The 72,089-nt window shown below is 33.8% G+C and overlaps 4 protein-coding genes across 8 annotated transcripts; 2 read left to right on the top strand and 2 right to left on the bottom strand.

Moving 5' to 3' along the window:
- The first annotated feature begins 34,038 nt into the window (after positions 1-34,038).
- Positions 34,039-38,621, top strand: LOC124367406 (glycine-rich cell wall structural protein-like). Its single transcript, XM_046824202.1, has 2 exons — positions 34,039-34,149; positions 37,104-38,621. Exons 1-2 carry the CDS (start codon positions 34,114-34,116, stop codon positions 38,490-38,492), a joined length of 1,425 nt encoding a protein of 474 aa, XP_046680158.1. The 5' UTR covers positions 34,039-34,113; the 3' UTR covers positions 38,493-38,621.
- A 9,059-nt stretch (positions 38,622-47,680) lies between these two features.
- On the top strand, positions 47,681-51,024 carry LOC124367383 (glycine-rich cell wall structural protein 1.8-like). Of its 5 annotated transcripts, XM_046824189.1 has the most exons (4): positions 47,681-47,761; positions 49,534-50,662; positions 50,753-50,770; positions 50,825-51,024. In XM_046824189.1, the coding sequence occupies exons 1-4, from the start codon at positions 47,744-47,746 to the stop codon at positions 50,935-50,937; spliced, it is 1,278 nt and encodes a 425-aa protein (XP_046680145.1). In that variant the 5' UTR covers positions 47,681-47,743; the 3' UTR covers positions 50,938-51,024. The 5 variants fall into 5 exon arrangements, with proteins under 5 accessions (XP_046680145.1, XP_046680128.1, XP_046680137.1 ...); XM_046824172.1 differs by having other exon boundaries at positions 49,534-50,455; positions 50,546-51,024; XM_046824181.1 differs by having other exon boundaries at positions 50,753-51,024.
- Positions 51,025-52,531: 1,507 nt separating this feature from the next.
- Positions 52,532-54,090, bottom strand: LOC124353366. The gene is made up of 2 exons (XM_046803209.1): positions 53,976-54,090; positions 52,532-52,871 (listed from the first exon to the last, which is right to left on the bottom strand). The coding sequence occupies exons 1-2, from the start codon at positions 53,994-53,996 to the stop codon at positions 52,548-52,550; spliced, it is 345 nt and encodes a 114-aa protein (XP_046659165.1). The 5' UTR covers positions 53,997-54,090; the 3' UTR covers positions 52,532-52,547.
- A 6,503-nt stretch (positions 54,091-60,593) lies between these two features.
- Positions 60,594-67,150, bottom strand: LOC124367367 (uncharacterized G-patch domain protein DDB_G0278987-like). Its single transcript, XM_046824133.1, has 2 exons — positions 67,075-67,150; positions 60,594-61,364 (listed from the first exon to the last, which is right to left on the bottom strand). Exons 1-2 carry the CDS (start codon positions 67,090-67,092, stop codon positions 60,750-60,752), a joined length of 633 nt encoding a protein of 210 aa, XP_046680089.1. The 5' UTR covers positions 67,093-67,150; the 3' UTR covers positions 60,594-60,749.
- Positions 67,151-72,089: the final 4,939 nt, after the last annotated feature.

Raw genomic sequence — 72,089 nt, 5'->3', positions numbered from 1 at the left:
GTAACTTCTACAAGACGTTCAAATATAACTTTGATCTATGAGAGACGAAAGTGCGTTACCTCTCGTCAGCGATAGAACAATACTTTCCCTCTGCGGTGTACCACGAGTGGGTGTGGTGGAGGGTCGGTAGGAGGGGGAGGAGAGGATATCATCCCCTAACAGATGAGAGCGGAGCAAGTCTTGACATACATTGTCCACAGCTCCGACATTGAACCGTCAAACACTGAAGCTTCGTCTTTGACAGCGGCTCACTGAATCTCGCGTTCATTTCTCATTCTCTGTCAGACCGTCACATGACATCGTATTATCGGTTTTATTAGAAAGTCATACTGGCTTTTTCATTAGTTTACTTTTTCGATAAAAACAATCAATCCATTCATCTGAACTTGAAAAAGAAACTATTCTCGAATGAAATACATATTTTATTACGTTCTATACAAATAACTAAGTTAAAATAGTACATTTGAGTGTCAAGGCTACTATTAGATCTTAACGAATTACTTAACAAAAATTGGTATTCAAATAAATTTTGGCAATACCAAATTCAGCTTTTGTATTTTCATGCAAACTAATCTAAATTAACCGTGTGTGGAGAAAAAAGTATAGACTCCATATCGATAAATTTCTCAAAATACAGTCGACGAGTAGTGATGTGTTGGACTGTTGTATATTTGAGTACTTTATTCAGTCACTTCCCCTGAACGTAATTAGATAATATAGGTGATGATTTCGCAGATTTAATAGTGAATGATAAGTATAAAGGAGTTTAATATCATTGTGGGCTCTAACATTGAAGTTGTACATAGTGATGTTCGACTATTATGATAAAAAATTTCGAATAAATTTGTTAAAGGGATACTTTGAATAAATATGTGTTTTTGACACAGAAAGAATCTTGTGAAGTACTATACTTCTACCATTTAACAAGATTCCTAGAGGGAATTTCAGTTGATTTATTTGGTCTTTGTAAATTCTTAACGACCCGTTAGAGTGAGGCTACCAGTGCATCTGTCACCGTGTTTGTTTACTCTCAGGCCTCAATGGTAGACCGTAGCCAATCTCTTGTCGCTAAACAAACTCCACGGGTGTCCCTCGTCGCTCTCTATAGAGTTGTCAACCAGATCCTTGCCGGATCGGCGATCCTTCACAATGGCGCTAACAAGATGTCTTCACATCTCGTCAGGAGCTGGGACACCTTCAGGTCCTGAACAAGCAATGATCTCCTGGCGCCAAGCTCCGTGAGGCAAATCCAACTACGAATTACTTCACTAAATCATTTGGACTTTTCTGATCTTGAGATGATCATAGTCTCTGTTTGATTGTGCAAGACATTCTAGAGTATTCATATTCCTCTACTTGCATTCACGGGACAACCATCTGCTTCTATTAATCTCTTATAAATAACTTGATTGATTCGATAATTAATCAAGTGTGTATAGCTCTACCACAGTCACCAAACTGATTTGAAGGTGTAATTTTGAACTGCAAATACTAAGGACCCTTGCAACCCATCACTGTTTGTTATTTTGAAATTTGGAGCGATATGCTATGACCGAGAGTGTATTTGCTCGGTGGATAAATCCCAATCTCGGTGGTATGTTGTGCCGGTCGAATGTGGATAAACCTAGAGAAGTTTGTTATATTCTTGATGTTATTCCAACTTCTGAAAACGTTGATAGTATTATCAAGTATCAATGCAAATAAGAGCCAAATGGGTCACACCGTAACTGTAAACACTGACCCTAACTAACCCATAACCCTCCATTACATTAGTTAGTTAGGGTAATTAATTAATGACCCTTTCTAAGGGCTAGTAATTTGTAGTAACTAGATCTTATTTTCTTCTATAGTACGCATCATCCGTCTCATACAAAGGTTTTAAGTTCCATTGCGATAAGACTCAAGATTTCTATTGACATTAAAAGGAAACATGTTTTACAATAGATATCGCAAACATAAAAACATTATCGAGACTAACTTTAAATTCTTAAATTTGAGACTTGAAACAATAAATAGCGTTTATCAAACTCTTTTATTAAGAGTGAATATACGTTACTAATGTAAGTTTTACATTCAAAGGAAGGAAAATTCTGCTCAAGACATTTCTATCCAAATCTGTCAATCAAATTCAGTTTTAGATCTTTGCAAAAAGACCACGTCTCTCAGGCCTCCTCCAGTCTATTCATGCAGTTCGCAAGATGTTTGCCTTACGTCGACCCGACCCTCTCGGCACGATGGTGAGTCGCGGGGGAGAACTTGATTTTTAGGGTGGCTTGTTTTGTTTGAACCCCGGCAAGATTCCCTCCGACACGACACCCACTCTTTGTGAATCAATCCCGGCCCTCAATTACATAGGCGGTACTTTATTTTTCTGCGAGAGGTAGAGCAAAAATTATACAATTCGGCTTGGAAGCTTTTGATTCAATTTTGTGAAATCTTTTTAAAATGTACGCCCTTGGGTTCTTTAAACAATTTTATCTTACCAACACTACCATTAAACTTTTGGATTACTTGGACATCAAATATTTTATAAACTTAAACGTTTTTAGATTAGTGACATACGTTCTTTGTACGAATGAGAAAATAACTTAAAATGGAATTGAAAATGGATTAATGGTTTGATTTGTAATAATTGTAGGTTTCAGTTAATAAACTTGTAAGACATAGCTATAGGATGAACTTATTATTGGATGCTTGCTTATGGTAGATTGTTATGTGGAAATCGAAGTGGAATTTGAGAATAGGTTGTAGGGGTGGTGGTTTCAGGGCTCAAAAATTGTATCATGCTTTTCTATGATTGTAATTATAATAAATAATAATAATAAATAATCTTTATTTTGCCAAAAAACAAGTACAAAACAGTACATTTTCATATACAAGTACACAACACAGTTTTTACAATACCATGAGTTCAAAATATAACAATAAAAAGGTAGAATAAATTAACATAATAACAATATAAATAAATATAAGGCAAAATAAATAGGAATCCCCTAGGCAAAGCCTGAGCTGGGATCTCCATCACTTGTTTTAAACAAAAAGAATGAAACGGCTAGCAGCGAAACCTAACACATAGTTTAAAAATTATGTATGAAAAAGAGATTGATTAAAAAACATACTGTGCCATTGAATGGAAATTATTTCTTTGTAACTTAAATGGTAAAAATCTCCTTCACCAACATACCAAGTAATTATATTTACAATTCAAAGAAATAAAAAGACACTAAAGAGATAGTGACAAATACCAGTAAGCAAACAAATAGATGTACCAAAAACACATAGGAAATTCAGGCAAGAAGTAAGTGCAAGCGATTCAAAATGTTCAAGACTCAACCTACTTTACTATTTTTAATATTTTATCGACAGCTTCTTGTTCAAAAAGCCATTTTTTCAATTTTTTCAAAAACTCTCTCTGTGTTGTGAAGTCGCCAATTTTATAACTAATTATGTTAAATAATCGTGGTGCAAAACTACTGTAAAATATTTGATGTATATTTAAATTTGATTTAGGCACACTAACGACTTGGTACCGCCTAAGATTGTAACTAGGCTGTCTTGTTATTGAAAAAGCAGAGCTTCTAATGTAAAACATTTTTAGGACTTTCAAAATGTATAAATACCGTAGAGGAAGAATTTTCATCTCAACAAACAGTGGCCAAGTATGTTCAAACCTTGTCTTTTTCGAAATAAGTCTGATGAATCTTTTTTGAAAAATTACTATCGGATATAAGGTAGTACTGTTATTGTTTGGTTAAGCTGTTTTTACTTAATCTACGGGATGTTGTTTTTTGTTGTTGATATGTTGTTTTTTGTTGTATAAATTACACATTATTCAGTTCACATTTAATATTTTATTTTGTGTAGTTACAGCCTTATATCATAATAAAATAAATAAATAAATTAATAGTGTAATATACTTTATCTATTTATTAATAGTTATAATTTGTGCGTATAAATGATAAACAGTGTGACTAATATATTGATAAGAACATATGCTGTAAATGAATACATTGTAAAAATAAACTTATTCAGCTTAATAATTAACCGAGAAGTATATGAAACCAACAATTCAATTATGTATTGGAGAAATAAAAATTAGGCATATCTGGCTTTCAACAAGATTAAAATAAAATAAGTTATCTGACGGCATTTTTGCTGGCCCGGCCAGTACGACGTAATAAGTTTATGTATTGTGTCTGGCTGGATTAGTTAGGTCACATCATTCAAACGTAACAGTGTTCGAAGAATCAGGATCGGGTTTTTAATTGGCAATTACAACCAGACAAGTATATATGTCGTTGCTACTCCATTTTACACTATAAATCCCTTAATTTCCTGGCCACTGAATCGGTGAATTAACTACACTTTTTTAGTCTTCACAGGTTACCCAGGTAATTAATCGTCATTCTATTCCTAATTTATAATGCAGAGAGTGTAAGTTCTCTTGAAAAAGTCCATGATGCTTTTGGCATTGAAAAATACAAGATACAACATCGACGCTATTTGTACATACCTTCGCTCCGAGCCCAATCTGAAGTACATCATGACATCATCCACACTATTGAAAGGCTGTAAATAATGTTACAATTTGTTCTATCTACAAATCCTTTCAAAGGGAATAAAAGTGGAAAAAATACAGTGTAAATTAATATTAGTGTTTTGTCCGACACGGGACATAGATGACACGTTTTTGTCTAATACATTTTTCCAAACGAACATCAGTTCTTCAATGTTAACATTTTAAACTACATGTTTATTTCAAGGCGATGAATGTTAGTACATGTCATAAAAATATTTATTTTCATTGGTACGCGAAACACGTGGTAATGGGCGAACAATCGGTGCGCGGTAGGGTGCGCGGAGCGGTGCGCGTGGAGTGTGGAGTTGTTACGGGCTGTTTATGTCAGCGTCCACGAACAGTATTTTCCTTTATACGATATTACACGGCTGCCGGCGGCACTGTCCGCAGTTAGCCAAATATTTGTTCTGTGTCATATTACATAATTAGATAGTTATCTCGGCGCTCCTAGTTTTGGTTTGCCCCCCGGTCACGGTTTTACCACTTTGATTTGTGTTAACGAAGAGAAGTGAACAATTATTTATTGTTGCGGTTTATACGTCATTTAACGAGAATTGATCCAGTGGAAGAGCAGGTTTTTAATTTATAGCATTTGTCGGACAATCGTGTAGATTACGGAAAACTATGAACCGATTTAATTTTTTAGAAGAGTATCATTAGTGTTGACACCTGATAAATAAAAATAAAACTTTAAGGTAATAAAATTCGGCCACATCAAAACATAAAACATATTTTTTTCAATATTAAAGTTACACTAGTAGCCTAATTGATGAACTGTAACTGAACTGAAGATATTATAATTATAATTGAAAGTTAGAGAAGAATAATAAAGGTGCTGTTCAGTGTCTTCCATAATTTTCAATATTAAGTAACCAAACAATATATTCGTGCAGGCAAGACTCTATATGGGGATTAGTAAGAATGTCAGAGTGCTAATTGTTGAACAATCTATATAAATAAAAATGAATTTCCGTTCGTTCAGGTACTCGCTAAAAATCGAGAACGGCTGAACCGATTTGGCTAATTTTGGTCTTGAAATGTTCGTGGAAGTCCAGGGAAGGTTTAAAACGATGAGAAAATTTAACAAAATTGCAAGGAAAATACTAAAAACGACAATTTGATTTTCCCATACAAATCTTACCTGTCAAACGTTTAATTGATGTTTATGTATCGATAATTAGTTTAACAGCTGTAACAAATACAAATGACGAAAGTGTCTCAGTATCATATGTTTACTTACTACTGTATTGCAATTTTGGGTAAAACCAGCTGTCGCCATTATAGGTTAACATCATTAGTGCAAAACATTAATATCAGATACTGCTTACAATGCAGAGAAGAAAACGAACCTAACATATGTCGTCGAAGTAGATCGAATGTGCGGCGAGCTACCTCACGCGCTAATCGCACTGATGACCAGCAAGAGACTGATAATGATTAACAGGTCGTATTGGTATGGCACATTTCTACAGTAAATCAGAATGAAGTGGATAGACAAAGAATGCAACGAGTTCGGGCACATCGATCACAACAGCAGCGAGCCCGGGAAAAGGAAATTGACCGATTCCTCAAACGCAATGTTCCTGTGAACCTGAAAACGAGCAGCATTCTCCTACGATCCAGAAATCGATTATAGTGCCGACAAATACAGTACATCCAAATAACGCTGAATGTTATTATCTTAGATTGTTATTGGTGAATGTTCGTGGTCCGACATCGTTTCAAACAATTGAGAACAGTTGATGGACATCTGTGTGCTACTTACCGTGAGGCGTGTCAACTATTACAGTTACTCGAGGATGATTTACATTGGGATAATACGCTCAAGGATTCCATCATATCTTCACCACACATCAAATTCGAATATTGTTTCCGATTATAATATCCACATGTTTTCCCTTCCAATCCGGAAGATTTGTGGATGGAATATAGGGATGACATGTTATGAGGATGTGCTACATCGTGTGCGATGTCAAACTTCGAATCCTACACTACTAATTAATGCGGATATTTACAATTAGACATTGATCATGATAGAATATATGTGTTTATTGATGGCAAATAAAGTACTGTCGTGTTTGGGCCTGACAGCAACCCCATATTTTATGTCGAAGATTTTTGTTACACCATGTGTAACAGTAAAGTATATCTTTATATGTTTACGCATCGCAAAAAAAGACAAAAAAATATAGTTTACCAGAAAGCTTTAAATTGATTACCTGTATTGATTGCCTTTTGTCCGATATGGATAATGATGATAATTTGACAATAAATGTGTTATATTTAATGTATGCAAAAATGTCATTGTTTATCATTTCTGATTCCAGGTGCTTCAAACCAACAAAAAAGTCAGCTCTATGGAATTTTTATTCATAACAGATTCGTGATGTTATTAATGCCGTTGCAAATGCAGAAATGTGGAAAAAAATTACCATTTTGACGGCCACTTACATTGGAAGCCCGCGCCACATGCACGAATACGCGACAAGATGCGATGTCGTATGTTAGAAAAGAAATATGGCCGTCCAGACCTATTTATTACATTCACCTGTAACCCGCAATGGATGGAAATTAATAAAGATTGCTACACGGCCAAACACCCATTGATAGGATGACAATCACTGCCAGAGTGTTTAAGCAAAAAATTAAAAATCTTTAATGAATTTCATTATAAAGCATCGTGTGTGTGGCCAAGTAGCCTACGTTGTTGGATGTACTCTGTTGAGTGGCAAAAGCGTGGTCTGCTACATGCGCACATATTAGTTTGGTTAGTTGATAACTTAAGGCCAGAAGACATTGATTCCATAATTTTCAGCCGAGATTCCCGATGAGACACTTGACCCAAAATTGCATGCAGTAGTAAGTAAACATATGATACATGGACCTTGCGGAGTTTTTTCAACAACTCCCCCTGTATGGTCGACGGCAAGTGTTCTAAGCGATACCCTAGAGCATTGATTGCTGAAACTATCTCGGGAAATGATGGTTACCTGTTGTATCGTCGGCAATCAGTTGAGGACGGTGGGCGATTTGGTAATTGTGAAGATAAAAGGACAGAATTTTGATGTAGATAATCGTTGGGTTGTGCCGTACTCGCCAATATTGTCCAACACTTTGAAACTCACATCAATGTGGAATTTTGTAAACTCTGTCAAATTGATAAAGTACATATGTAAATATGTTAACAAAGGTAGCGACATGGCCAAGAGGTAAGTGAAACGAAGTTCACCGGGTCAGCTAGTATCAAATAAAAAACACACATACAATTTTCGGACAATTTTCCGGAGGGATTGGCGATGTGTTAAGGTTCATACATAATCGTTATAAGTAACAACACTTTCCCATTTTGATGATTTTTCCATTAAACGAAGATTTTGGCGTACTTTTTGACTAAGCCGATAATTTTTGGGGGATCCAATTGATCTTTCTAAATAAAGGTCACGAACTTTGGGGTTAGAAAAAAATAACTAAACCAACGTATTGGTGTTAACTTTTTTTATTTTCATTTATTGGTGAGATAGTTAAAGTCTGAAATAATTTTTATTCACTAATGAAAATCATAATACAAATTTTCTAACAAGGCAAACTTTATGTGCTTAGTAATCGGCTTTGTACTTTCAAGATACGTCAACTATGAAACCCAACAAGAGGTAACTTTTATTCAACATACATATTAAAACTTGAATAATCTTATTGCTACAAAACTAAATTTTAAAAAGGTGAATAATTTTTCTGACAAAACAAAACATAATACGGTTTTTTTTAAATCAGTGCTTGTGGTGAAAATAATTTGCAAACTAGCATTAATATTTTATAACATTTATAAATATTGTGACAGATTACACATAATAATTAGGAAAAAAAGATAACACTTTCAATTTGCGTCCAGGACCGTGGTTGCATTCCTTTTCCCACAATTAATAATAAAAAAGACAATTTTAAAATGTTGAGTTGGCATCTAAAAGATTTTATTATTTTGCCACATTGTCCTGAAACCGTACATTTAACTTATAATTTTAACTAGAATATCTAACTAGAATTTTTGATATATTTGAATTTAAAAACCATGGGATTTGGCTCAGCATCATTGAAGTATATCTCATTATCTCTTTTCTGATTCAAACGGATGTACAAATAAAAAATTTTACTGATTATTTTGAATCAAAGAACATCTTTACAGATTCAATATAGCCTGTAGTCCAGACTAATTATTATTGAACAAATCACCAATTTATATAATAAAATCTCTATATTACTGAAATGAATGTTTGAAATAAGTACTAGTCGCAAAGTTAAGGTTCATATTTCCGGATACCACGAAAATGAAATGATCCTGTATTTGACGTTACTTAAGACATATCCGGTTTCAAGTAACGAACAGAAATAAATAACTGTTGGTTCTTGTACATCGTTAAAAATACAAACGTTTATAAATCTTGGAAAAAAAGATAACTGGACCATAAAAATATATTATTAATTTTACTCTACTAATAACACATCTCGGCTTCATTGTATTCCTACACTCGGAATATTATCTAAGGAACAGAAAATTAACTCACAACACATTAAATAAGTATTGATTAAATGTAAAATGTCAATAGAATAATTATAAAAACAGAAAGCTAGGCCTTATGAACACTGTATACAACCTTTAACCCAACATACAAGATGAACAAGTTCACTTATAAAACAAATACTGAAAAATTTGGGTAACACTCCTAAACGTTAAAATTGAACGTTTTTTCTAATATGATAAAAAAGAAAAATCAGATGACAAATCTAATTATGGTGGGTCTTTTGCAAGCAATATAACAGAGGGGCGATGAACTGCGGGATAGGGCTACCGAAAGGACAAGAGAATGCAGCACTGCGAAGTGACATTTTGTAGCCCAAGGCTCGCTTTATATAATGCTTTGTGGATCGACCTGCCCCGACAACACAGGCATCAGGTAGCGTCCAGACTCATGGTTCTACCCTACAGGCACAAGTGAGGGTCTGTGTTAGCTCTGTAGCTGTCTGTGTTACTGTGTAGGGCCGGCAGTAGAGGCCAGCGAGTCGTTTACATCATGCAGGCAGTGAACTTGACTTCATACAGCCTACATGTCAGATCAGTATACGTTTTATAGTTGCAAAGAAGCCTTAAGGCACAAGAGTGGTCTGTGTTAGCTCTGTAGCTGTCTGTGTTACTGTGTAGGGCCGGCAGTAGAGGCCAGCGAGTCGTTTACATCATGCAGGCAGTGAACTTGACTTCATATAGCCTACATGTCAGATCAGTATAAAAGTAATAGTTGCAAAGAAGCCTTAAGGCACAACAGTGGGTCTGTGTTAGCTCTGTAGCTGTCTGCGTTGATGTGTATGGCCGTTTGTGACCTTCACTTCCTATACATATCAATGCAGTATCATATTTCACAGAAGAGTAGGTTGTGAAGCTTGCAGTCCATTTACCAGTAGATAGTTTAAATCGTGCTATTGGTGTCCACCTCCCTGACATGTAGGCAGGCCTATATCAGGGTCCTGTATCAGGCAAAACACCTCTGTAAATGTTTTGTTGCAAAGTATTTAAAACACGATAAAGTAACATATAATAAGCTTAGTAGGGCTTCCAAGATACTTTTTAGACATGAAGGCCGACTGAGCATCGGAATACGTCTTGGCTTGCCATGAAAAATATTCAAAGTTTGAACTTAATGCCTTAGTTGGATCTATTCATACATGTCTGTGATCTATACCTGTGTTATGAAGGGGAAACCCTCTATACAAGGTTAAATAATTTCCAAGATTCAGTCGGTATGTACGTAAGTAATTACAGGTACAGTTAATGATTGTGTTTCTATTGGTTTATCATAGTTTTAAGGAATTTTAAAAGTAATTAAAAACGCTACAGCTAAGGCGTAAAGCTTAAAGCCTTTGGATAAAATGGTAACATTAAGAGGAGACAGCTGTGGAAATAGAAGAAGCCAGATAATAAAATGATTGTACAAAGAAATTGATGACATGAAGGAGGAACTTTAAATCTGTATTTATAGTTATGTGTTTATGTGTGGTGTAAATTATTTAAATTTGATTTCGGAGCGGAAAGAAGCAAATGAAAGAATAGCCACTGAGAGAAAAGAAGGAAGTAAGGACCGAGGAGATTGTGGTGCTAAAAGGGAAATATGAGAGGATCCCTTTTAAAATATTTAAGTAGCACACTGGCTTACGTATTTAAATGTACAAATTTGGGACTGGAAAAGCATTTCAGCGGTGTTCGATATATCTCAGATCTAAGTCCGAAGTTGTTCGGATTTCAGCAAGTACGACTCACTCCAAGTCCGTGTTCACATTGAGTTATACTTTTTATGTAGATGTATTTAGTATTAATTGGTTGTCATCAGATCTTGGATACGATTATTTGTGTATATATCATATACTGGATGTTAAATGTGTACAAACTATATAGATTTTGGAAACCGTTATAGATAAAGCTTGGAGCAAATTGGTAAGCTATTCGGTTCGGATGTATTTTTGAATAGAACAATCTTTTTCGTCACAGCAAGATATTTTTTCTGAAGACTCTTTGATAATGCCGTGACGAATAAAAATAGGTTTTTAAAGTGTAATCTCAAAATCAGTCATAGGATCTATCGATTTCACCAACTTAAACTGAGGAAACCACAAACCACATTCCATAAATGTTTATAATTGATAAATTTGATAAAGATTCTAGTTAACCGATTATGGTCATAACATAATCAACAAATTGCTTTTTAAATCAGACATTACTATGATTTTATAAATTTCCTTACAAAAAACTTAATAAAACCATATTAACAATAAAAACTTCAATTTATTTTAGAGACGGAAAATCATTCAACAATTATTAAAATTTTAATGGTAGGTTTCATTAAACAATTTACTATAAATTCTAATAACAATGTGTCAACAGTTTGAAAATCATCCACATGAAGTAGTATTAAGCAAAGAGAGTAAACCATGGACTATAATGAATTGCAATCTCCAACTTAATATAAATATGTGATTGTTAGTCTTGTATACGCACTAGTATACTTATATTAAATACGCAGTATCTTTTAAGTTTGGCGAGTAGTATGCATAAAAATAGTACCGAGCACATGGAGTAGTCCAGGTTTGGTACCGATCAAGGCGCGGCTTCCTCTGGTTTAAACTGTAGTACAGATCGGTTTACTCCAGTAAGTAGGCAGCATAAACTACTACGTGATATTATCTTAACGTCTGGTTTGAGAAATTCAACTTTGGAACTGAGTTACACGATTTGATTATTCTTTACGCATCCGTGCATAGTTTTTGGAATTGGTATATAGGATAATTGGACACGAATGCGAATTTTTAAAGCGAAGACTTAATAAGATATCGCAGATGAATGTATTTCTTTTATAAACAAGACCGGGAGAGGTGGTTGCCGAAAAGTTGAGTTGGAGTTTGTATCTGAGTTAGAGATAATGCCAGTCCAGATCATAGCACATTTATCAGTATTTTGGATTTGCACTGTATCGACTCGATACCTTTATTCCGTTTGGTGAGATCCTCGCACAAGGCTGAGGGCCCGGAGGGCGGGTAGAATTTGGAGTCTCTGTCAAGTCTATAATTTACAAGAAAGAACCTCACCTCTCAAATTTAAACCTCGTACGTTCTTCTGACAATCCAAAATACGTAGTTGAATTAGTCTATCCGTTCATTTGTGTTCTGTTTAAAGCAAAACCGTGGCTTAGGGTTATGAACAACCAGAACCATCTGTTAAATTTTCGCATAACAGATTGCGATCATTATTAGTATCTAAAAATTTGTTATTATTCAATTGTGTTTTGTTACATTTTAATTGCTGAAGCCTACATTTAAAAAATTGAGAAAAATTGTCAGTATTTTCAAAATACGAGTATATGTTTTCTTGTTTTAAGTCGTAGCTTGTACTAAAACTTACAGTAATTTAGATTTAGTCTGAAATACTCGATTTGATTTGTACTTTCTGGTTTTTATGCATAAAAGCCTGAAAGTCTTGGTAAATAATAGTGTTTAAATTTTTTATTAGTTTTAAATTTCAATATTAAAACAATTTTGTACTTGATTTTATTGCATAGGTGATTTAATTTTCTAAGTAGTAACATATATTACAATTAAATTTCTTATATTAAATTTAAGTAGATGTTTCCACACAAAAATGGAAGATTTCATGTTTCATTAACCACACTTATACTATTAATGATATACTCCTGTAATGAGCAGAGAAGTATATTTTCACGAATTTGGCAGACAAAATGCTTCAATGATTACGCTACATGTTTTTATAAAAAACGGAGACTACATTTTTTTTCTAACAGAAACATTGTTACCTTTGGCTAGGAATTTCTGAGTTATAATTTCTAAATTCTGTTGACTCCATTAACATCAAATAGTAATTAAAAATAATTAAATGTTATAGCCTTACCACTTTCAACTTCATTCAACTTCAATTGATTGGATCATGAAGCGAATAAGAAGAAATGTTTATACATATATGTGAGACACAATAACTTTATTGAATACATTGTTCTATTACAAACTATATTCTAAATCAATTTATTATTTCTCTATGCAATTTTAGTACAAACGAATAAAATTTATAGTCTAAACATGCTTTGCGTCTTATTCGTTAACTAATTTACATTTAATGATTATACGATGTTATGTTTTTGTGAGTGTTGTGCGTGTATAGAACCTAATAGTTAAGGAGAAAACGTGATGATAAAAAGCATCAACCACAGATGATGGCCTTAGTGATATATAACACATGAATGAATAACATGAGTTGTTACAGAGTTCCATCACCGATAAAGTCTGATGAATCGGGAAAACTGCGCAGGGGCAAAAATAATCCGCCACAAAGAACAAAGTTTAGCGGAGATGAAATGATTCCCAAGGCACGTTTAATACATCCCCGATCGGTTTACAAAGGAAACAACGGCGAGGGACGGAGAATTATTAATAAAAAACACCGAGTTCAGTTCAAATTAACCGCACACATTTGCATGAGGCATGAGCGAGCGGTTACAACAAAGATGGCGGCGGAGTCTCCCCTATGATATTATTTCCAAAGTATATAAAAAGGTTGCGAGCAGTGGAGTGGTATTGAATCAGTGCTCGAGGCGGGGAGAGGCGGAGGGGAACGGACCAATCAGAGCGCGGGATTTCGCCACCCCGGGCTACCCCTCGGGGGGCGCAACTGTTTAAATACTGCGCCCCCAGCTAGATGCCTACTGGTTAAATACTGGAGGCGCGCGCCAGCGAGAGTATATCAGCTGATCGATAATGTTACACTTCCGGTTGTCAAACATCTGATCAATCCAGGTGTGTCAACTCTAGGACGGTAATTACTCGCGTGAACAGTGACAACCAACCTTTAGACAATATTTTGTTCAAATGTAACCGATTACACTTTCAAATCATAAATATAAACATTGGATTTCAACTAAAGGTATAAACCCTAACAAATTAGAGAGTGGAGTTGAATATAAGTACGTATGAAGCATCTTATAAGATTAAACCAATTAATAAAATATCACAGAAACAATCATCGGTGCAAAAATGTACTAACTATTGAAAAAACAGCGAGACAACAAAAATTCTTTATTGATTAAAAAAACAATCCAATAATATTGTAATTTTTATTTGTGAGGCTTTAGTTCCCAAAGGAGCATTATCAGACCCATAATTTAAGTTTTGTATGACTATACATAACTTATAATGTCTGATAAGCTGTGAGCTTCTTTGAACACTTAAGGCTCACAAATATAATTTACAATATTGTTGAGTTCTTAGTTTTAAAATTAATAAAGAAGAAATATATCCAATAAGTAAAAAGCATCTACAGTTTAAAATAATAAATACGTAGTAAAGTTATTAAAGTTAAAAATTTGTAAAGTTAAATGTATGCTCTGATACTTCAGAGTAGTGTAAATGTATTCATGTCATTGTTTGTCTGCGCAATCATGTTTTGTCTAATCATGAAAATGATTGAACTCCAATGGCAAGAAATAGAACTAGGGAGATCCAGATAACTGATATTTTCCCGTAGTGGACAAAGAGCCCCATTTTGTTCCGTTAAAAAGTCCTTGGCCCATTTCTTTGTTGAGAACGATCATTCGGCAGTACATGTCAGTAATACTAATTTATCTAAATAATAGTAATAGTTTACTAAATTTCGGGGGGGGGGGGGTCCGGACCCCTTAGACTCCTTCTCTGGCTACGTCCTTGTCGAATGGTTTATTTGATTTTGGCTATTTTTAGTCTAACTACAAGCATAGCCATTTTATTTTATATCAAAAACACGGACTTCAAATTTGGTTGAACAAACAGCAAACCTCTATCCATATCTCTTTTAATGGCATTTGTCATTCAACAATCAGAGATCAGAACAGTCTTGCCTGATGTTTGTAGTCGACATTTTAATAAAATTCATTGACGTTATTTAATAGGAGATGATTGGAATTGTTACGTATACACGGGCTTCTGTCAGTTTCGCACAATAAATATAATATGTGAAACAGACAGAATTTGACGGAGCTGTGGTTCGTGTTAATTGGCTTTCCGTGTTAATTCTCAACTTGATCTTTGTGTTATGTATTAACTTTATAAACAATGGTTATTATCCTAGAATGGCGTAAGTCTCAACTAAGTAAGCGTTGATTACATTACAGTAACTAGTATAAATTCTAAAACATACTTTGATAGAATTGAGTAGTTTAATTTCAAGAATGTAATACTTGAATTATTAGTAACTTATACGGCATTCACTCCGTGGTTCTATTCTCACATTCGCCGTTTATTGCTATACAATTTCAAAAAATATATTTGCTGTTTTATCTCTAAATATTCTATTGGTGCAGTGCACTGAAACTCACCTTTGACAACGATAAAGCAATAAAGGACTAAACTATAGGGGTTGCAAAATGAAGAAGTGTTTGATTCAAAATGAAACGATTTTCGTTCCCGACAACCCACTATGCGTCAAAACTTGCCGTGTGTTTTTGACTAGTCCATTAAATAAATGCGCGTAACGAGAGGGATGAGTGGAGGGGTGGAGGAGGGGAGGCCGGGAGCCACCCCCTAGGCGCAGTGCGCACACTCTCCCCCCCCTAGCGCCCCCGGGGCCCCCTGTAGCTCAGATGACATCAAACACCCCCGGCTGCTAGTAATTGTACTCCGACCACCGACCCCGGGTTCCGCGGTTTCTCTCTCTGTGATTGTGCTAGTTTTTGTGCCCTCTGGAGTTCCGGTAAGTACCTCACTCAGTTTACCGTTGTTTACCTCTCCATCGACACGTTGTGTACACCGGGTCCGGGTTCACTGTGCTTTTATAATTTTACCCGACAATGTACCCATTGCCAGTGTCATTAAAGGATAACTAAGTCCGTTCCTGTGTAAGCATATTTTCCTCAGTTGTACTATAGACACTTAGGAATAAACTAAAATATACTACTAAAGTATATTATTGTTTGGTTATGTTCTTATTTTATATGGGGTGTCATTCAATGTAACCCTGGTACGAGATGATGCCAGAACACTACAAACTGTTTCAACACAAATCACACATTTCATCGAAGACCAATGTTTTACTGCAATTAAATTACTTAAATTTCAAACATTTCTGGTCGTAAGAAATATTGGTGTTGACCGAATCACTAGTGCGATGATTTTGCAAAAATATCCTACAATTTGCAAAATTTAAATATCTTAAATCTTATATAACTTGTGCTGAACGCATCCAGTAATTGAAAGTTATAAATCAGGATTGAATTTAAAATAAAACTCTTAAAATTACCATGAAGTACATTGGTTGTATTATAGCATTGAGCAGGCAATAATGCCTACAGACTTGCATTGGTTCTAAATATAACCGTATTAAACCGTGTTGCATAAAGAGTATAAAAACACAATCTTTTTAATTAATGCCTTCAAAGTGATGCAGAATAACAATTTAGCAAACCAAACAACTTTGGAAGAATGAAGTGAACTGTTAAAATTAAACTTATAATACTGTGTCATTGGTTAATACAAGAAAAATAAATATTATATCTGCAATTTTTTTACATGCAAAATTACTTAAATTGACCATCTATAAAATAACATAAAAATTACAATTACGATCTAGTTATTGGTTTAAATCGTTTTATAAATTGTAATTCTACGAAGGGAAAACAAGATGTGCTAAAGTCTGTTCACGGAATAGTTTTGTATGGATTAAATTAAAAAGGACTTATTTAGTATTATTATAAAGCTATATGCATTTAAATTTACTTCAATAATATGAGTGAAAAGGTGAAATGAAAAGGTTAGTTAAAACAATGTTTATAGTGGAGTGTGATTATATTTTCGGTTGACTGAAAACTGCTTTACCATATTTAAAAGCGAAGTTAGGGCTATTCCATTTAACCAATGCTTACTATATAAGAGTAATATAAGCATCACGTCTTTGCTTGATCAAAAAAATTCGAAGTTCAATATAAAAATATTGTACAGTACTTATAAAATTTTTTTGTACCTAGTGTAAGAAAGGACTCATCCTCCAGGCTTTTGAAACATTGTATATTTTGCGAGTTTCATTCGTTTCTATTTCTAGATCTCTAGTTATTTTGTTTTATATTAATATGGTGCTTATAAATTAATTGCACAAATACAAATCGGAATCTACTTCTAGTTTGAACTATCAATAAAAGATTGATTATTTACTGCCGATTGTGGCAGTAGATGTCGAATTGCTAGAATTGATGGTAAATGGATTATTTTCACAACTTAAAGTTACAAAGGTAAAAAAAAAAAACATAAAACAGGTACGGTACAAACATAAAACATCAAGTAATTATACTTTATACCGTTTTTGACATATTGTATATTCCCATGATGGTATCTATAATCAATATTAAATTATTTTTATTAGTAATGTTATAACAAATAATTAGTCTTATTTTATTATGCGATGAATTAACTAACTTATATATATATGCGTTATATATATATATATGCGTTAAACTATATATATATTTATATATATAGTTATTAATTAACTATATATATAAATATCAGTTAGTTAATAGAAAACCCCAACGAATTTTCAACTATTTGGACTGAAAACTTACCTAGTGTAATATTAAATTTGACAATAAAAATAACAAAAACAGTCATTTATAAGTTACTTATAAATTATTGTTATTGTTTATTATTAAGGAAAATTATCTAAAGAATTAATTAATTTGAAAAAAACTAATCGAGTTTACATACTTTTAAATATATAGTGATCAGCAGTAGCTTTTTGATCTCTTTAAATAGGAGAATTACCAAGACTTCCCTTCTTGACAAAGTTTTACACCCGAATATAAAGTAAAACGTTTAAACAAGGACACTGCTTTATGCGCGTCAGTGCGCTATGTGTCTACAACACTGAATCGTGTTACTCGACGTTTGTGCACATTTATACAAGAATTATTTGTTTGCGTCACTTACCAAAAGTTTGTTTTTTAATATCACTCCGAAGTTTGTCAAAAGCTATGTAAAAATCAATTTTTATGCTGAAAAAACACGTAAATAAAGTCTTTATAAATTCTTCGTAAAATCTTCATAATCATTTAATAGCAAATCAACACAAGTTTTATTTATAACAGGTTGTGAGAGAAATATTGATATGCATTTATTATGAAAATTAAAATGCTATTTTTATTATTAAAAATATAAATTACAAAGTTTAGTATTTTTCTAAAATTATACTCCAGATTCTCATATTTGGCTAGTGGTTTAAATATTTATATTATTTAAATTAGTTGCTTTTTAAAATTATATTTTGTAACTATTAATGCATATAAAATGAATTCTATAGAAACTATATATTTTTTACAATAGCCCATAGATTACATTTCTTGAAGAATTACAATTCTTTGTATTAATATTTCTGAATATACATTGTCTGACATTGTAATCTAATCTGTTTATTTTTCATGCACAGTAAATATAACATCAAGAAAAAATTAATGGTTTCACTTAAGAAATTTAATCTACAGTGAGTGTTTCTACAGTTGAGTGTGTTCAAAGTTGTAGACACGAAGGTTTATAGACAAAAGATGTGATATCATCTATCAATGTCAATATCTATCTGTCTTTAGTTTTTACATTTCAGGGTCAGTTTATCAAACTTTATATATTTCATAAGTATTATATAATTAAATAACCATTTGTTCTTATCAATTCATGCATTTGTATTGAAATTAAAACAAAATAATTACACGTTTATTTACATTTGGCTCCTACTGACAACTAGCTCTGGTGTCATTTCAACAACTTTGTATACATTCGAGGCACAAGACACTCGCAACTTTATTGACATAAAACTATAATAATATTTCTGCCGATACTAACAAGGTACAAAAATCAATATACGATAATTATAGTTATTCAACCCATGTTTCTACATTAATTACTCTGTTCGTAATTGTTCCATAAAAATAAATTTCCTCTATTCTAAAATAATATTTTCCACTTTTTAAACGCACTTCTAAATTTAATTTAGTAGTTTGAATATGAAATGTCAAACAAAACATATTTGTGACGAACTATGCAAAACAGTTTTATAATGTATCCATTAATTAAATATTAATGTAATTAACTGTAAAAACCATTGTGGGGTCTAGAAATATTTGAATCTCTGAAAACCCGCTCATAAATTAATTAATGTGCAAGTTTACTGTGACCTTTTTTAACTAATTTCCTTACATTATCAAGTAAGAAGTGTAGATTCAAAATACATTAAAGTGCATAAATATATTTCCACGGAAATGTAATTTCTGTAATGTTTTATAACGTCAGACGGTTTCAGAAAACCCAACAAATTTTCCAGTTTGGATATAATAAATTAATTTTTGAAACCAACGATTACCCCAAATAGATTTAGAGAGAAAGATACTGGTCTACTTTCTTTAAAACCGAGTTCTCTAAAACCGTTTCTGAGTGCTCCTGTAACCAAGAGTTCCCCAAAATGGTTTTGAGTAATACAGTAATTACTTCTAAAATTACTTCTAAAACTCTCGCTAACTCATCTGAAGAGATATTGTATCTACTTATGAAATAAAACATGCTCCACAAACGAGCCTCTACTGAAACCCAACCTGAAGGATAGTCTGCGGGAGACATGTATCTATTTGTGACCCGAAAATGTTCTCACAATAGTGCAATATTTGCTAAATATAATTCTGAAGACAAAATTTATCAGAAAACGTTTCTTAGCGGATCTGTTTCTACTTTATAAGCCCATAATTTTAACAAAAATTGTTTAACCATTTTACCGGTAGACACTGTTATGTCCAATTATGAAATAGAGTCGGCATTCGTTGACATTCCAGATAGGGGCATACATTAACTTTGTTACACCTGTTATTGGGGCATTGTGTACTCCTTTCATACTAACAAACTTAAGTACCATTAAATGGGTCTTACCAACAAGGGTGTACTTGAAGACGTTATGGAGCGTAAACCACAACGGATTGAATAACTTTTACAGCGTGTAATTGGTTGCACACGTATTTTATATCATTGTAGTCTCTAGTTTTAAATCTGCAGCTAAGAGAGGACGTAACAGCGTCATAGCTCGGTCGATAAAATGTTGGGAATAGTTACAATATACCCGAGGCTCGGAAAGTACTAACGGCATTGATGTTATCCGATATATTTTAGCTGGCATAATTAATTGCACAACTGTGACATAAGTTAGCCATTTCATATAGTTAAGTATTGCCGCATTTACAATAAACATAGACACATTTACATAAACAATAATATAATAGTCTCGAGTAAGGAGTATCTGTTAGTTTGTAATGGTTTTTGATGAACATTCAAGTATGAATATGAATAGGTGTGTGTATGAATAGTTTGTAATATAACTATTGCTAGTTTAATCAAGGGAATGGAAACATGCGAGAGGCCGTAAGCAATTGGCGGATGATAACTGTAACATAGATACCCGCGCGGCTTTTCCTTTATTTCTAAAGTAAAGTGAGGTTCTGTTTTAGCGAATCGGTACTTAGATGAAAGTCGACTTTAACACGTAGAAAGGGTTTTTAATAATCACCGAAAATTGATCAATGTGATGGTTTATAAAAGCTTCGGAAAATAAAATATGTAAGAACTAAAGGTTTTCCAAATATCGTTAAATTCTTGAAAGTTCTAAAAAGAATCAATCTGAGTTGCATTGCGAGCAGGTAGGCTACAGTTCGTGTCCCCAGGAGGTTATGAATCTATAAACAGAAATGGGTTAAACTTTGTAAAGGTACCTTTATATGACCTTCATATGAAACACTGGATATGTAAAGTGTATTACATTTTGTAATATGAAATAACAAAGACCGTCGTTGTTCCTTGGATGGATGGACACGTAAGGGATTATTTAGTTCTTACAAATAGTGCACAACTGGCAATAGTTGTTAATTCTTACTTTTTAAAAATATTTTCCGTAGTGGAAAGCCAAAATATACATTTTTAATAGTTCATTTAAAAGGCTATTAATTTAAAATTTGTCTAAGCTTTGAAATGATAAAAAATTTGATGAAAATTAAAATTCCCAGTGTAAAAATTGTTCTCAAAAATAAAAAGACAAACAAAGTATCAAATACAATACAGGAAATCTGTTAAAATAAGAAGACGTAACGTAAGTTACTTTGGGCTCCGGGAACCCCTTATAATCAATGTACACTATCATCCAGTTGAGCCTCTATGGTGACAGTGCTGTTGTATACTAATAATAATTAGGGCTGTAAACAGTTTTACCAAAAGTATTCAAACTATCAGAAAGCACATACAACTCCTTTACATATTACTGGTTTAGATATTTTGAAACACATTAAGACAGATATATTAACGATATTCAAGAAGAGTCAAACTAAGAGGGGTTAGGAGTTATAATTTCCCGGACAAATTCCACGAGACTTTGAAAAACATGTCCCTGAGTGTACTAATTACTGAGAGTATGGAACTTTCAAGGCTTCATAAAATGCCTCAACCTTGCTTTTATCTACGAAGGGATAGCAGATAGTTTAGATAATCCAAAAGAAACGGTTACAACATTGTGATATTGAATTCCATAACTCGGAGGGATCTAATATTAAATTCCCTACATCTACAGAACTACCGTGTACACTCCGGTACCGGTACTCGTTGTACCGCTGCCCTCCCCGGGGCAGCGTCTCCCACGTCTCTCAGCGCCGTCCTGGCAGGCTGCGTGCGTCCACCACCCCCGGGCACCACGCACGCGGGGGTGCTCGCTACCTCGGAATGTGAGAAATCCTCCATCCTCCTGAGGAATCTCACGCTACCACCGTGAGAAGCTACTGGTTGTGTAATTCCTCCCCCTGGCTATGAGTGTGATTTGTCGGGTGTTGGAAATACAAGCTCTTCGACAATCATGTTTAGCCTCCTCCTTGAATGTGTTACACGTTCTTGAAAATATATTTATAAATATACTTTATAAATATATTTATATCGCTTTAAAGCTCGATAGCAAAGTTTATTTTTTTGCGACTTTAAAACCGGGTATTCACAAAGTCTTCAGCACACAGGTAATACTTACTTTTATACTTACTTTTCAAACTCACTATATACTTTAGCTTTTCCATAAGTTATAGTGTAGAGGTTTTAATAAAACATCACATCTTAAAAATAATGCATTGGACGATATAACTAAAGAACCGAGAATAAAATGCTTTAAATGTTTGAGTCGATTTAAGATCACGATAGTGATAAACTCTACCTGCTTAAAATATGAGGTACCTATCTATAATATACAAACCTAGGTATGTGTATATGCATGTAGAACTTCAAACGGTGGCTATTTTGCAAATATTTGGTTGGCAAAAATGGTTATAAAAGCCCGAATGTTTTAATAATTCCATAAAAATGATCTATTTAGACAAATTTTTAGAAGGTCTTCAAAGTTAGAACCAGAGTTTGACATAAAGCCACAGAAACGTTTTAAGTTTTTACGGTAGAAAACTATATGAATACAAGTAGTCGTTTACGTTAACTTTATCTGAGTTTCTTTTATGGCGTAGTCAGATTAAAAGATTAGAGATTTTTTAATTCCTCCATTATTAGATTTATATTCCGATAACAAAAGTGAGTTTTTGGTATTGCATGTTAGAAAATGACACATTTAAATATACCACGGGAATTTTTTAACCGTGTAAATTTTTAGGCTTAAGGAGAATTTTCGGAATGAAAATTTACACTTGTATACAAGTATGTATGTATATACTTATCCATACATACCAAGTAAATCATATTAGTTTAATTGTAAAATATACAGAAAATAAATATAAAGTGTCTATTTGATTAAATTATAGAAAGACGAATGTGTATAAAGTGTATAAAGAATCGTTAGATTAAGACGGATAAACTTTAAACATTTATAAGAATAGAATATTTATTAAATTTAAGTACAAGTATTCTATGATGAGTAATATTTTAGAAAACCTAAGATCTTTAGGTTCGTTTAAATGTTATTGAATTCTTAAATGTGTGCATAACAACTTTATTAAAAATTGTTATATTTTACCAGGAGAAGTGTTAAGACTTTCCACAGTAAAATTCAGACAGTTGCTTAAATTACACACGATGTCCAGATATGATACATAACAGCTGTCAGCCACCGGATACGCCATGTCCGTGGCTCGCGGGGCGGAAACCCAAGATTTCCGTGGCTTTACTCAATTTACTCCACCGATGTCCCCACTCTTGTACCTCCTTTATACCGATCATTCCAGGAGAAATGTGATCCTGATGTAGATAACAATGACATTGTACAGTATTTAGTATGGAATCGAAATGGGGTTTTCATTTTATGAGATCAATATGCGACATATGGCATTTAGTAGTCTTTTTGTTTAGAGTGAGTGTTGGAAGGGCCTTATATACTATTTACTTAGAAAATTGTGATATTTTAAATATGTTTCGTGATTAATAATGCAGACGCTTTATAAATTTTTCTACCGATTAAAAATTCAATTCGCAATCTGTAACTGTAAATCTGATACAAATTAACCAAGTGACAGAAAATATACCTAACTAATTTACTGGATTGATATTATTTTGATGTTTTTTATCTTTTTAAGAGCAGTATATTCCATAAGAAAAATGTTTAATATAGAATATCAACACATAATGTGATATAATGAAAATATAACATTAGCTAGTGATGATCCAAGAGTATTTACAGAATTATTTACTAAACGTGGGCTTTTGGAGGAATGAAATCTTTTATTGTTTTAAATTTAAATTCCCCTATTGCAATTACGATTTTTGAACAATTTTCGTCAAACAATTTGGAAGTAATGATGCTAACATTCACTATTCTAATTATGGCAATAAATCCCAACTGGTTTATGAAGTATAAAATCAAGCAAATTCCAAAACTCAGAAATTTTTCTAGAAAAAAAAGAAAAGACATGATCATTTTACAAAATAATCCCGATACTAAACCGTTTATCTTAGTTGGTAAAGTGATTGTAAGTACATATTTTTAATTAACGAATTGTTATAGTAAATACACGAGTGTACAGTGCACTTGTTATGTCATAAATCTGTAACAATCGTTCTTTTACTAATTTGTACTTTAGAATATATAGGAAGAGCTAAGTAAGAGTGTGTATTCCCACGCGGGTGTTTGAAATATAGTAATGAATATATAAATACTGTTACCAAATTACCTAAGAGTTTATTTTCAATAGAACAACAACTTAATTTATATTTAGTTAAACCAATTATAGTAAAATAACAATATAAATGCGTTGATAATAAAATACTCCGTAGCAAAGTTTTAATATAATCCAATTACTAATAAGACCGAGCATGTAAATAATAGCCGGAATTTTCTGATTTTAGTTATAGTTTAATTTAATGTAGTGCATTTTCAAAGAAAACAATAAATATATAATACAAGTTTTGTATACAATTCAAACGTTTTGACAAAATGATACGTCACACTTCATTTATGTATGTATATTTTTATAGATAACAGAACATTACAGAACATTATTTTATAGAACATTACAGAATGAGTAGAGTTTTACGTGTTCTCAATGAAATCTGTTCCAAGCGTTTCTTTTGAAATTCCCACGACTCAAGATTCCCCCTTGCTCAATTCCGTCTTAACCCTGTTTTCCACTTTGCGAACTCCAGACACCCGACAGCTGAGGCAAAAGAAGATAGAGAAGGGTTAAGACAAACCTCCCTCAAAGCGAGTCTAAAATATAATCCTCCCTCAATGGGTTCATAATCCACGGTTATCCATTTCAGGATTTGCCAAAGTGTACTTAGGCCGCTCCCACGCACTCAAAACGTGGAATCCGCGAACTATAAAAACTGAGCACCTTTTTGGAGGGCAAAAACTATTATTTCGATTTTTTTCCACGGTTGGAAGTGTTCTTTATATCTTGACTGTGGTTGTACTTACACAGGTCGGGGTGCATTCCTTCGCCTGAGATAGTTAAGTGTCATTACCGCTAGCAGTGAGTTAGACTTTAGCAAGTTATTTATTGCCTGTTGGTTAGCACCATATCTGAAAAATGTATTGATCTCTAGACTTGAATTTTGGATGAAGCTTCATTTCTGTATATAAACATCGATTTCGATGATGGTACATGCCTTTTTTCCCAGCGTAGCCTAACTGTTCTCAGAACATCTTGAGAAGGATTTGATAAATAAACTTAAAATTGTGCTTGTACTTTGTTTCTACATAAGCAAAATTGAGTTCAGTGATGACGCATGCCCCTGTGTGAGATTTGGCTGAGCGTTAGAAAATCATACTCGTATAACTTGGAATGATTGTTCGAGAATGTAATGAACTACAGAATGTAATGCTTCGGCGAAGCCTGTTACGCGACACTTGGTCTGGGGCAATCGATCTTATCGTCAGTTCGATAATACATAATGTTCCCAAGAACTACACAAAACATTTAGTAATTACAAGTAAACTAAGGATGGATTACTCAAATAATTTGTAAGTGCTGTGTAGTACATAGGTAGTTATATTTACAAATTAAAATAACAATAAAACTGTACTAAATAGCCTACACTCACACAAATGTAAACAGATTTGAAATTGGTCTAAATATTTGATATACATAATTATTAACATTTGTATTACCAGTAATGCAGCTCCTGCAGCTCTGATTGTGTTACATTTTCATGATTCTGTCATTCATTATGTTTAATGTTATGGGTTATCTGCAACTGTAAATTGTAGAACCTAAGTTTATAACAAATTAATTGAGTGTATAGTACAAATATAACTGAGTGTATAATACAATTTTCATTTTGAAAACCCTCTGTGGATTATATGAGTTGAATCATAACTTGCTGCGTAATAACCTTCCAATGCCTAGTCGTGGCTGTGCACTTGGTGTGTTTGTACAGTTGTTAACAGTAGATTCAAGTGTTGGTGATTTTCCGACACTTTTGCCAACGAAACCTTTTTCATAGCCTAGGACAACAAAATTTGTAATGGAAGTTAAGGTGGTACTTTTGAAAGTGGCGTGGTTTTCCTATATGATGTCTATTATTCAATTTTGATTGTATTTTAGATTCAAAAGTTTCTTCTAATACACAATTAGTAATATTAAGTTTATAATGGAAATGTTCTTCATTTTGTAGTTCGAGGCATTTTTAGCGTTGTTACGTTCCTTCCAGATCATCTTTTGTATTATATTTTGAAACCATTTTAAACATCTTCAGTAGCGGTGAAACAAATGTCAAATGAAAAGGGAAACAATAAAATTGTACCGTTATGGAAAGTAATGTAGGCCTTCTAACCACTACCTTTTATCGAAATAAATACAGTGTTTACTGCCTATACTTACCAAATAAAAAGTCAATAAATACGAACTACTGTATTATTCAAGTTCATGTTTTCCAAAATATTAGGTCTTGCATATTAGAATTTATGGCATATCTTGGTTGCTTTCTCAGAAAATATTTGTAATGATGGATTACTTTGACTGCCATCGATTCGTCACAAGTATGGATTTTCAGGTGGAGTCCAGACAATATTTTAAAAATAGTAGTCATGCGGAAATATTAAAACATTAATATTTGGTGTATGGTTGTATGGTGAAATCTAAATATACTTATAAATTAGTAAATAATTTTGTATTATTTCACACAATCTTATTTTATATTAATTTTTTATTGTTATTTATTTCTACTGGATCAACCATTTATAACTTCAATACATTTGTAAACAAATAAATATAATGTCGACAAATAAGTATAGCGATGTTAAAAAAGAACTACCAAAAAAGCACAGAGGATATATGGACGATATGAATGATTTTGTATAGCCTATGTAGATGAAATAATGCTTATCAGACAGTTTAGTTAGTGAGTTTTGAGATAAATGTACAGATAGATGTAAAGGTTTAGCTTATGAGGATGGTACATATTATTAATCAACGATTTAAAACTTTTTGGTGAAATTATAAAACTGCAAACTGTATATTTATATAAAAAAATGAGACCTTGTGATTTTTTGTGAGTTTCAAAATAACTATTCTCATATAAATATTATGTTACACTTTTGATTAATTTTAATTTATAACTTTATTTTAGTTTGAAATTTGAAGTTACTCTGATGCATCGTCTCTGCTCTGAAGGTTACTAAACGTATTATTTTAGCCTTATAATTGAAGTCTACAAATTAGTAAAATAAGCAAAGATATATAACGGACATTTCAACTTAGTATCAAACATTTGTTGTACCATTCTACACTTCAACATGTCACAAGTGTGCTTACGAGCAAGGATATTCAACTGTAGGGAAGAATCATCTGACGAGGGTTGGCGTCCAAAGGTTGGTACACCTGACAGCCCTAAACACACAACCCCATTGTGGCAGCTAGTGATACATCTATTGATCTCACTGTGAGATCTGAGAGCAACCCTATTATATTGGCAACCCTTCTCGGTTCTTCGATCACCAATCACCATCTAAATCCTTACAAGCGAAAGTTTTTTTATACAAGGAAATAAACACTAGTCAACTGTTATACAGCGTATTAGATTTTACTATGAGTTCATCTCAAACTTCGCAGTGAATGATAAAAATGTATAAAACGCCATAAAGTTTTTGTTATTTTCTAGTTTTATGGAATGCATTAAATAAATAAACATGCATATAATTGTCACTAATTCTTAAAATGTCTTAATCTGTATAATCTTAAGACAACGTACTTAAAAACCATTAAAACCTTTAACCAAATATAAAAAACTTATTTTCTCTACTTACCAGAAGTGGGATTATTGGATGGATAGTTAATTTCTCAAAACCATTGTTTTACTAACGAGTATAATGACCATATTGCTGAAGATAATGGTAGAAACACAACATTCATAACAGCAGACCTATCGGTTTCTGTCCCACCCACAAAAAACATCTCAAAATACCTCTGATTGACCCAAATCAACCTTATTAATCGGAAGGTGTAATTTGGAAAGGGAATGTGCGTCCTTGAATCAGTTCCAGACGATGGCTAAGTAGCGCCTTTGTCACCGAACCTCTAATAACGGTCGGTGTCGTGGGATCGCGGCACAGGAGACGGAATGCAAATGGCACGCGATTGGATTAATTTGGGCTGCGTGCACTGGGCACGTCCACAATTTGTGGGATTCTTCACAAATTGGCGCCCAGGTCCCCACGCAACCCGTCCTAGATATGCCCTGAATACCAGCCCAGAGCATGGGAATATGGTGTACCACAAGGATCCAGTCTGGTGCCCTTATTGTTTCTGGGTAAAAGTGGGTGTTCTTGTATCTGCGTGTTAGCACCATGCCTTCTGCCTGTAGGGTTGATAGTAATTCTGTTCTATCGATTTTGATACACTACTATGCCAGTCATTAATATAGAACTAGTTATCCGGCAACAATTTTGGAACCAGAGAACGAATACGCGCGCATCTAAAATTAAATAATCCGAATACTGAACTGGTCTTCGTCTTTTAAAGAAAATATAATTATTGTTTGTTAATTGTTATATTCTATCATTAATTCGTACTGATTTTGATTTTCAGACCCATATATCTGGGAATACCCACGGAAACTGGAATATCAGAAATATCTGTAAATATTTTATGAGACCTTTATGTTTTTACCCTTTAGCTTCTGGATGGAGGCAGCGTATGTCCTTAATATGTTTTTGACTACAAGATAAAATCCACAATATTATGATAGGTATAACAACCGGTGATTTAAGTTAGAAACACGCAGATTTTTATTGAGAATTTACTATCCTTCTAACTAATTATGTTATGAATTATAGATTAAAGAGATCTATCAAACATTAAAATAAAATTTTCACAGTAAAAATATATAATTTATTATTCTAATAAATTTCTTCTTCAGTTGAGTTGCGATCTCCTTTTAGGAAAACATTGAAATAGTGACATTAAATGTATCTTGCTGTAACAGTGATTTAGTGAGAAGTGTCCCATAGATTGCTGCTGAAAGTTCAAAAATAGTACAAGTACAAAAATGGTCCTTCTATATTCTGTTAGTAAACGAAAACATTGGGCGCACCCCATTAATAAAAAAAGAAAAGTATTTTGTGAATTCTACCATTTGATAGCAGATTTAGAGAGGGACGAAGACGGTATTTTAGACTAGGTAAAGAACAATTCGAAATGGTTTTGATATTTACAGAGAATGATGTAAAGAGGGAAGACGCGAATTACAGGAAATCAGTCAGAAGTAGAGAACGGCTAGCTGTATGCTTGTGGTAGGCTTTTTTAAACAGTCAACTACCAACAAAATTACAAAATTATTTTTTAGTTAATACCAGAAAAAACAAAATTCTGTACATTCATAAAAACTAAAAATTGTATTTTTCTTTCTACAGTAAAAAACAAAAAAAATGTGTTATTATATATTTTTAGCATTTTACTTCTTATATCTTTTTCACCATGTACTAAAATATTAAACGTTGAAAATATTAAAAAAAAATGTTTCAAAACTTTTGTTAGCAATAAAAGGCTACTACATACTAAGTAAGAAGTCAACAGTCAGAAAAGGAGCTTTAAAATAAGGAATTAGTTAGCAAAAACTGAGTTGTTAGGTTCATATAAGATGGATAACACGATCCAGCGACCAATAAGTCAATGCGCGGCGAGGAACTAGCGAAGTGGTGTCTGTTGAAGAGAAGCCGTGCGCATGCGCAGCTGAAAAGGTCCACGCAACGTCTGTAAAATTTGCTGGGCGAGCTATTCCAAAACATTCATTCACTGGACGGCGGGCGGTGTGCGGTGTCCTATTTAATAAACATACGAGCGATTTTTACCGATCATCCAACCCATCTGTTCAGTGGAGGGATGATGGGCGTGAGGTGTGAGGCGGGCTTTGTTGATTCTAATAATCATAATATTAGAACCATTAGAACACAAAACGTTACAAATAGTTGAAAAGAAAGGAGGAATAAAAAAATTCAACTGACGAATATTCTATATTTTTTATTTCTTTACATTTATTGCGTGTAAATTCTCTAAAGGGTTACCATTAGTTTTCACGCCGTTTTTAGACTTCAGTGATTAGGTAAGTACTCATCTACCTTAGAAAATGTCCTAAAATATATCAGGATGATCAGAATTTGACTCCAAGGACTCCGTTTGAAGCAGTCAGGATAAATTATGATAAAAATTCGCTGGACTGTTTATTTGAGCTAATATAGGCCTACTAATTTCAGATCGAAAATAGTTTTCACTTTGTAAAGAAACAAAGACGTGAATAGTTAGTGCACCGTTAACTGTAAATTTTTATGAAATGTAAAATAAACATAAAATCTTAATTATAAAAGGCAAAGTTACTATATAGATTTTATTATACATTTAAAGCCTGTTATAAAACCCATCATAGTTGTATTTTGACAGAAGTAAGTTTCTCTGATTTGTAATATATATTGCCTTGATCGGGAAAGAAGGAAACTCAACTCAAAAACAAAAATTACTAAGAACAAAATAAATTACAATAACCATAAATGTACACTAAAAAGTACATAACTCAAAACTAATAGTAATAAGTCAAAACTTATTTTCTTGATCGTGGCAATAAGGCAAACTGAACATTGTCCGTCGGAAATGAAATTTAGTGACACCAGAAGTGTTCATACACGTGTAAACCCTAGGAAATTTTGTGCGGATAACTGCTTGAATATAATGTATATATATATATATATATATATATATATATATATATATATATATATATATAGTTTTTGGACTTTGTAATATCTAAATGTGACCGCCAAATAAACATTATTTAAGTCATACACTATATTTAAGCCCTTTTGCATTATCAAAATTTGTTTCGCTTCTTATTTAGCACTGAGACAGGGACAGACGCCAGACAGTAACGGCTGTTCCGTCTCCCTCAGTATAGGCCAACAATGGAGGCGTTCAAGATATTATGAAAATGTTGCTTTCATAACCGTTCTTCTCAATTAATTTCATGGCAAGGCATTAATAGTAGTTATAGATGTCAGTTTGTATTGCTCTTAATGGTCAAACGTTTTGACCCACGGGGCACATAAGAGGACATAGCATCTGGAAACTCCCACATACTGAGCTGTTCTCTAAACATCCCTACTGTCTGAGAGTATAATACGCAACGTCTAGAACAACCAAACCTCTAGAAGTCCTTCGACTATACTACCTATTCATTAATAGGATCAACCAGCTACATCTCCCATCTACTCTTTTAGGAAGTTTTCAGCCTCTAAGTCTGCTTGGGTCTAGATTTATCATAAATCTAAGAGTACAAATCGGTACCCTTCGGAAAATTGTAAGATCAGGAGTATCTGTGTGTGTACCATCAGGCTTCTAGACTTCTAGAACTTTTTACCTCTACGGCGTCTTAGAAACTGAGAGCGTCCGGATCCAGGAGCTCTCTGCTATTGGCAACTTTCTGCCTCTAAGAGTTTTCTGCCTCTGGAAGCTAACAATATTTGGATAATCTGACTTCCTAAAGCCTCATGTTCTGAAGGTTTCTAGCATATGACAGCTCCCGACCTCATTAAGTTCTTGGCCAAGAGACCATTGACTTCTAGAAGGTTATAGTCTGTTCGAACTTTAGCCTTATCAGAAGATCGCAGCTTTAGCCTTATGGAAGATAATGGCCTCTTACAGCTACAAAGCAATACAAGCGTCATCTCACTGGGCACTTTCAGGGTGATTCCAGTCTCTATACTTTTCTGAACTCGTTCTTCTGGAACCTCAGGAACTTTTAACCTCTAGAAGCATCAGGCCCTTAAAAGATCTAGCTCTTTATGTTCTGTGCCTATATAATTTTGCAATCTCTGAGAATCCTGTTTTTAAATAGTCTTAAATCAAGAATATACTTTTTCTTATACAACGCTATCGTTTAGTTTATTAAGTTATACGCTTGTTAATTTTAAAACATATATTAAAGTAGCAAAGTAAGGTAATTTTCCATCACAAATTACAGTATAAGTGTAACTTTATAGTAACGTTATTTACTAGCCAGCCTTCTTAATAGAAATATGACACTTTTAAACTAATAATTCTATATAAGTTCTCAAAACTTTAGATTTACAAAAAATATTAGTCGAACTCGACTAGACAAATCATATTATGTCATGTCCTTAGTTATTTGTTTCTTACTATTAACGATGAAGGATTCTGAGTAGTGAGTTTTGCAGTTGTAACGGTGTTGAAACGACAATTGCAACGATGTTAAGCCCCAATTTGCAAAAATTATGCTACAACAATACCATATCCCCAATAATTATAAGTTTTGTTATAAAAGATTAGTAGTATGTTATGGTGGATAACAGTATTAGAATATTCGACTTGTAATATTTGAAAGCATCAGTTGTAGTAAGAGTAAAACAGTATTTCAGTGTTTAGCTGTTTATCTGGCAAAGAGGAAAGAATAATGGTCTGTTAATGTAAGAATGATTTTTATAATATTAATATGAACAACCCAGAGGAGTCAAGCGGTGACAGTTCTCGAACATGGAATTGTATAGGACTATCAGTTATTGTATAGCAAGGGTAGATTGGAGTATCGATTCCTGCTAGAGAGTCACCTTGTCACAGGCACTGCGACAGCGACGTGTCGGTGGCGGTCACAGTGGAGCTAATAAAGAAGTCCGGGAGGGGAGGGTGTTTTCAATTTGGGGGCTTGAGCTCGTGTTTGTGGGCGCCGCAATGGGGTGGAAAATGAGGCTTTGCGCCCTAGACAAGGGAGACATCCGAGCTCTGGACGCGGTACATGGGGTGGTAGATAATGATGTACGGTATCACTCGATATCGATTCCCACTGTGATCATGCCCAAAGTGTAATCGAATACAATTTTAGTTAATGTTCTAAAAACCCTATACAAATTTAAAATGAGAGAGTGAATAAAATATTATTTTAAGTAAGTAATAGATATACAATGTTACTAGTACGCAATCAGGGTCGTATTATGTTCAAATTCAAGATAATTCATAAAATACTAATGTATTTTTGTTGTAGTAGGCTTATAAATTTAGTACTTCCAGAACAATCTTAAAAACTTGTTTTTTAAATAAGATAGTTCTTATGACATATTTGTAATATTTTTATTATTATTGCACATTACTTGCCTATCTACAATATCTGGTAACGGAATGTTTTATATAGTATTATTCGCTTCTTAATAGAGAATTCATCCTTCTCCAACCAATCACAATAGAGTTCAAAGATATTATAAACAGTCTCACCCTTTTCAAAAAGTAATTTCGCGGCGAGGCAGTAATAAACAAGCCTCTGTTTGCCCGCGGCGCGCGACGGACGACTCACGACAGGCCCGTACACGTGCCCGCGTGTTTGGACATGCTCGAGCGCCACGTGGACAGCACGTGGCCGCCCGCGCGCTTAACTTCGGCGGTCAACACTCAGCTTGTGACAACACTTCAGTTTCTACAAGTGGTGGTGACGAGTTCGAGGGCTATTGTGGTTTTTGAAATTGCCCTAATCTCTCAAAAACTCTAGGATTTTGAGTAGTTTTCGATTATAGTCAGTGGGTTTCAAGCAAGTTTGATACAAACCTTCCGCGGCCAAAGCCGATCGTACTATTTAGTACCACTGCACAGTAGAGATACAGAACATCGATTCCGACAGTATAAGGGTAAATACAGTACTAACAAAGCTAAATCTATAAAAGCACCTATAACAGTGAATCACATTTTATAATGGTTATAAACCATGCTGTATTTTGTTGCTTTGTGTAAGTGGCCTACTTTTTGCAGCTGTTCCAGACAACGTGTAATATACCTACTCAGTCTTTAGACAAACTTCCTGACATTTATTTATGTAGAGTAACCAACTTCCTATGAGATGCCTAATTGTAACAACAATGCAGTCGTCTGACAATGGATGTGATTACCAGTTGGCTCGTTACTTGTGCACCTCAGAGATAAACAAAGAACATTGTCAACAAGTATCGTCGCGTCGACGTATATATAAAGCTGAATCAGACCATTATGACCGTTTGGTTCAAGATGAGGCCAATAAGGCAGGTGAGAATTCAAAAACATCTCTGTTTATTAATTTACAGTTCATAATAAGTATAGGCTAAGTGTTACGTCTTATCTATACCGTACTTGTACTACACACTGTATGATTAATAAGTTGGAATCCATATGCATGTTACTACCTAAGGCTGTAAATTACAAAGGAGATTGGTTTGTTTTCACTGTAATCTTTTGTATTCAAACTTACCATCTTCCTTTCTTTTCAAACCACGTAGGCAATATAATTTTTAATAAATGTATAATGTTCATGGTGACATATTTAACGAACTAACTAAATATAAATTATAAATAACTAAATATATTATAATTTTAATTACTGATATCTCGGCACTAAACCTGTTCATAGTAGTGGAAACCTCAAAATATAACAAAAAATATAGTACACCTAAAAAAAAAACAAGTTAAGGGCAAATTAAATTACAGGCTTCAGTCGTTAAAAAATAAATATAATTTATGTGGCATTTCTTAAACTTTTAAATACAGAGTTTTTCATTAACCTGTAAATTATTTTGTACATATTATGAGCATCTGTCTTATTGTAGATAGAGGTTAGTAAAATTATCCTTTGGCATAGTTTTAAAAATAATAATTTTACACCTGTTGTTTCAAAATTGAACACGTCTAAATTATTCATTAAAATTTTCAAATAATGAAAAATGTATCAAAATCTTATTTTATGCTAGTCTAGTTGTTTCAAGTACCTGCGTACTTTTTTAATTTTACTTCTGAATTTGTTCTGACGTATAGGCTACAACCTGGTTTTTTATAAATCTGTTTAAAATTGGTGTCTGTATTTTAATAACATTTTAACAACATTTACAGGTCTATATTTTAACTGTTCCATTATTGGTATCTAAAAAACCACTATTTTATAAGAAACATTTAAATGGGAAACTTTTTTGTGACAATATTAATACCTTCATATTTTGAATATGAATTTAGAATTGTCTTGCAATTTTGAATAGAAAAATACATTTAAACAAATTTTATTCTTGGCAATTTTCTTTTTCTACTAACTCATTTAGGAGTGAGCCTATGAAAGTGTTTAGAAAACTACACGATCTGACATGTTCAAGAATAATAACTGTGTGAGTAATTTCAAACGTAATGGAAAAGCTAATAGCTTACTAAGGTAACTATTCCTATCGTGTCCAGGGTCAACAATAAAACCTGTATACAATAAAAAAAGAAATAGCCAATACGAGTATCAAGTGATACTAAGGTAGTTAGTTAGGTCGTATGAAGATGGCTTAAAACATTTTGACCGACATTGTAAAGTTGACATAGCCATATTGGAAATTGGCTAGTGCAGAGTCTCAGTAAGATCAGGTCATGACTGAGGCAATTAAAAGCCTTACTTAGATCTAGAAATCCCCGTGTCACATTGCTTCTGTTTTCTAAATGGTCCATGATGCATTCAGCTGTTTCATCTATAGCTGTGGTGGTTGAAAATCCTCCTCTAAAACCGTGCTGTCTGGTTGTGAACTGTTCATTGATGTCCATGTGATGAAATACTCTGGTCTCAATTACTTTTTCAGATATTTTAGATACGGAGGAAATAAGAGATATTGGTCTATAGTTAGAAATATTTTCTTTATTACCCTTTATATGAAGGGGAATGAACTTGGCAACCTTTAACTTTTCTGGAAAATTACTATTTTGTAAGGAAAGATTGATGATGTGCAGGAAGGTATGTAAATAATTCATTTTTACAATTTTTTTTATTTTTGTGGAGATAGCGTCCAATCCAGTTGATGAATTTAGGTTTCAAAAGGTTAATTGCTTTAAAAAAATATTGGAAACATACTTTAAATATAAATTGGCGGCCAAACTTTCAGATTCTAAATTAATATTTAACTGTCATTAAAAATTATATGAAGTCTTCCAGGCACAGTTAAAATGTACACTCTATGTTGTACTATCGTAAAAACTTGCGCAAAAAGAAAACAAAATTTTAACATTGAGATACTAATTTTTTATAATTTTACAGTCTAACTTTTGTCCAATATATTTTTTGGAAAATTATGCTGTAAAGTGTTTTACAAAAAGCGCTAATTTTAATAACATTCAAGGCTGTCTTCTGTATCATGACAAACTATTCCTGCCCGTACGCAGCTGAACCGAACATAAACGTTTTTGAGTTTGCTTTCTATAGTTATTTATAAGAAGACTAATTTAGTAGTCAATTTAGTACTGTTATCTTACAACTTATTATTCCGAGTTTGATAAACTTATAATATCTCGAATACCAGGTTTGGTTTTATGGCATTGAGAAACTTATTAATTTCTTTCTTCACAATTTCAACCACTTAGAACACTTTTACAATTTAAAATCACTTTATGTTTTCATTAATGTGTTTGAAAATTATTTTCATAAGAGGCAACTAACTGTACTAAGGAAACAGATTTACCTCAACCATTAGCCAAAAAAATAAAATACAGAACAGGCAAATTACATCCTTAAGAATAGAAATTGACAACAAGATAATATTCTATTTTAGTAATACTGCTTCAGATTATTATCGGAAGAGAACAACATCTTTGGTATAGGAATATTGTATTATTAATTTTTTATTTATCAAGAAATTTTATTCAACATTAATCCATTAAAAATGCAAGTTGCCTTTCATCAGATAATTCAAGTAATTTTTTATCGTTGATTTCAACTCATAATCACTTTGAATTGTTATAAGTTCAAAAGTACTCGTACTTACATTTAAAGTATTTGAGGTGCTTATAACCACTAATTTTACGTGGAAAGACTTATGAAATAAGATAAATGCAGTAAAACAGGCAAATCTTAGTGAACTTCCTTAGATCAAGAAGCTGTGTCAGATTTTAGATAGACTAGTTTGGTCTATAAAGATAACTTAAAGTGAAATATATTCATAAAGCTTTAATTTCTAACCATTCACATCTTACTTTTTTTTAATTTTCAGGTACTGTTTGTTACTCTAGTGACATCGTTTCTGATCACATCAGATGCTGGCCTCCTTGCGAAGACTTCACTTGGCGCTGATTTAGGTCTTAAACAATCACTAAATTTGGGTGGATATGGCGGTAGCAGTGGAGGAGGAGAAGGAGGAGGAGGAGGAGGAGCAGGAGGAGGAGACGAAAACAGTGGTGGTGATGGAGGAGGTCACGGTGGAGGCAAAGGTGGTGGAGGAGGAGGAGGAAAAGGGAATATTGGATTCGGCGGAGGTGGTGGTGGAGGATTTGGTTCAGGATATGGTGGTAGTAATGAAATAAAAGGAGGAGGAAGTGGTTCTGCAGGAGGTGGTGGATACGGAGGTGGGGGTGGAAAAGGAGGCGGAAAAGGAGGTGTCAATGTAGGAAACAAAGGAGAATTAGAGGTATCGGCGGGAGGTAATGTAGATAGTAATGTAGACGGAGGAGGTGAAAGTGGAGGGTACGCCAGTAGCAGCAGTGGTGGAAACGGAGATGTTAGTGTAGAGGGAAAAGCAGAGGCAGGTGGTAATGGAGAAGGTGAAGGGCGTGTGTATGAAGGTGAAAAAGGAAGTAGCAAAGGTGGAGGAGGACATGGTGGTAGTAATGCAGGAGGAAAACTAAAAGGAGGTGGTAAAGGAAGCAATAGTGGAGGGAACAAAGATGAAGTAGGTGCATCCTTTGATGGTAGTATAGATGTAGAAGGGAAAAGTGGTGGACATGGAGAAAGTGAAATTGGTGGATATGGAGGCGGAGAAGGAAGTAACAAAGAAGGTAGTGGAGGACATGGTGGCACTACTGCAGAAGGAAAAGTAGAAGGCGGTGGAAGTAAATCTAAAGGGGGAGGTGGATACGGGAAAGGGGGTGGTAATGGAGGTACTAGCGGAGGGAGCAAAATAGATGTGGGTGCATCCTTTGGTAGTAATATGAATGCAGATGCGGAAAGTGGTGGACATGGAGAAGGTGAAATTGGTGGGTATGGAGGTGGAAAAGGAGGTAGCAAAGGAGGTAAAGGAAATGGTGGTAGCAGTGCAGGAGGAAAAGTAAAAGGAGGTGGTTATGGAGGGGGAGGTGGTTATGGAGGGGGTGGTGGTGGTGGATCCGGCAGTGGAGGTGGAAAAGGAGGATATGGTGGAAAAGGAGGAGGTGGTGGGAAAGGGGGAGGAAGAGGTGGTGGTGGATTCGAAGGCGGATTAGGAGCAAATGGAGGGGGTTATGGTGGTGGTAGTGGAGGTGGATATGGTGGTGGCGGAGGAGCCGGGAATGTAAAGACAGGTGGATCCGGAAAGGCAAAGACAGGAGGATCCGGGAATGCAAAGGCAGGAGGCGGTTTAGGTTTAGATTTAGATCTTGGGCTGGGCTCTAAATTAAGTTTGGGTTAAGCAAAATATGAATATTACCCCATATTTAAAACAAGTAAAATGCTGTTAACTAAGATAAAAATGTATAATGATTAATTAATTATTAAATGTAATTATTGCATTAAATATATCTTGATCTTGAATGTGGAAGGATTTTCTTATTTTGACCCCATTTACTTATAACATTTACTTTTTTACTAGTTATGATATCATTCGAATATGAGTAGCTTTATCGTAAGGAAGTAATCAATAATTGAATTAAAATATTCAATAATGAATAATGTCCTAGTATTTCATTACACATGGCTATAAGGTGATAGTGTTTAATGAAAATAAAGATACAAATATAAAAATGTTCTTATTTTTTTCGTGATAGTTACCACATACCATTATAAGCTTTGAAGTTCCCTATGGTGCATTGGAAAGTAATACAAGAAAGTCCTCAATAGTAGACAAGGTTAAACAATGTTTAAATTATTTCCAGAAAACGGCAAATTTGACTAGAACCGAGTTTTTACCGTAGTATATAACGCTGTTATTTTTCTACACTGTGTTTCCATGTTCTACAGTGCCATTGGTAGAATGGATGTCTAGGGCAATGGAATAATATGTAATGTAATATAATAGGGGGGTTCTGGACAACTGCTCTGGTTATTTCCTGGTATTGGTTACGGTCTCGGTTGTTAGCTGTTTAAGGCACTTATGTGGTGTGAAATTTTTATCTGGAGAGTTATTAAAAATCAGGTCAATAAAAATTAACAAAAACACACTTTAACGAACGCTATAAAAATGGGAGGGCAAGTAAGCACCCCCATCACTATACTCTCTGTCTGGGGCGCCGTGCATTGCACTATACTCTGTCTGGGGCGCCGCGCATTGCATTATACTCTGTCTGGGGCGCCGCGTATTGCACTATACTCTGTCTGGGGCGCCGTGCATTGCACTATACTCTGTATGGAGCGCCGCGAACTGTCTGCACTGTCTTCCTTGGCGGCACAAGTATAATCGCACGCGCAGTCGAAGGCAAATGTATCGGACACCTTTCCATAATCTAAATAATTTACATAATATAATAATTACAAATGTGATATCTTCATATCAAAATAAAGAAAATGTGTTCAATTTCGATGTAATTATCAATTGGTACAGACATATATAAATGTATATGATTTTATTTAAAATCACCACTCGCCGTCACCACTAATATAACATTTATGACGTGTTTTTCTTTATTTATCAGGCTTTTTATTAATATATCACATTCCATAAAACTACTACAGAAAATTTAAACAAATGTAACCTGTAGCAGCCTGTAAGTAATTGCACCAGTCAATGAATATTGTCAGCCAGTGTTTGTGTATTGCCAAGATGTATAATCCTTCAGGACTGTGGCTCGCCGGGCAGAATACAGCTCATGCAGGCAGAGTACTCACAGTAGTGGCGTGGATTTTGTAAATTAAAGACTGAGTAAACATTGTTTCGTTACGCAATACTGGGGCCTGATCAGTGTGCAGCCAGTTTTAAGTCTTTTGCAAAATAATAATGTATTTAATAGAGTTCTTATTTAACACAATTTAAATTTTTTAACTAAGCAATTTAACTAGCTATCTCCTATCCAGAGTAATGAGTATTGTGGGTGGTATTTCGCTATAAGTTAGTCTATGTTTCATTCTCATATCTAAGTATGTACATAGCAAATATCCAAATATCTTTACATTCATATTTATAATATTTTTGTTATTTATATATATATATATATATATATATATATATATATATATATATAACTTTTGTGATTCAATATTTATTTAAATTTCATTAGGCTATTGCTATTTATACAAATTTAATGAATCTAAATAAAAGACATTTGACAGGTATTTGATCTTCCGAGCATGTGTTAGGTTGTTTAGTTAAACATATATGTGAAAGAAACGGCCAAATACAAAATATCATCGTAAAAAGTACGGGCTCTGTGGTGTGGTGGTATCACATTCACCCGGCAAGTGAGAGATCCGGGTACGAGTCCCGGCGGAGGAAGTAATTTTTGTGATTCAATGTTTATTGAAATTAAATTAGGCTATTGCTATTCATACAAAATATTGAAAAATTAAATAATGTAGTTTAACACAGAACAACTTTTATTAACAATATACATTATTGAGTGCGAATTTTAACGATCAAATATATATTTAGATACCACCTGAATGATACTTTACAGGTAACTGATTCTTGAAGGAACTGGAATTCGTTCAATGTTACTTCAGAGACACGACCAAGTATAGGGCTGACGGGAGAATATCCAAGAAATGCTTGTCATTCAAACTCAGACGACTTTGACGACTACAACGGTCGAAGAGACAAACAGCTCAAGAGCCTTGGAATAGTTAGAGCACAGCAAATCAATGTTAAATTTATCAAATACGAAGATCGTCTACATAGTTCCAATCGATTTCGAAAACTTACCCGTTCAAATCACGTAACTAATGAATAATCATCATAAGGACTTCGGAAGTACTCACTAGTAATGTAAACAAAATACAGGGTTATCATAAAAGAATGATGCAGTTTCAGTAGGAAGATAGTAGGGACATTTCTAGATGTTATATTGGTATCTCTGAACCCAAAAGTCTGTTATAACCTCAAAATCAGTTATTGTATTGTTGTTGCGGTGAGTCTAGTAAGTTACTATGTTCTCGGATAAAGATAAAACAAAGTATGTTTTATTGTTGGCTGAATTAAAATCCGTAATTTTAGTTCAACGTGCGTTCCGAAGTGAATTTGTAAGAGATCCACCACACAAAAATAACATAACTCGTTGGTTTAAATAATTCTAAGAAACTGGAACAGTTAAGTAACAGAAATAAACCGGCAAACCAGGTGTACCAGACGGAACGGTTGAATTAATTAACCATTTGACAATTAGAAGTCCTGGGAAGTCCATCCCTCGTCGAAGCGTTGCATTAGCTATCCCAAAAACAACAGTTCACAAAGTTTTGTATAAAAACTCAAATTACACGATATCATTTTTACAGACGAAGCTACTTTCCATATGAATGGATGTGTTAACAGACACAATTCACGAATATGGGGGCTCTGGTATCCCACACGTAATTGTTAGGAAACAACGTGATTCGCCTGAAGTTAATGTTTGGTGTGATATGATGAAAAATTGGGTAATAGGGTATTATGTTCTTATTTGCTGAAAAAACAATTAATGGAGTTGTGTATCTTGACATGTTAACTAATTATTGCTTACATCACCTAGATGAACTCGAAAACATTCGTCAACTTCAGTTCCAACAAGACAGTGCTCCCCCCACACTTCAGTGCAGTGGTCACTGACGCTTCAACGAAAGATTTCGAGATCGATGGATAGGCCCTGAAGGACCTACGCTGTGGCCTCCAAAGAGTTCAGACCTGACACCTTGTGGGGGTGCATCAAAAGCGTTGTTTATTCACAAAAACATTCCCGACCTGAACCACTTAAAACACAGGATTAATGAAGCAATGACAACCATAACCGAATGAGAAATGTAAACGAATGTTTAGAGAGAAGTTGAGTAACGTTTGGGCATTTGTCAAGCGACTATAGCGCACATATTAAATTGTATTAATTATGTAATAAAAGAACAGTTTCAAACGACAAATTAGAAGAATAAACAACATTAACTGTAAGTAATTCGGGTTTTCTTGAATCCATGTTCGAAACCGCACTATTATATTTTTATGATAACCCTGTATAAGAAATAAATGTTACAATATTGCAACTAAAACTTTCAGTTAAGTTACCTAACGAATATAATATACAAGGTAGGAGTACGCACAACACGTATCGTAACGCTGAGGTTGCATTCTTCAAATTTCAAATCTATAGCTCATTTCATTCTGGATTTTTTTTATGAGATAATCATACAAAAAAGAAGCTGACACTAATATTACGTATCATAGAACCAATTCTTGAATAAATTAAATTTTATGCATAATTTAAAGTCTACATATTAAATCTTTCTCCACATATCTTGCTACATTATGTATTCACATTTTAGTTAATTAAATTGATTTTCATATAAATGTTTAAAATATAAAAGTCTGCACATTTTTCGTGTATTGAATTAGTTTAGAAATTTATTTATTCTGCAATATTCTCGTTGACATCTTCGTTACCAATTAGACCAATGTGAAAATATTTGTTAAGGCTCAGCCAAATTCCATGGTGTGACAAGCAGCATCATCGAACTTAGTGTACCTCATTTATAAATGAAACCTGATGCACAATATCAGGTCTATAGCACAATTCGTTTTCGAGATATCATGCGGACAGACAGTCAGAAATGACAATTTTCCATCCCCACGAGTGATAAGCTTCGCTAAAGCTCAGTTAATTAGTTAATTGATTTTTCTCTTCCGATAAAAATTATTAAGTTCAATGAAAATCATGTGAAATGTACATTTCGACGCTCTGGAAATACTTTCGAGAAAACCTCTATAACTAAACAAGTGTTTTTTGATACTGTGAACTTTTGCAGCATATTCTTGTATCATCCTTTTTTATAATGAATGAAAAAGAAAATGGCAAAAAAATTTGAAATAAATAAAAATATTTAATTTACATATGGTGAATAATGTTTTAAATACTTAATGGCAAATGGAAATGCTTCTTCTTTATTTTGTATATTTCTGCAGTTGTAGGCAACACATGCAATAACTATGTTGTAGGACGTGTAAACCTATTATAGGAGAAACCTATTATATCTTAACAGCAACTAAAACAATAACAGAATAGAGGGTAAGGCACAAAATTTCCGGCAGCGGATTAGGCAGACGTCTGTCTCGTTGACGTACAGTGAATGGGGACGTCAGCTTTTTAGTAAAGCTAAATATGGGGGAGGAACACGGGGACTGGACCATTTTCACGCCCTCTGAGTCACTGCTACCAGCGATCTAGTAGTTTTACACATCGATGGACAGGGTGTTATCTCGGCGAAGTACTTTCTGGACTGTGGGTTCACCTTTTTTGACCTTGATAACCACGTTTTCCTTCCTGTATACGATAGACTGACATGTCTGTAAAACGGTGTACCATTACTAATAGCATCTATCATCTATCAAGTCTACATTCAATTAGCCTCAGTAATGCCGGTATTCTTTATACTGCTATCCCTCTTACGGAAACAGTATTTGGGTAGGGGATATGGACGTAATCTATTAATTGAAAAACTCTGCAATTATATACTTTCAACTTCCAGTTGTCCCAGCATACGATGTCGGTAACATAGGAACTGTAACGTGCTGCACGATACACAAGCATCATTTGACTAGAGATCCTTAGTATTTACGCGAGATTGAGTTATACCATAGTCATTAGTTGACGTGCTGCACGATACACAAGCATCATTTGACTAGAGATCCTTAGTATTTACGCGAGATTGAGTTATACCATAGTCATTAGTTGACGTGCTGCACGATACACAAGCATCATTTGACTAGAGATCCTTAGTATTTACGCGAGATTGAGTTATACCATAGTCATTAGTTGACGTGCTGCACGATACACAAGCACCTTTTGACTAGAGATCCTTAGAGTTAAAACCTAGGAAAGGTTATGTGGGTGTCTCAGATCCTAGTTGTGTCCCTTTGCAGCCTGTAAAAGGGTCAAAATTACGAAAACCCTACTCTTTAAGACCTCCAGATCCCGGACCAAGAGACAATAAAGACCACTCAATTTCGTTGCCCACAATATTATACTTTTGAGGCATAGCTCATTAATTTATTAATCATTAATTTCGAAACCAAACACTAGCCACGGATGATTGTGCCAAGTTTGGTAATGTAAGCAATTCACTGTGGACCATAGTGTAATTAAGACTGACACAACGTATTTATCACAGTCTAGGGGCCGATTTCCAGTATATGTACACAATTTAGTTTTTCCAAGAGAGAAAGCTAAATTATGGCATCTGTAGAGAAATTTGTCCTAAGAAATTAATCCATCGTCAGCAGCGCTTGTTTGGTAAGGATCAAAATGGGAGGATACCTAAAGCGTTAAACTCATAAAATATAAGTATTTTTGTAGATTTATATTTTTCAAACATCAGTCATAAATAAAATTTAATTCTGAACAGTCAACCATGGGAAGACCGACTATTTGGTTGACAATGGCAACTTCCAGTCTCTTTATTATAATGGCCGATGGTGATATAACTATTATTTACGTGTGTTTAAGCGTATTTTGTGTTCATTTCAGTACTCTATTTCGACACCCACGAAATTTAGTGGTTAACTAAAGTTTTTTTACGAGGGGAAATTCCTCTGTCAATTTTATGAAAAACCAGATTGTGTGCTTAAATAGTGCAAATTGCTCTCTAAATTAAAATTGATTTAAAATATTACTATATATCTTAAATTCTAAACATTTTTAGAACTATGTTTAGTCAAATAAAAGTTACCTCGTAAAATGTATTCCTGTTTTTCAAGGGAGATCGTATATAGATTGTATATACGTATTATGGCTTATGAACATGATAAATTCCGTCATTTCTAATTGATTCAAAAAAACTAAACGTACGGATATAATTTATTAATTTAATATTAATTTATTCCCTTGAATAAATTTGAAAGCCCGTATCAACGAACAAAAGCTTTAAGCTGGCAGAAATTTGTATTTATGCTAAAGTTTCATAAAACTATTCACAAAACGTATTGACTATTAAAAAAATATACCAAAATTAAACGTTTTCATGAAACTTTAAATAATTTGGAACAGATTTTATACTTCTTATTTTTATATCTCTCTTAAGGTTTCAAGATGGCCAAAGTCAAAATTTAGAAAAAGAATAATTGTTATATTCCAGTTATCAAATGGCATCACATAGGAAAACTAAAAACAGTTTTATGTAATTTGGAGAAATATATGATAACACCAAAGCAATATAAGTGAATTAGGCTTAAAAACTTAATTTAAACTATAGCTGATAGTAGACATCACCTATGGTACTCAGCGTGCGATCGGGATGCTAAGAGGGCTGTAAAGGCAAAGGTTGGTCTAAAGTAACAAACTTTCGAGGGCAGATATTGACATAATTCAAAAAGTACCGAACACGGCTGTCCTTTTTATTTACAATTTACATTACAATAACCACTTGTCTTCCCAACGAAGGGCTGCAGGACTGTTGCCTATAGAAACCGTATGCAGTCTGCAGACCTGCTACCTACTTCACTGCGTCCTGTCTCTTCAGGAACCGCGTTACTTGGCAGAGAGACATCGTACCGTGGCGAGGTTACTGATCGGAGAACTCAACAGGACGATTAGCTTTACTAGAGAGGAGAGGCTTTTCGTGTATTGTCCCCAAGTAGTACGTTTTCCATATTTGTGATCTGAAATCACTCAAGGAGGCTGCATTTGAATTCAAGGTAAAATAAATTTTTGCGATTGACAATTAGGTTAGTGTAAGGTATTTTAATATAGTTTAAGTCTAAATGAATTAATTGCCATTAGTTTTAGATGACAGGAATAGGTCTGAAAAACAGCTTGTATAGAGAAACGCTCGACTAATGAAGGCATTTCTTATTTAATTTTTATACTCGTATATACTTTTAACCCTTACGAGTATAATACAGCCCATACCTGTTAGTCCATGATTATGGGCTGTATACAGTTTGTACAGTATTATATTAACATATCATTAAAGAGTTGCCAGACTGTTCCTGTAGAATAAATTAATGTACAAAAGTAATACTGACACTACACCTGACATCCAGTTTTATATCCCACTTTAGACTGAAATATTTCGTATTTCCGACATCATTCTTCTTTTTTTAACGAACAAAGTGCTAAAATGCTTAACCTGTTAAACAAATATTCTAACGTACAGAGTTCTCAATAAAAATTGTAAAAAATAGAAAATGTTTTTAAGTACTAAGCCTAGTTTTGACTTTATATATATTCGCGTTTTTTTTCATTGTCATTTCCACTCCAAAATGAACGACAAATAAGAAATTTAAGGTTTATGAAGATTCCAATTTTTCATAAATACCATAGTAAATGTTTTGATGCACGGAGTGAAACAATAAATAAGAAAAAAGTAACTGTACCCACTATCAAAACTTACAAGCTGCTCCTCAAATACCTCAAATTCGTCAGACAATTTGTTAGGCCACCATATACAAGAATCGTCAAATAAGTTAAGACCATATCTTGTTTGATTATCTGAATATTAATCTTATTGCTATTTGTAATGGAATTTACTCAGGAATTACGTTTAGCTAAACAGTAAAACTGTATTGTCTCCTTTATTTATGGTTTGAGAATAGTGAATAGAGTACAAGTTTTATAACAATCCTAACAATATTTTGTTCTTACATTGGTTCTGTTAACATTTTCTAATTAGCAACCATTTACCATTTTGAAATTAGGGTCTTTCAGTTTTATAAGTGATTTAGATTGAATTCATGTAAATAATAATGCCAATTTAGACTTTAATTTTAACATTTTTAGAACTACTAAATATCACAGTAAAACAAACATAGACAAACAGATAGAAAACCAAACATTATGTGGAATTCCTTATATGTATGTATATTTACTCCAAATTCTTTAGGTTAATTTTGATGAAGTAATTGTTTAGGATATCCTACATATACCTCTCTGAGGATCTCTTCAGATGGATGTTGACCCCAGTTTATAGGAGTCCATGTCCAGTTTGTGATACCGTCAAATCTCAGACGCTGAATGAGCAGAAGGTGAAATGGAACTGAACTCAACATTCGTATTGAAACAAAACTTCCCACCATAGCTACGTTATGTGCTGTATATAGCCTACACTGCTATAAATTTGTTTATTAGTGATACTTACAAAATTGTCTTCAATATAAATACTTTAATAAAACGATTATAATGGTGAGGCGAATTTTATACTGGATATCTGGATTCTGGAATAAGTTATGAAATAAACTACAAACGTTTTCCAAAAAAATATAAAATTGTAAATCACGCTCCCTTCTTTTCGTTTCCGTGGGCCTTTTGTTTGCAGTGGTACCAGACGAGTGTGAAATACTCAGGTGCTAAAGTGACTTCCTAACTTTTAATTAGTGTAACCGACTTCCTAGCAGATGCCTAATTGTAACAACAATGCATTGATTTGACAATGGCATTGATTGGCAGTTGGTTCGTTAGAGGTGCACCCTGTCATTTGGTAAATACAGAACATTGTCGACAAACATCGCTGACGCGTATATAAGGCCGGGGCAGACCTTCAGGGCTAAATTGGTTCAAGATGGGACCAATACCACAGGTAAGAATTAAATCATATCTATATTTATTTTAACACTATATGTATATTTATATGTATTAGTATATTGTTTAGATTTTGTAAAAATGATCCTATTAGTAGCTTTTAAAGCGTTTCTTTTATGTAACCCAACAAATTTCAAAATATACGATAAAGTCATATATATTCTTTACTAATTTGTAAAAGAAATCTTTCTTAGCACCAAGCACATTCTACAGTATTGATGAATTCAAGGGTCACATCAGTAGCAATATAAATCATTAAAACGTTGCATACCCATTACATTAAAACATGTAGAACAAAATAATTAGTTACTTGAAAACTCAAATTGGTGACTAAGAACGAATCGGAAAAGTCGCTCTTTAGCTGTACTACTATAACCATATCGGCAAAGTTCTTCGTAGTCTTTTATTTTTTTGTTACTCTCTATTATAGACGCTAGATCTAAATTATTGTAAATAAAAACGTTCATTACGTAATACTGTTGTCTTTATGCATGAAATATTATATTGTATAGATGAAATTTGATTTCCCATGTGTTTAATCTCGATCACCTATTGATTTTTTAAGCCTGCATATAACGATTAAACTAGATAATTTAGATAGTTTTAATTTCGTGTGATGTTTAAAAAATACTAATACATTGTTAAATATTAAACGGGGCATGTAATTTTATTCTGAAAAATAAAGATTACACATTTAAAAATTTTATTTGTCTAATAATTAGGTGGTTTAACAGATTGATACTGAACAGCGGTTTGCACCATTGAATACTGAACATGAAAACAATAAAAATATGTCACATGACCCTATCTGTATTTAAAGTGGCAAACGTAATAGTTCAGGAGGATAATCACCAAAATTTAAAACTAGTTAAACTAAGAGTAACTTGTATTGTATTGGTACACATAAAAAATGGTAGTAATGTTAAGATACTGAATAAATACTTCATATATTTAATAATGTATGGATATAATGTATAAAGAATTACTGACGGTGACATCTGTCGTGTTGCTTTTCGAGTTTCGTTGGAAAAGAAAGCGACACTAACGCTTTAGTTAGTACAATTTTGTAAAAACAGTTTTTAAATAGTATGAAACACTATACAATAAAATATGCCAAATCCGTGTTTGGTAAACAGGCTTTATTATACAATTGGCTAACGAATAAAGAACGAAATAACACAAGGTTTTATTTATACTTCTGCACAGTAAACCTTTTGATCCTGGTTTCACAGAGATCGGATTAGAGCATGACAAATAAGCCTAGATAAGCTCATTCATCACTTATATTCGATAGTTAGGCAAAAAAATACTATATCAACAATTTAATTTATACTTGAACAACAATGATATTTAATGGGAACAGATTATATGAGATTGATTTAAAAACCTTTGCCACTTGGAAGTGATCGGAATCTTCAAAAAGAGGTCCTTAATTAAATTTAGTGTTTGCCACGAAAGACTTCAGGTGAACAGAATTTATTTCTTTAATTTATTCTTAATACCTAATTAATAGAGGTATCAAAGTTAACTTTAAAAGTTCAAAACTGATATGTGGATGATGGAAATACTTGGTACCTCTGGTATGGGAAGCAAAGTAAAGTTAGAACACAATATCCTCGACAGGTTGAAAGTAACCAAACTCATAAAATTAAAAAGTATACCTAAACATTGCACTAAAGCACACTTAATATATGCTACAGTCAGAGACAACATTTAAACTTCTTCGATTATATTCCTTAAAATACACTTAGCATTTTTAAATATTTTCAGATTCTACTGGCCACCCTAGTGGTGACATTCCTGGTCATAGCTGATGCTGGGTATGCGAAGACTTCAGTTGGAGCTAAAAAAACTGGAGGCTACGGCGGCAGCGGATATGGCAGTAGCAGTGGATATGGAGAAGGTGACGATGATGACGGCAGTGGAGGCGGTGGTGGACATGGTGGTGGTAGTGGTGGTGGAGGAGGTGGCGGCAGTGGAAAAGGTGGATTTGGAGGATATGGTGGGGGTTATGGAAGTGGAAGCGGTGGGGGATATGGAAGTGGGGGAGGAAAATCAGGAGGAGGTGGTTATGGAGGAGGCGGAGGTGGAGGTTCTGGTGGAGGATACGGAGGTGGTGGCATAGAAAAAGGAGACGACGAAGGCGGTGAAGGAGGTGGTAGTGGCAAAGGAGAAGGTGGAGGATATGGAGGTGGTAGTGGTGGAGGAAAAGGAGGTGGTAAAGGAGGAAGTGGAGGGTACGGGGGTGGCGGCTCAGGAGGAAAAGGTGAAGGAGGTGGAAGCGGAGGAGGAGGAGGATATGGCGGTGGAAAAGGAGGTGGCAAAGGAAGCAGTGGTGGATACGGAGCTGGTGGCTCAGGTGAAGGAGGTGGTGGTGGATATGGCGGTGGAAAAGGAGGTGGCAAAGGAAGCAGTGGTGGATACGGAGCTGGTGGCTCAGGAGGAAAAGGTGAAGGAGGTGGTGGAGGGTATGGTGGTGGAAAAGGAGGTGGAAAAGGAAGCAGTGGTGGATACGGAGGTGGTGAATCAGGAGGAAAAGGAGAAGGAGGTGGCAGTGGAGGAGGAGGAGGTGGAGGATATGGCGGTGGAAAAGGAGGTGGCAAAGGAAGCAGTGGTGGATATGGAGCTGGTGGCTCAGGAGGAAAAGGTGAAGGAGGTGGAAGCGGAGTAGGAGGAGGTGGTGGATATGGTGGTGGAAAAGGAGGTGGCAAAGGAAGCAGTGGTGGATACGGAGCTGGTGGCTCAGGAGGAAAAGGTGAAGGAGGTGGTGGAGGATATGGAGGTGGAAAAGGAGGTGGAAAAGGAAGCAGTGGTGGATACGGAGGTGGTGAATCAGGAGGAAAAGGAGAAGGAGGTGGCAGTGGAGGAGGCGGAGGTGGTGGATACGGTGGTGGAAAAGGTGGTGGCAAAGGAAGTGCAGGATATAGTGTAGGTGGAAAAGGAGAAGGAAGTGGATACGGAGGTGGTGGTGGATATGGTGGTGGAAAAGGAGGTGGAAAAGGAAGCAGTGGTGGTGGATATGGTGGAAAAGGAGGAGGTGGTGGCGCAGGTGGTGGAGGTGGTGGTGGATCCGGAGGTGGAAAAGCAGGAATTGGAGGAGGATATGGTAGCGGTAGCGGAGGAGGGTATGGCAGTGGTGGAGGATATGGAAAGGCGAAAGCGAAAATGGGTTAAAAACAACAAATACATTTCATACAATTGTTTATAATCTGAAAATTGTAAAATTAAAAATTACTTATAATTAAACATATTTGAAATGTCTGATGTGTATGTTTTCTTTTTATGATGTTATTAAGGTTTAGTTTGGTTGATAAAGAATTTATATTTTTATTATAAGAAGTCGAAGCAACGCTGTTGACCGAGTATACTTTCGACCTGTTAGCAAGGATATCTTGGTTTGGATCTGTCATAAATCTTCGACATATTATGTGTCTGAATAGAAGAGGGTGTTCGATCATATAGAATAGAATAATAATACACAAAAACTCAGGCTGGCTTGAAGTAAATTTCCAATCGTATTGCTTACCTATGACTTCATCATATTTCTCAATGGAAGAGTTATAACAAAGCCCTGAATATGTAGCGTAGATGCTAGATCAATAGCATTCCTGAGATAAGAGAAGGCCATTAAAAGCTATCCTAATCTACGAAATATCTTCCGACTTTGTACGAATATGGTGTGGCAGGAAATCGAAGTAGTTCGTTTTTAGCACTTATGATCGTAAAAGCCTATGAAACATCTTGTTTAATTGTTCTTAAGGTTTCTGTAGTTGTTACGCAAATGATGCAGTACAATATTAAGACGAGGCCCTGAAATTTGAGATTTTTGTTTTCTTTTACTGCAAGTTCTTCACGTCTTGATATTGGAACTTTTTAAGACTTAAGTAATTTCTATATATTTAAATATTACTAAACCGGCACTTTCTAACAAGCATTTATTAAGTTCCAAAATTATTTACAGGCGTGTACAAACTTCATTGTATCTGTATGAAAGTAATTTTTGTAACTAGGCACTCAATAAATTGAAGGCTTATTTAAAATCTACTGCTTAGTTCATATTCGGTGATGATTAGTACATAATTGTGCTCAGTATACTAATCAATACACGTCAATTCATATTGTCAATTCCCAACTATATTGTTATTCTTTTTCACTTTGAAATTGACGACGTAATAACAATAAAAAATATATCACAGCAGGTTAATAATTAATAAATTACACAAATATATGAGTATTTGCATATACAAGGCAGATTTGTATTCAGTTACTTAATGTAAAATGGAAAGAGAAACAAGAGTTTGTATTTAGTACAATGTAATTGACTCTATGCATATTAACGCACATTCTTGGAATTGAAACTATCATGAATTGTCAAAAGAAACTAATATTGTAATTAAATATTGTTTATTTAGTAACTATTGTTGGAAAACAATAAATCTCCATGGAAGCTATGGTATTATTCTGGGCTTCTTCATGGCTGTAAACATACAAGTATTGGAGGTGAATAAGTAGTTACCGTCGCGTCATTTTAAATAAGAAATTGTTGATGCTTATTGTAATTTCTTAGAAAATCGATTTCTTGAATTAGATAATATGTGTTTTATCCAAATAATTGTAAATATTATTTTATAAACTCTGTGGGATGATTTACGAATATTACACATTTTTTGACTTTTAATATGTAATAATATTAAAATCGCCAATAATGAAAGGTCTGCACACCTTGCCTGCTCTATTGGGAATATAAAACAGCTCAATAAAACAATCATTTTGCAGTGGTTATTTCATGTATAATTCTGTGCTGAAGATACATACACGTATCTTACACCAGGGGCTCCAGGATAGCCCGAGAATGGTGGTGGGTGACTGTTTGTCACTGAAATGACCTTTGCTTTCTCGTCGAACTTGAACCTCCCAAGGGACACCGGTATCTGCGCTCGGTGAGGAAGTCCTAGCTGAGCCTCCAGTTCTCGCTCTATAATCATAACCGTGTCTTCCTCAGGATGGGTCTCGGCCCTCACCACCCGGGCCTCCTCGTCTGCAGGGGGCAGTGGCAGGGGAGGGTCGTACACCGGGGACGCTCCAGCACACGCCATCAGGACTAGAATCTGTTGTAAGAAAGGATGTTACGTAGAAGATTACACAGCCGTCGACAGACAAAAATAAGAGACTGGATAAAACCTTGTTTTATCTTTGGTATTAACCTTGATGTATGTCAGATGTAAAAATGTCTATTTGTATTGCCAAGTCTTAAGAGACTAGTTGGTATTAGTAACTGTTAATTTCTTTCCATAAAAAGTAAAATGATACAATGGAGTATTGAAGAAACTGGCAAAACGTTTCGTTACGCTAAACCAAAGAAAGTTACATTTTCTGAAAATAAATTTTCAGAAACCATCCACTAAACTGTAAACAGTTAAAGTCTACTCATATTGAACATTGTTATTGCTGGTCCGTACTGGATAATGTTGATTACCAACTCTAAAGCTGGTCTTTCGTTTTTAATATGTATACCGCAGTAGGCGCGTTAAAAATGGAAATACTTTAGTCGGAATAACTTTACTCATAAGAAAACTATTGAAAACTTGAGTATTCTGGACATTACGAATTGTAAATTTCGAACCAGTCACAGGAATTCGGTGGGAACTTTAAATACGTGATCAAACAGGCCTCTGGGGAATGAAAAATTGCAATAATAAATGTTGAATAAATTGTAGTTATTGATATAAAATAATATAATTATCAGACAACTAATGGGTTAGACTGTGTATAAAAATATTCCCTAATAATAGATTGTCCCTTATTTCTTTAGTTATGGTTTTAACGGAGAAAAGCAATAAAATACTAGTATATTTACTATCGACATATTTAGCAAGTCTCTAATATACATATATATATATATATATATATATATATATATATATATAAAGACCACATCGATTTTAGATAACACACTATGCTAGTTACGTACGCTTGAATCCACACTCTATATTCAAATAAAAACAAATACCAATATTTTTTCTTAACACTGTTTGAATTTATTATTTCTTACTTTCTATAAAAAACACTCTATATAAGAAAATAAAGTTTTTATTTTACAACATTATTACTTCAAATTTGCCATAAAACAAGTTTAAAATGTGATATACAATCAAAATTGATTCGTGGGATTGAAATCCAGATGAAGATAACAATTCTAATTACTCACTCACAAGAAAATACATCCTTATCATTCTCAGGATCCTTCCTTCTTGTCTGGCTGGTGTCTAACACGTATTCTCGGGCTTGACATTAATCACTGCCAACAGTCGTCGTCGCTTAGATTCTGCATGTTTAGTGTTTCTATGGATGCAGCTGTGTGTCTAGGTGGCGGTGTTATGTCAGCTGATAAGCAAGTGCTTCGCTTAACTCATCCACAATCTTATTTCTCTAAATTTTTATTTTATATTTAAAACATTAAAAATAATTGAGCATTAAAAAAAAATTGCATGCAAAAGATCTTATTATTCTCTACAAATTAAAATATATTTTACTCTGGAAGATATTTTGTTGATAACGATTTCGGAATGAGACCTGGTTTTAGAATTTGACTGAAAGGGAGAGACGTTAGGAAAACATTGCCACTTAAATCCCAGATGCTGCTTAGTAGACTCTTCAGATTTAGTACTGAGGTCCCATCTCTGTATCTTTAACACTACTCCATGCCATGAGATAATGTCATCTACAACATCTATATGAGTCCGAAGAGTTTTACAGTCTTTGTTCCTAGTGTCTGACAAACCGATATGACAATATTCAGTAATTTATGTACATCGGCATAGACTCCCACAATTCATTAAAAACGCCATCTTGGGCAGATGTTTCATTACTGAAGGCCTGATAGTTACAATGACTACCTTTAGGTCTCTGCTAGTAATAAGAGGATCTACATTGTGACTATCGAGACATCTAGAGAGGTTTTTGTAAAGTGTTGGCCGGGATTTGTAGTGTTGGTTCAATTTTTGAACCATGAACCAAGATGCTTACCAGTGTTAAATTCTCAACAGAAGAGAATTTTTTTTAGGTCTACGCCTAAAATGTACTCGTAGTAAAGCAGTTTCCAAATCTTCCCTTGTGGTATTATTTGGAGTGAGAAGGAAACACCAAACCCTACTTTGGAGCCATCTGGCAAACCAATCTACATTTTATCTTTAATTTCATACTTTGAACTTCTATACTTTTTATTACCCAGACTTTCATTTTTCATTTCATTATTCTGACGAATATTTTATTGTTCTGATCGTTATCCTATTTATTTGTAGGATACATCAACTCTCCTCACCGCAGTGATCAAGTTAAATGCGTAACATTTAATGATAATTCAATCAAATGGATATAACGTATCATAAGTAATAATTATCTCAGCAATCAATTAAAAACAACTCATAATTACTCTGTTAAACAGTGACACTGTTTGTTGATGTAATCTCTCGACAAACAAGTCGATCGTAAATATACGAACCGCAGCTGTAACGAATTACGAGTTTGCACAATTTATGTCCGTCACTCTACATTAATTTGGAACAGCAACTTTAGTGTGAGGGATTGCACTAAAGATAGAGACGCTAAGGAGGTAAAAGTTAACTTCCTTTACACAGTACACTATATTATACAGAAAATGAAACTTCTCTGGGTAAGTAATATTTATTATACTTTTCAAACTGCTCTGGTCACTTTATAGGTTGAGATATGTTTCAAAACTGCAATGTATTGTCAAAATGTAACAGTGTGTCTTTAACTGACATTTGTATTAATTAATTTGGCATGAAAAAATAAATTTAATAATATACGAGTACATGTATTACATTAAATAAGAAATACACACAGCATCATATGAATCAAAGTAGTCTTAAAATCCAAGCCAAACTAGAATATTATAAGGAAACCACAATAACAGGTTATGTTATTGGCAAATTTCTGCGGGAAAATAAGGGAATGGGGTTGTACTTTAAGTAAATCGAATCTAAGGCAGGTTAGATATGACGTACTAACACTTAGGCAGGATGCACACTGAAGAAACCTGTTTCAGGAAATCGGTTTCATGAAACGAGAAACTTTAGTTGCTTGCAACAGATAGGTTAGATTAACGCAGGGCTGTGCACACTGCGTTTCATGAAACAGTAGTTTCATCGATTTCTTGAAACTGGTTTACATGCAACCCAAAAAACAGATTTCATAATGGCTTTAGTTTCATGTTTCAAGTGATTTTACTACCATGTATGACTTAAATAAAGTATTAAAAGTGCTTTCCACAGTATAAAAGTAATACTATAGTGTTGATACTTATTTTTTTCGATTTTCGGTACCAAATACCATTGATACTTATATTCATTAAAATTATGTAACGTTTTTAATGACACATCTCATGCCTTTGTACATACTTCAATACAACAACAATATGGCCTGCACCTAATCCCTGTTTTCATGTGTCAACTCCCATTGTGGCGGAATTGTTATCCCTGGAATCAAGGAATAAGTTTCAAGATAATTCCTGATATCCTTTGCTGTTTTCAAATTTTTGTCAACAATACGATGACATACATTTTCATCACTGCCCTTAAATTTTGGCAAAGAAGGTTTATATGCAACACCTTCTAATTTCCGGATGTAATTGTGCAAAATACACGCACTTGCAACTATAGGCTTGACCACTTTCTCAGAACAACCAATAGGGCCATCAAATATACGGAACTTTGACCTTAGCATTCCAAAAGCACACTCTACTGTCTTGCGACCTAAAGTCAACCGTAAATTGCAAATTCTTTGTTCATCTGTCAAAGCAGCTCTTGGGTAATTGCAGCTCACTGTAATTGTTAATTTTTTCCTCAACACTCAAAGCTAACCTCCAGTTGGTGTCTTTCCTCGTTATTAAAGGACTAACTAATTCCACCAAACGATCAAAAAGTGGCTTCGACATTCTAAAAAAATCCTTACATTTGACAGGATCACTGCACAAGTGACGAGCTACAACGTAAGTACTGTGTTGACGATCCCTGATCAACGGGTGAACCCAATACTTTCTTCTTTTCTTTTTCTTTAGCCACCAACATAAAATAACCACATCATCATCATCATCCGAATCCATCATGAAACTGATGGAAACCCGTTTCTGCTGTGTGCATATTTAAATTAAATGGTTTTCTTGAAACCAATTTCATGAAAACGGTTTCCTGAAACAGGTTTCTTCAGTGTGAACCCTGCCTTAGAATGCGTTTTGAGTGTTTTAAGGCGTACGTAAGGTAAAAATGTTTATTCCTTTCGTCTGACTGTGTTTTCTGTGAAAAATTCATAACTTTTTTCATGCGTTTCATGTTATATAGTGCTACAGGTCAATATAATTATGTCATGAGTATTTACTTGTATATAAAACAAAATTATTAAAAACATGTAATTTCTTAAAGTTTTATCTCTTCACAAACGAAAATTTCCTTAAATCATTGTCATTACAAATACATGACACTGTCTTGCATTAGGTATATGAGTCATAGCTTCAAAATTACATATTTTTAACAATTTATAACAATTTTATGTAGATCAAAACATAAGGAATGTCATGTTTTAAAAATAAAATATTACCTAAGGAAATTAATCTATTTTATAAACAAAAATATGCCATTCGCTCCTATCATCTTTCATGCACATCTGTACAAAACTAATATTCAACAGTTTTCTTTGGGTTCTGATTATAAAATGTCCTCAACTTATACATTACATGCCCAAAATTCCACGTAGAATATTCAAACAGCTTTGATTTATTTTTTTGAAAAGTTATCTTTAAAAAATTGTAAAAAGTCCATATATATTCTAACTGAACAAAGATTGGACCACTTTAATGATTCAAAAGTGGTTAAAAAAATGGAAATATTTTCGTTGGCTATCGCTTATTTCAGGAGAAATTGGAATGGCATTTTTAAAGGGTTACCCAGGTATTGGGTGGCAGGCTATGCAGGGGGCCGTAGTTACCACCTATAAGGCTATGTTCGAAAATCCGCGACAATGACATCAACAACGCGACGACATGTACTATCAAACATACAACAAATTGTGAGCCACGTTTGATAGTAGATCTTCAACTACTACTAGAGCATATGTCTATTTAATCATATATCTTCTCAGCTCCACCCTGTCAAATCCGTTTCCTTACTGAAGCATCAGTAATTTGATACAAAATTGCTTAATACTGTATATAATTATTGTCTTAATATTAAGAGATATTAATTATAATAAATACGGTCTAATAGCTCACTTATTTATCGATATCGATAAATACCAGAGGTTGCACACATTTTGATAGAGAAAAGTAAGATCAAAGTTCCAGACAGGATTTTATATAAGAGGATAAAAAAATCTAATTCTACGTAATTTCATCACATTACTGTCAACTTTAGCCTTTATCTTCATCGCTTTCTTAGAAACCACAACAATCATCGCCTTTAGAGCTTTCTTGTTCACTTAGGGAATGTCTTGCAAAGTACTCTAGCACCAAATTCTAAGCTCGTAAATTTTTATAAGCCTTAAATAAAATAAAAGACTTAAATTTAGGTTTTGCGATGATTCTGTGTAAAATTTAAGGCCTAGCTTGACAAGAAGTAGAAATAAAATGATGTTTTTATCGAAAAATATCATGTGTTGACGTAAAGCTTCAACTTCCATAACGGTTTTTATAATATTAAAGTGTGGTTAATTATCCTAGTTAGGTGATTAATAAACAGTTTGTAAAGGAGAAATTTCAAAAGTGTTTTAACGAATTTCGAAATTTCATATCTCTACCGAAGTGCTGTTGGCTGATAACAAACTTATAGTCAATTTAATGAATAATATACGAAAGTTGTGGTATTTTTACGAAAAGAGATAACATTTAGGGTTTAAAACGTACATTTCAGTATTTTGGACACTCATGAATCTGTCCTGACAAGTCAGATTATTCTTAAGAAAACTTTAAATAATATAAAAAGAATGATATTACTGATGAGCTCATTAGACAACATTAAACAGTTTTTATTGAATCTCACGTGAAATTCAATGTTCGGATATGAATATTTCTTTCCGTTTTAATTACTAGGTTGATTAGAAATCTATTTAAGAACTAACAGTTTCTGTAAAATTTAATTAATACTGATTCAACATTACTCAGCGAAAATGTTGGTCCAATGATAATAAAATAATGTTTCTACACAAATGTGCCAATTCCGTTGTAAGCTAAAGGTTTTGTAGCTATAATATTTATTTTATATATCTAAAATTAATATAAAATCAAGATTTATCTATTGGGTTTTTTACATATTCCCTAAATGTACACTAGATGTATTCACATTGAAAAATATCAAATATAAGAGTAAAAAATAACAATTTGCACTAATTATTGTAATTGGCTTATGCCAAATAACCGTCTAAAGCAAACAATTTCCATTTCAGGTAAATGTGGTGTGGAAGAAATAAGATTTTACTCCAATTAATAGAATAAATTTATTAACTCTAATGATTGTTGCATTATTTTTATATTTAAAATAAAAACAAATACACATTTTTACTTTATTAGCAGAGTTGTCAGCGTCATTATTCTTCAGATATATTACTGTGTACATTATTATACTAGTAAAATAGTTGGAATCAGCTTTAGTAATATATTTTCGTTGACAAAGGAATTGCAGTTTATTTAAAATTGTAGTTTTTGCTGATTAGGAGACACGTTTAAATTTGCCTAAACACCTTTCTCATCTATTTAAATATGTTCTTTTGATGTCATAAACGCGTTGAGTAAACATAAATTTTCATCTTATTAACATAAAACTAAGAATAATTTTTTTAAAATTTTCAATAGTTTCAAAATGGAGTTAATTAAAATTCGTACTGTGTGGCATAATTTTGATAAAAATGCCGTAAATACAAGAAAGTAAACATAAATATAAAATTGGCAGTTACAAGTTACGAGTTTTATGTAATCACCCATACAGATAATTATTCGGTAAACTATTCAATTTATGACATACGCTAATATGAACTTATAATTAGTTTGAAAGTGTACAGTAATTAATTATATTGTTTATCTTACTAAATTTTTGACAAGTGGCCCACAATACCGTAATAACATCAAATATGGTGAACATTACCTGTGTGTATTGATATTGAGAAGTGTAAACTTTGCTCCACAATTACTACGATGATTATACTTGGAGTAGTCAGTTAACACATCAATTTATGTTTTTGTAAGTATAAGTTATAATTTGTATGACCATTACCAATTAATAAAATTTACTAAACCCCACTTATAAATTATACTGTTACAGCTAGAACAAAGTCGTTGTGAACCTAAAAAAATCTTGTGTTTCAGGTAATAGTAGCTCTTTCAGTATTTGCAGTTGGGCTTGCTTCCGAGAAAGGGGTTGATGACATCAAAGTTGAACATGACGTCATTCAGCAAACAAGAGATCAGGTGGCAAACATTAAAGGTTGTCACATTGTAGAAGGTGGAATTGAGGACATTTTGAGAGGAGAAAATTGTTAAAAGAGATATTTACAGTTTTAAATAAACACCATTGGTAGGCACAAGATATTTGCTGTTAAGCACAAAAAATGTATTATTAATATTCGGTGTTTGCTATACGAACTCCAATATTTTTGCCCAGTAGAATATAATACAACTAATACTTTTATGGTATAAACTCTTAAATATTTGTTGCCTGTGGTAAGGAACGAAATAAATAAAATTTATACAAACCTGAGTATTTTATTTTTATATACCTTATATAACTATCAAGAGGTGTAATCATTGTACAGTAATATTTTAGATCCTTTTAAAATAATTATATTTCATGTGTTAGATAAGTACAGTTGTATTAAAATTGAAAATTAAAGCTGCTACATTTAAGTTTTTAATATTGTACTAGGTAGTGTCTTAACCAGAAGTGTTCATGAGTTATCTTATAATACCAATTCTCACTTTTCAACTAGTCTTCAGAAGTTTCGGATTGTTGATCAGTGCAAGCCTCGGCTTGGGATTCGGAAGTTTCAGCTTTGGTTTCGGTTTCGGCTAGGTTAGCAGAAGTTACGTCTTGGCTCTCACACGCTTCGAATTGTTCCTCGGGAATTTTGATTCCATCGTTAATATTTTCTACTTTTTGTTTAGCCTTAGACTTATCTTTTCTAAAAACAAATTCGTATTGAAGATTTTTTTCGTCACTGTCTTCATCCGAATCAGAGCAGCTATCTTCGCTGCTAGAGCTATCCTTTTCAGCCTTTGACGATTTTTTCAAACCTTTGGTTTCGTTACTTTCATCAGAATCAGAGTCCTTTTTAGATTCATCAGAATCGCTGTCGCACTCGGATTCGTCCTTATCATTGCCTGCCAACTCGGCTGCCAGTTTCTGGGAGGGTGACACTTCGTACACCTGATGATTAGGGGCGTCTGGGTTGTACCCATCCACGGGGCCCTCCTGCGAGTCATGTGAGCTGCAGTGAGTGTGCTCGTGGACGTGGGCTACAACCTTCTCCTCCTGAGGGTCCTCGTCCCTTGGTACCGCATAAGCCAGAGAGGCTGCTACACAGCCAAGCGCCAACAGTACCTGCAATATACAATTCATTGAGGTTTCTTTTCGGCGAGCAACAACAAAATATCCTACTTGTATGCCATTAGTATGCACTAATTTGTATGATTTAACTTCCTTTTGTAAGTTTTAAAGTCAAGAGGGCGTATTAAGATAATCTCCTTTGAAGCATTCAAAAGGTTTCTTTATTAGATCAAAATATTGTCTTTCTATAAAGTAAAGAAAGTTTATATTTAAAATAAACTCTTTACGTATTGTTGCATTGCAGACTCTTCATACGTTTACAGTAAATTGTATTTCTTTTATTATAGAGGTGATCAATAATGAAAATTTCCTCATTAAAATAGTTTATAACAAATACGAGAACCTATCAAAGAAGTGATCTATCTAGATTATCTTAAAACTTAAGCTTGTTCAAATTTAACATGAAGTCCTCATTGTCCTAATTAATCTACTTGGCGGTCTACTTCATGCTAAATTCACGGAGTCTTGGTTCCTTTTGACTATTATCCTCCACGTATTTAAATTTACAGTACTCGTGGCTAGTATTAAATGATGAAGTTAAACAGGTGAAAAGATCTTTTATTTGAAAACCTTCATAAGTTGATCTTTAAAATAGAAGAGTGCTTAAACTCTTTGTTAATGTAGGCTGAAAATGTGTAATGTCATTTACGATTCTGATAAATCTATCAATTGATCGATTAACTTTCAGTTATAAACTATCCATCAATCGAATTATTGGTTATAGAACTATCCAAATTCTATTGTTATTGTTGGTATGATGTACAACTAATACAGTTCAAAAATGTAGTGGCCATGGGCAAGTTGACTCTGCTTGACTCTACATAACCATTATTGATCCACTCTAATTTGATGGTTTGGCTTTCTTTCTGTATTTCCAAAGATAGAGGCAGACGAGATTGGGCTTGACTGTTACTTGTAATCATCCCATTTAAAATATTGTATACATAGTTGGCCCCTTCCTAAATCTTCAAACGACAGATTGTAAATACATTGACTTTTATTAGACTAATTGAAATTTGTATTATATTATACTGTCAATTACAACAAAATTAAATACAATTAAATAAGATGGAGAGTATTCCAAACTTCATCCCGAATATTACATATTGAAATTAGTATATTGTTGTAAAAATTATTAAATAAATTACATTTTTAATTCACATAAATAACATGTACTGATTAGAAAATATTTAATATCACTTTTAAGTGTTTCTAAATCACTTTAAAAATACTGCAGTATAATCACTGAATTCGTTTTGAACATCCACATTTTAACATGAAAATTATTAAAAATATAATGTACTTTTTGTTTATATTAATGAAAAGTAATGTCATAGTAAATTTTGAAAAATATCTTTATTAAATTTTTATTATTTAAAACACGAATTCAGAATAAAAAATTGCAGGTCATCATCGTTTGATCACTTCCAAAATCGTTGCCAGCACTGGTCTCATCGTTCGACATTTCTTCCTCTGTTTGAGTTACTTCATTAGCATCGTTATCACTGAAATCTTCGAATTCAAACTGATCATGTGCAATGGGGGGAGACATCAGAGGAGTTTCCATACCATCGTCGCCTTCTTTGGACAAAACCATAGCCACGCAGGCTTGAAGGGCAAAAAGGGCCGAAAGGATCTGAAATATTAAGTATTACTGAAAACAATACATAAAAGGGTTATTATAAAACAAGGGTGAAAACGCAAAGGTAATAATTCACACGCATTAGGATCTGTGTTCAAATTTAATGCCCCATATTTAAACAAAATTATTAATCCATTTTAATCCAGTACCCTGTAGAATTAACATTCATCTCGATATGATCTGAACAGCGCAATGTTTAAAAAAATCCAGCTGTTTAAAAGTTTTAGATAACCAACTCTATAGTAGGCCGGAAAGATTGTAAACCCTAGCCGATTCAAGTGCTTATGTACTTGCAAAATAGAGGTAAGATATTTCATAAAACTGCTTCAGTTCGTATAAATGACTGTATTAATCAGGATAAGGTAGGTTGTAGGCGTGTATGTAGTTGTAAAAGGTCTATGGAACCTCCGAGGATCATAGTTCTTGGGAGTATACGTTTGCATGTAGTAGATTAGTTGATATTGAAGAACAAGAATAGGTTTACCGTAAAACATTTTAGAGACCGCGTGCAAAACACAATAATTAGTAACAGTTAATTAGTTACCAAGAATGGATCTATCTATGAAGTAAAGTATTGAAGTTACAGTCTGTTTACACTTAAATTCGTATTCAGGTTTAGATTTTGAAAATACAAATTAAATGAGACTTAATTTAGAAATAAGCCTAAACAGACTTCAATGAAAATGAAACCGCAGTTTAATCGTGCACGACTCCTAACGCGGAATTAGATTCATAGTGCATATATTAGAATTAGTCATAACTATATCGGAATACATTCTTTATGGATTTTTATCTCATCAAATTCCGATCCTTTATCACGATGTGTTATCAAGACAGCCATATGACCTTCATTAGTTGGACCAAGATCACCAACAACTACTGGAGTTGTGTGTGCGAGTTGGATAATTTTACGGCGCAGCATTATAGTTCTCAATGCACCTCCACCCATTCCCATGCTCTCCTGTTTCCATTTATCTTGTTTGTTTTCCATTATGTTACCGGTAATCAAGACAAGCTCGATAAAAAATGCGTAGTAATATTTAGTAAAATTAACTAAAAAAATACGAAACTCGCTCAAGTCCCTTCTTACTAAAACTATATTTCTTACTTTAATTAAAAGTCATTGGGTATTTTGGGGGTTTTAAAGCTGAAAACGATTATCATCAATTTAAAATTCACCCTTAATTTAAAATCGATTAATTTAATCAATCGTCCGAAATATGCTTAAACAGATTACCACTAAAACGAACTAACAGTTTCTCTGTAACCATGTCAGGGGGACTGCTACCCACCTGAACCTCCCTCTATTTGGAGGCCATTGATGTATTCTTGGTGGTATTATGGCCTTATGTCATGAAGGGATATCGACCTCGCTATTGTTTGTGAAGAAATAAAGTTTCATACAAAACTTAAGGCTTCTACCTGAATTTTTTCTTCACATAATCTCCTAAGTGATCGACTCCACTAGCGCTCAAAAGGTCTCTTAAAAAGACATGCACCATCATTGAACTCGATCTTGCTTATATCGAAATGAAGTTTCACACAAATGTTAAAGTCTACACATGTAATATTTCTAATGGATATTTAGGCTTCATGTGGTTACTATATCACATATTAATATGTTTTATGGTTGCGCTTGGTTTATTTATAAATTTAATTATTCTAAGATTTTCTCGTTGCCATCGTAGTTACTAATAAGACCAATGTAAAATGTTCTAACGCACATCCAAATTCCATGCAGTGACATGCACTATCATCGACTCTATAGTGCATGCATCGACTCTCTATCGATTTCTATATATAGCATTGTCTATATAGAAATAAAGCTTCATGCTAAATTCCAAGTATAAAGTCAATTCATTGTAGAGACGGCGGACAAACAGACAGACATAAATAAAATTTGTTCAGTCCCTCGAGTGACAGGCTATACTAACCCAGAACCAAAAGCACTTTACTTAATTTGAAATAACTTAAAAAAAACCTTTAAATACGTATTATTACGTTACAATGTTCATTGTAATGAAGTTTTTAACTTGATATACTACATAAATTATAATTATATTTAAACACTGCAAAAATCACACCTAAAATTTTCCCCTTTAATGACGCTATTGAAAGTTAAATAAAAAATGTTTTAACTTAATTAAGGTCAAATTAGGAGAAGGAGAAAAAAATGTTGTTCATTATGTGTGATCACTACATATACTGTACGGTAGTCTGTTTCACCTTGTGCATACAGGGTGCATTTGGACCAACTCGCCGAACGTCTTATTTACGGGTGGAAACTATTTTTGTTTGTTAGTAGTTTCAAATTACATGGAACCCTCTGAAGTTCGAGGCATCCAAAGTTAAAACCCTCCATTTAGATTAAAAAATTACAGATTAGGTCAAGTAAATAAGGATCCCATAGTTCGAGTTTACTAGAAGACACATCGCGGGTCTCCACGACTCCTCCCGGCCGGCCAGAACAGCTACTAAACTTTACTACTATTAAGAGAACAATTCTGCGTGGCTACAAAGCAAAAACTATTATCAACGTATTGACAGCAAGACCATTAAGCCTAATTCTAAAATATTGTAATTGTTAAGATAAAAATGTGGTCAATTTTAAACAGCCCTCGAAAACCGCTTTTATATTGTCACATATAATGCGTTATGTTGCCGGAAGTCCGTGCAGGATCGCTGAACTACATGGTCCACTGTCCCCAGAGGGATGTGTGACAATATCTAATTAGATGTGCTACATGTTACGTGTCATGTGCTGTAAAGGGTGTCTGCAACAGGAGTACACAATAGTACGTGGTCCACTGTCCCCAGAGGGATGTGTAACAATATATAATTAGATGTGCTACATGTTACGTGTCATGTGCTGTAAAGGGTGTCTGCAACAGGAGTACACAATAGTACATGGTCCACTGTCCCCAGAGGGATGTGTAACAATATATAATTAGATGTGCTACATGTTACGTGTCATGTGCTGTAAAGGGTGTCTGCAACAGGAGTACACAATAGTACATGGTCCACTGTCCCCAGAGGGATGTGTAACAATATATAATTAGATGTGCTACATGTTACGTGTCATGTGCTGTAAAGGGTGTCTGCAACAGGAGTACACAATAGTACATGGTCCACTGTCCCCAGAGGGATGTGTAACAATATATAATTAGATGTGCTACATGTTACGTGTCATGTGCTGTAAAGGGTGTCTGCAACAGGAGTACACAATAGTACATGGTCCACTGTCCCCAGAGGGATGTGTAACAATATATAATTAGATGTGCTACATGTTACGTGTCATGTGCTGTAAAGGGTGTCTGCAACAGGAGTACACAATAGTACATGGTCCACTGTCCCCAGAGGGATGTGTAACAATATATAATTAGATGTGCTACATGTTACGTGTCATGTGCTGTAAAGGGTGTCTGCAACAGGAGTACACAATAGTCCATGGCAATTAATAAACATTAAGGACACAATAATACTGGGGTATAATAGTGTTTTAAGAAAAATATGCCTCTAGAGTTTTCTCGCAGATTCCTGATATTCACTATGTAGAGCTTACAGATCCGTACCAAATTAAATGGTTTCAACTGGTGCCAAAGTCCCAAAAATTCCATCGCCACTAAATTTTAAAATGGGTCCCACCTTCCCTTAAAACTGGATTTAAGACGACACAAAGCTAATAACACAAAGAAAACTAAATTTTTATCATTGGGTCCAAAAATTGTTCATTCTCTCGGGAAAGGAAGGTTTGTAAAGATTTTATTTTGTGTCGATTTTAAGTGTTATTTTTGCTCCTAGTTTTACTACTGTAGTTTATTTTGTATATTAATTCAAATCGTTAACTAAATAGGTAATCCTTCTTAAAATGGTTTAGTTGCCTCAAACCATGCACTATTTTATTATTTCATTTTATTTTGAAGGAAAGTGGAGAATTTTAAAATAAATAACAAACGTCCTGATGTAATGTTACTATTTATCACCAAAAGAATTTCATAAAATTCTCAACCGTTCAAAATTATGGAGTGGGGACATCCAGTATATAATACAGTAAGTACTTACAGACAGAATGGTCTTCATGGTGCTAATAAAGCTCAAGCTACTCTGACTCTGCCTTAAATTGAAGCAGCGTAGACAGTTGCAATGTGTTCTTTGAAATAATCACTGACATGTTTATCTTTGTCAACTATAGACTGTACACGACAAGGTAAATCTTCTCTCTTCTGATTGGCAGGTTTACTTTTGGTTGCCAGCTGACAGCATTTTTGATTGGTGATGGAAATATGTGACTAAGAAAAGGTCATCCTTGTTTTGACTACTTGTTAATTTTAATAAACTGTAATATTACTGTAATAATGAAGCAGTCTACTTCAGTAAAATGTTACAGTCTTAAGTTATAAAGTCTGCAAATGACTTGCTCGTGGTTTTAGAATAATGTGGGCACAAGTATTAATTTTTTTTTGAATTTATTATCAAATGAGGTGTCTATACAACATCTGAGTCAGTAGTTTTAACAAAACCTATTGACTATCAGTTAACTAAATATCGCATGGTAAACTTCAAAGAACGCTGTAACCTTTGTATAGTTACTTCATCCTGATTATGTTTATACTCATTTGCGTTACACAATCTTAGCATACTGCCAAGTAAAGAGTTAATTTCCCAGCAATAGTGTTTAATTAACTAAAGGGGTGCTTCATATACAAGTTACAAGAATATTTTGTTATTCCATGCCTTATAAGCATGTTTGCAGAATACTGGGAAAATAGTACAATCTAAATGATGAAATAGATTAAAGATTATGTTTTAGAACATTTCCGGGTGTTAACTATTTGATGGCAAATAAAACATAATTGTTATTCAACAAATTTAATAGTTTTTACTTTTGTTTGTATCTTTTTTGAATACTAGGTTCTTTCAAAAGATCAATTCGACGTATACCTTAGATCGGTTTGTATTGGAAAAGGGGTGAAGCTTTGCGCCCCCAGTAAAATGTCTATCTACCACATTCCAACGCTTGATTAAGAACCTGTTTTCTATACCATTGGTCATTAGAATTATGTTACGATCCTCAAGATACATTTCAATGTATATAAGTGAAGACATTTGGAAAAATAAAAATTAGAAGGTCTGAAGTGGCGATCTCAGCAATTCTGGTCTACTCTCTCATAAGCCTCTCATTTTCTTGTGCCTCCTCTCTTGAATCAAGCTAAACGCAAAATGTTGTGATATTATTAATTCTTAAATACTTTTCCTTGAATAGTTATATAAACAACTGTTTTTTTTTCAGGTGTCCAAGTGCCATGTTTTGCATCTGATCATTGTTTTGACGCCTTATAGGTGAGTTTTATTAGTACAACTAATATAATCACATGTATTACGCCACGGCATCATACTCAAGGCTCGTATCCTAATCGTCCATAACACATTTTTGAGTAGAACAGATGTTTGTAACCCGTGAGATAAGTGAGTCCTGGGTGTTCTTTGTTCCCTAATGTTTCTATCAAAATTTCAACACTGTCAAACTGGGTTTTTCATTTTTTTAATTCGTAAACTAATGTTTAGAGTAGTGTAAGTATGTTGTATGTATGTAAGTATGTTGTAAGTATGTGTAAGTATGTTTACCACGTTTAAGTAATTTTTATTGCTTGTCGGTGCATATCTAAAAGATAGTTATACCGTAGAATAGTGTTTCACTTTAAAAAAATTAAGAACTAATAAGTGTAAGGAGATAAAAATAGCTAAGAGTATAATTGATAATACAACTAAAAACAAAAAAACAGGGTACTAATAAAATACTCATATAGTACTTGTACTATTCCAGCAAGGACATAAAGGTTAAGTTTTGTATTCACAACATTTATAATCCTGGCGTTCTTGAAACTTAATTGCTATTAAAAATCATTGTATTTGACGCACATTTTTCAAAACCAATCTATAAATAATGGGCTCGTACCGTAGTCAAAACTTGATAGATTAAGCCTAACCCATATGTGTGTGTGGAGCGTGCCGTAGTATCCCTAGTGATCATGATATCTTATCTCACATCTAGAATATGTACCGTCCCTCCCCACGCGTTCGAACGTCAGACCCCCCCGTCATTACGCAAGAGCGGCACTAAGCCGATTATTGAGCAATCATCTGCGCCAATTCTCTCATCCACTCTTACCACGCCCGATACACTCTGGCTCAATATAATGAAACTGGTACGTTTTTATCATTGATTAACCTATAAGATAAACTTCAAGAACACATCAATTAGGACATTTCAAACATGTTTAAATTATATAATTGCGCATGCAGTAGTTTATAAGGAGTTAAGAAATCAATATAAAAATACGTAAAATTAAATGAAGTCCAAGATTTAGATTAAACAAACAAACTCATATAAAAAGATTACAACTTATCCCTTTTACGTTAAGAATAACGCATCCCTAATTTATTTATTCAACAATCGCAACGTCATTGACTCCGTCACTTCGTGACGTAGTGTGCAGATCAATGGTGTGAAACCCAACTGAAAATACGTCAATACTTAGTCTGACAAGAAATCTCAAAAAAGATGTGTAAACTTTAATTTTGCATGAAACTTAATTTCTATCTAGACAAGAATGAATTCTATGTTGGTCATGATCAACCATGGGATTTTGAATCACTCAATAGACTTGACACAATTTTTCTTTTGTCTGACACGGATGTGAAAACTTCTTTTGTATGTGATTGTCTGTCTATCTGTCCACCTAACATTTCTGTAGACTTAAAATTTTGCAACTTCAGCGATGCCTGTTACGCAACACGAGGTGTGAAGTTCGCTTATTTTGTTTAAATGTCTTACGGTTGATTTATTCTGTGTCATAGTAATCAAATTATGATCTGAGAAAATTTCATAATTTCATAAGTTTAACTCTATCGACACCCATCCATTTCAACGTCCACTGAAACTAGCGCCTCTGACGATCGATTTCTTTCTTGGAGAAAATTCCTCTTTCGATTTCAAGAACAACTAGTTTGTGTGCTTATACATGCCTGTTATGCCATTATACAAGGCCAATCCAAGAGTGCAATTCATTTAACTTGATCCAATACATTAATCAACGAGATTCACAGTTGCTTACCTTGTTAGCACAACAAGGCTTGTTGGAATAGGTGCGAAAAACAAACTTCGATTTCCAGCTGTTTCAGCTGTTAGTACTGACTGTGGTAGAAATTGCCATGTACCACACGGATGGCCATGATGTATCAGCTGACAATATAAGGGCTCTATTGTATACGAGACCCTTTCTTGTATCACTGTTTATGGATTACCTACGAATTGATGTAATGGTACCGTAAATACTTTAAAAATTAAATGAAACTTCATTACTAGCTACACTTGCGACATGATCTGGGATCTAGGTGTTTAACTTAAGATCGGACGGACTTTTATAAAATGTGTGCTCGGGGTTTTTAGACACGTAATTTGTACAGTTCTGCCGGTCTGGGTTACTAGCCAGAGAAGGGCATGTGGTGAGTCTAAAAAAATCGCCTTATGCAAGGGTCAATGCAAGAGTATGAATAAAAGGGTTTCAATTTTGGAATAACTTAAAAATTTAGTTTGGTAAAATAGTGGAATATATAATTTCTAATCTATATAAAATGTCTTTACAATACTCGACTAGGCCTTGTGCAAACCGAGAGGTCATAATATAACAAAAATAAATGTATACAATAGAACTTAGATAATTCAAGTGTTTTAATCCAAAACATTATTGATAATTTAAACATTTAATTGGCCCCTTGAGCTACGTCTTATCCAAATCGCACTGTATTATGAACGAAACCTGTATTATACAGTTGATTAACACGACATAGTGTCAGGATCCAACATTTTATTATTGGAAACGTTTCTCTGTATCACAATTAACAATATATAGTGCATTTTAAAAGTCTGGAAACGCTTTAATATTTTAAACCGTTGCAGATAAAATCTATAAACTTTATACAGTGTTATTTGGTTATCTCAATTACTTTGTATGCAACAGCTATCACATACCAACATTGGCGGGACCGTCCATGAGGGTTATCATAGTTATATTAAATGTAAGCATGGGTCGATTCATACCTTAAAGAGTTAAATGTAGTAAACCGCATTCTAAAAAAGCTGATACAATCTGAAATAGAGGTGTGTGGGAGAAATGAACTATCAATAGTGGAAAACGTTCTATTTATACTACGACTACTTATAATAACAATTAACAAAATACAAAACAACGTACAGTTCTAATTAATTATGGAAGTATTTTCAATTACAATAAATTTTCAAATTGCTGTCATGTTGTTTGGTAGTGTGCCGTCCTTTAGTAAAATCCTTGCATGGTTCAAAAAACACTACAGCGTTTCAAAACTTTTCAAACAAACTGTATTAGAGAAAGGAACAATATAAAGTAACAGTAAAAGACGAATTTTAACCTCATTTATGACAAAGATGTTACTTTTCATTACTGTTATAAAAATAATAATGATTAGAAAACATGGCAAGTTTTGAAATAATAAAATGTATCTAAACACATGTAGAGCTGTGTGCGGACTGTTGCAGCCCGCTCCGTGTAAACGACTAGCCCCAAGCACCGCATGATGCAGCAAGCTCGGCGACATGTGTCACCAAAGAAAACATACGCCTTAGTAGGTTCAGTTTGCTGTATTTTATTTTAAATTATTTTTATAAAAATATGTTTCATTTTTGTAACCAAACAAGCCTGCAGTCTTTCACATCTTGATGAATGTTTAGTACTCTGTAGGTTGTTTTGGACTACTAGCACTAAAATAAACTAGTGGGATGTATTAATTGAATAATTGTATATTTATTACGTAATCCAGTTGAAGTTCAATTCTTTTTTACAGATTTGTTAGTATTGTTAATTGTTCCCTTTAACTTTACAGTTTTTATACCTTGTAAGAAAGGGTTGTAATTATGTACACAATCATTAATTTGGGTTATTATTAATTATTTTGGTAAATTAATTTTCTACGGGGTTTCCAATTATAAATCGAGTATAGATTTTCGTCTAAACATGAGATTGACCTTTCAGGTGGGTTCT

This window comes from Homalodisca vitripennis, chromosome 1 (genome assembly GCF_021130785.1).
Source record: "Homalodisca vitripennis isolate AUS2020 chromosome 1, UT_GWSS_2.1, whole genome shotgun sequence".
NCBI lineage: Eukaryota > Metazoa > Arthropoda > Insecta > Hemiptera > Cicadellidae > Homalodisca > Homalodisca vitripennis.
This window is presented reverse-complemented; position numbering and strand designations above follow the sequence as displayed.

What these genes read in the sequence shown, in the direction of transcription:
- LOC124367406 (XM_046824202.1), top strand. Translation starts at nt 34,114, where the DNA reads ATGACCGTTTGGTTCAAGATGAGGCCAATAAGGCAG. An exon ending in AGATGAGGCCAATAAGGCAG is followed by an intron (nt 34,150 to 37,103) that starts GTGAGAATTCAA and finishes TTTAATTTTCAG; the next exon opens with GTACTGTTTGTTACTCTAGT.
- LOC124353366 (XM_046803209.1), bottom strand. Translation starts at nt 53,996, where the DNA reads ATGATAAGGATGTATTTTCTT. An exon ending in TGATAAGGATGTATTTTCTT is followed by an intron (nt 52,872 to 53,975) that starts GTGAGTGAGTAA and finishes TTCTTACAACAG; the next exon opens with ATTCTAGTCCTGATGGCGTG.